This window comes from Cervus elaphus, chromosome 12 (genome assembly GCF_910594005.1).
Source record: "Cervus elaphus chromosome 12, mCerEla1.1, whole genome shotgun sequence".
NCBI classification, from domain to species: domain Eukaryota; kingdom Metazoa; phylum Chordata; class Mammalia; order Artiodactyla; family Cervidae; genus Cervus; species Cervus elaphus.
Window position 1 is genome coordinate 83,586,820 of NC_057826.1, and position 72,089 is coordinate 83,658,908.

Genomic DNA, 72,089 nt, shown 5'->3' on the forward strand with positions numbered 1-72,089 from the left:
TCCCTACTAGCTGAAGACTCCCAGCTCCCTCGGCTTGGTCCACTCCCAACACACAGGACAGGACGCAGCTTCCTGTCCAAGGTTTGCTGTGAAAATGGTCGTATTTTCTATGACTTTATCTATAGAAGCATTCTTGTAATAATTGAGACCCTGGTTCCTCTATTGAGAAGGGACAGGTACCCAGTGGGCTATAAGACACATCAGGGATCACAGAGGCCTCTTGATAAACCATCCAAAACCCCTGGACCCCGAGGAGGGTGGGGAACATGAAAAAAACAGCAGTGGCAGCATCTTCTGTGGTGAGAGCAAATTGTCTCCACATGTACTTCTGTAGCCACACGTGTAACTGTGTTTGTGAAAAATGCATTCTCATCTGCGCCTGCCCCTGTGTACATGTGTGCGATGCCTATGGGTAACACAATGCACTGTGTGTGATAACGGGATGGATAGGGGGCCACTGGACGTGACTGCACAGGCTGCGCCCTGCACAGGTGCGTCTGGCCCAGAAGACAGCAGGGGCCAAAATCCAGCCCATATTTTGGGGCCTTGCATCTTCTTAGAGGCACTTCATTCTAATTCTGCTCACCAAACCATGCACCCTGACACAGGGCCAATTCGACCCACAGCAAGTCCTTTTCTCTAATTTGTACAAAGGCTCCAAATAAGCATAAACAAGGTTCCCTGGTCATTACACTCTTGTCTCTCAGCTCCAAATCCAGCCATCTCTTCCTTACGTTAGGATGCAGCAGAAGGAACTCTGCAAACCACAGGTCACCTTTGCTCCTTGATGGGCTTCCTCTCATTGTTACTGGGAGGACAGTGGGAGGTAGGAGAAGGGAAGGGGGCTGGATCTCTCCTATTCCTAGTTGCCATTCATTTTAATCCAGCAGCCACCATTGATTTCTTCTCATCTGATTTTGTCTTTCTCAGAACCAGCCATAGCATGACCCCCTCAGAGACATTAGACCTGTCAACAAGCACCCCATCCTTTGCGACTGAGGTCCCAGCTCTGCAGGGCTTCTTCTCCAGGCTTCCAGGTGCTAACAACCCAATCTCTTTCTTTATTCCCCCCACACACCCAGGGGAAGTTGCATCTCTTTCACAGTTATCTGTGTACATTCCCAGTGACCACCTTCCACCTTTTGGGACCTCCAACTCTTTTCGATCAATTCCCTACATTAAAATCTCTCTGTCAGACTTTGAAAACAAACTTATGGTTACCAAAAGGGAAAGGTGGGGAGGGGGGACAAATAAATTAGGAGGTTATGCACAATACGAAGTACCTATAAAATAGATAATCAACAAGAACCTACTGTGTAACTCTGTAAATTGGTACAGCCACGATGGAAACAGTATGGAGGTTCCTTAAAAAACTAAAAATAGAACGACCATATGATGCTGCAATCCCACTCCTGGGTGTATATTTGGAAAAAACTATAATCCAAGAAGATACATGCACCCAAATTTTCATAGCAGCACTATTCATATGGAGATAACCTAAATGTCTATTGACAAATGAATAAAGAAGATGTGGTACATATACACAATGGAATATTACTTAGCTGTAAAAAGGAATGAAATAGTGCCATTTGTAGCAACATAGATGAACCTAGAGATTATCATTTTAAGAGAAGTAAATCAGAGAAAGACAAATAGCATGACACCACATATGTGGAATCTAAAAAATGATACAAATGAACTTATTTACAAAACAGAAACAGACTCATGAACTCAGAGAACAGATTTGTGGCTACCAAAGGGGAAAGATGGAAGAGGAGGAATAAATTAGGAGGTTGGGATTAACATATGCACACTACATACATAAAACAGATAATCAACAAGCACCTACTGTAGAACACTGGGAACTCTGCCCAATACACTGTAATAACATACATGGGGAGAGAATCTGGAAAAGAATAGATATATGTATAATGGAATAACTTTGTTGTACACCTGCAAGTAATACAAATCTGTAAATCAACTATACTCCAACATTAAAAGAAACAACTCTGTTAAAAATAACTGATGTGGGCTCTATTTTCTGCCTGATCGCTGTGCATGGGGTAGGTAAAAGTAAACGCCATCCCTTTTGAGATTCTCACAGTTAGAGCTCCCCTTTTGGTTTTAGGCATTCTCTTAATCATTCAAGAAAGATGTGTATAGACTATCTCTATGTAGTACACATAGGATGAAGGATTTTATTTTATATATTTATAGAAGCATACTGTTTATACCTTTGGGGATATGTATAGAACATGACTGGGAGAATACACAGAAAAAGTGGATGACTGCAATTCACCCTGGGAGTTGGGAAGTCGAGGTGTTAGATGGGAAAGTGTATCTGGCACATAGCCTGCTGCTGCTGCTGCTAAGTCGCTTCAGTCGTGTCCGACTCTGTGCGACCCCATAGGCAGCAGCCCACCAGGCTCCGCTGTCCCTGGGATTCTCCAGGCAAGAACACTGGAGTGAGTTGCCATTTCCTCCTCCGACGCATGAAAGTGAAAAGTGAAAGTGAAGTTGCTCAGTCATTTCCAACTCTTAGCGACTCCATGGACTGCAGCCTACCAGGCTCCTCCGTCCATGGGATTTTCCAGGCAACAGTACTGAAGTAGGTTGCCATTGCCTTCTGAGGTTTTTAAAAACAAGCCTCTTATTACTCTTATATTTTGAAAGATAACTGATTAACACACGTCTTCAGCGCTATCTGTGTGCCAGGCAGAGGGGATATCTTCAGATACACAGATGTTTTTGTCCTCAGCGATGCCCTCCCTGCTCAGGCCAGGCTGACACCATAAACCGACAGTCCCCATACCTAGATTTCCCTTCATCTTGTCTACAGATTCAGAGGGGCCTTCTCGTAAGATTAGAAGCTGATGGTAAAATCCTCAGTAGTGGTAGCAGCCCTCCGATTACCCTAAAAGAGCCATGCATGGGGTTGGTAAAAATGGGAGTTATCCTTTGCAATGCCGTGTGCATGGGTGGAAAACCTAGAAGCAAAGTGAGTTCAAGTAGGAAGGAACCTGGTGGAAGACACTGTAGCTGTGCCCCTGCATGCAAACGGGAAACCTCGTCATTTCTTCTCATGTTGGAGCCAAGCTGTGGAGCACATCTGACCTCAACCCCAGCTCTAGCAGGGGTCTGACTTCCAAACCGAGGTGATTCTAAGCCCCTTGCCATGAGGATTGGTTTGGGGAACTTAGACTTAAGCCAATCAACTGGAAATCCTAGACTTTTGGAAGTGGCACCCTCTTTCCAGATGTGATGGTCAACATTTTGGATAACTTCTCTAGGTAAGGCTCTGACCCACTGGAACCAATGTAGGCTCAATCCTAACAAACCTGGCTCTAAGCAATCAGTTCATTAGCCATGCTTAAAGTCTTCATTATCCCCACCTCTTTCTCCCTGGCTGTGAAGCATGTGGTTGCAGTTGCTGCTGGCAACCCTTTTGTGATCATGAGGCAAGACACCCTGAAGATTAGAAGAATACTCAGAGGAGGGCTGAATTAAGAGCACTTGGTCAGACCATGCCAAGATCTATATTCCTTTATTGTTTAATCCTATTTGTATGATGTTTTGATACCTTGTGATGGATGGCTTTTTGTTTGGTGGGTTGGTTGCTTGCTTGGTGGGTTTTTGCATCCTCTCTTCTGTCTCCTTACTTCACACATAGTTAAGTTGAGATCCAGAGCAGGGAAGGGCTTCCTCCAAACTCTTATAGCACCAGGACCTCAATCTTTGTTTGTCAGAACAGTGTGCTTCTAATAAGCCATAAAACCTCTTTGACCACACTGTCAGCAGCAACAGGGACTCAATAGATGTTTGTTGAATGAATTAATTACTGGCTGTGAATGGGATCAGAGGGAAGTGCTGGCAAGGGCTCAGGATAAAGCAAGGGTTTGGAGGGAGGGAGGGCTGACGTGGAGGGGGACAAGGCGGAGAAACCCCCAAGAGTTTATCCTATTTCAGTCACACGGACACATTTGCAGTACAGAGGGCTTTATTAAACTCCAGGCTTTCTGGATAAATCTCCACTTGCCACTCTGTCCAGAAACAATAAATATCCAAAGCACAGAAAGCTTTTTGAAGTTTATTATAACAATAACTGAGAGGGCTCGACAAAGATTTCAAGTGCCAAATCCAATAAAGGACCGGGCCGGTGCAGGGTTCAGAATCCCAGTAGTGCACCCTAATTCCCCTTAGAACAAGAGGATTCAAAAGGCTGTCCACACGGCAATTAGTAAACACAGTCATTCCAACCTCTGCATTCACGTGCATTTAAGAAGTTCAAGGCCTGTTCCTAGCGGTGGAATATGAAGGATGGGCTGTCAGAGAGCCCTGGGTTCAAGTCGGCCCATTCCTTAGTGGTTTTGTGGCATCGAGCAAGATAACTTAGTCTTCCCAGAACCTCAGTTTTCCTTACATGTAAAATGGGGGGAGAAAACAACAGGCTCACTATAGTTTATCTTAGGTCCAGATGTTTCAATATTCAAACATGTTTAGACTTTAGAAAAGTTACAGGGCCCATCACAGTATATGATATGATATCCAGTGCGTTCTGGGGAACATACTGTGATCAAACACTTTAATGTACCTGTAGGGAAACATATAAACATTTACTGTAGATGGGATGCGTCCTCAGTCGCCCAGTCATGTCTGACTCTTTGCAACCCCAGGGACTGTAGCCCACCAGGTTCCTCTGTCCATGGGATTCTCCAGGCAAGAATACTAGAGAAGGTTGCATGCCCTCCTCCAGGGTATCTTCCCAACCCAGAGATTCAACCCAGGTCTCCTGTGTCTCCTGCATTGGCAGGCAGATTCTTTACCACTGAGCCACCTGGAAAGTCCCGTAAATGGGATAATTAAGACCATAAATAACTTCACACCACCTTAGTCCAGGACTTGCCACCAAGTAAATTATAAAAATCTTTTGGTTCTAAGAGTGTTTGGATTTGGGGAATAGGGGATAAGGAAGGGGAACTGAAACACTGCAGGCTGTCAGATAACGGAGTGAGGTCAAGCCCCACGTAGCACCCAGGGGCTATGTTTCTATCAGTTAATAACAGCAGGCTGTTTCAGGCTGACTTCCTCCATCTCCACTCCAGATGTGTTTCCAGAGGTTCCCAGGGCTTCCTCGAAACCCGGTTTGAGATCCCTTCAGAGGATCAAGGAGAACAAAGTGCTCACTTGAATAGGTTCAAAGGCTGGTAGCCCCATCTCTGCCTCTCTGAAAGGCCAGTGTCGGCACCTGCTCCCTTGAGCTCCTCCAGGGAACCTCAGAGGCAGATGAGAGATGACTGTAAGAAGGACAGATGGGGAAGTCCCTGGCTCTGTGTCTGCTCCAACTAGGTCCATGGCCATCATGACCCAGAGAGGAGGGAACTCACTTTCTTTTTCCTCCTAACACACACTGGTGATGCTCCTGATGTTGCCCTCCTCGCTTTTCCAGGTATCAGTCTGTGCTGGGACTGATGGTGCTGGGAGGACAGAGAACTCTCACTCGAGTCCCAGTTAGTGAAATTATCCATCATTTTAGTTTCTGGCCATCTGATAGGTGGAAAAAGTACCTTCCTGCCCTGCTACCTGAATTTTCACTTTCCGGTTCTCTATGCCAGTTCAGCATCCTTTCCACGCGTGTCTGTTGATCAGCCATTTGCCAGTTGCTTTCCCAGGACCCAGCCTCTTGGTTTCCCTGTGGAAGTGGAGCCCCTCTGGGCATACCTATCCAGCTGGAGTAGAATAGAATTCTCCCTCCATCGTTTTGCATTCCATGTTCCTCTTCATCTCGCCTCATGATCAGATGACTTGGGTTCACCCAAGTCAGACCCATGGGCAGAGAGGACAAGGGAGAGGCAAGTGAGGCACACAGGATGCAAGATTTAAGGAGGCACTTGCCTTCCAGGGCCACCTTGCACTTGCATGGGGGACAGCGCCTCCTGAAATCCTGCCTTAGGCACCTTAATCTGCCTCATCTAGCCCCAGGCCAGCCTGGAAGACAGGGACAGGGTCAGGTCCCAAGCAGACCATCCTGTTGTCTAGGAGAATCTGGGTGAGGAAGAAGTGCTAACTGAGCCTGGAGCCCACTCTCCCTCCTTTGGGCTTTCTGTCCAGTGTACCAGTCCAGTCATTCTCAATAAGCCCTTTCACGTCTCTGTAAAGACCTGTGTCAGTCTGCAGGAAACAGAAACTGGTGTAGCTATTTTAAACAGAAAGGGATTGATACTGGAATTTTAAAAAAAAATTTAGAAAGGGCTAGAGGAGCAACAGGCTCTTGACTGAGTCCCCCAGGAATGCCATCCTGATACCACAATACTGACCCTCCAGGGAGCTGCTGCCTCTGACCCAGTCAGGAAGGTGGAGAGTCAGGGACTCCGTGTTCAGGAACACAGCCTTAATGCTGCAGCCCAAGGATCAGGAGCCAAAAGCCACAAAGCCATCACCACTGTTCTTCTCCACTCTGACAGGGCTGGAGCGTGAATGCTGAAACAGTGTGGCAAGTGAGCCAGTCCCAGACCTCCTGATCTTGTTTGCCCACAGAGATCAGCTAAAAGCAACAGGAAGGTGACTTTTGCCTCACTTCTGCTTCCAGATCTCAGCTTCCTGGCATCTAATTAGCAAAGCTAAAGTCACTAGCAGAAGTCTAGCTGCAAGAGAGTCTGAGAGATGTTGCTTTTATCTTTCTGCACTCTGGAGCACAGGAAGGCACCTTTGAAGGAGGTGAGAATGGGTGCTGAGGGCCAGTGAATGATGTCCCAGTATATTAATAAAAGGCCCTGCAGAGACAAGCCAAGAGAAGTGAGGGGCACAAGACCTAACTGTTAGAATGAAGGATCTGGGGTTCAGCCCGGGCTAACCTGGGCAGGGACCCACACCACAGAGCTCTGCCTTCACCAGGCTGCTCACAGTGCCAAGTGAGGCTGGGTGACACTTGTTGCCAATCCATTTAGCACCCTCAGAATTAGGCAGCCCAGGGGAGAGTGTGACTAAGTCTCACTTCCCTTGCCTGACCCCAGACTCTGAAATCTCAAGAGACTGAAACTGTAAATATATGATCCAGCTCAGGAATTTGCCTTCCTTGAATTTTTACTTTTATTGTTACAACTGTGTTTGGAATCTCCACTTGGTGAATTTGTGTCTGTCTCACATTCTTTGCTTCATTTTCTCTAAGTGCTTTTCTAATATCTCTGGCACCAAGATCAGGAAAGAAGTTGGCATCTGGTCTCATCATTTGTTAGAGCTGTCATGGTGTCCTGGCTGTCTCCTGGAGCTCCCTAGCCCCTTTAAAATCCTGATCAGTGTGGCTGCAACCATGAATCCTTGTCTTATGGATCTCCAAGGCCTCCAACCCTCCCTCCCCACTGTTCCCTTTGATCCACACAGCTATAGATGCCGCCATGAAGCCCAGCTTCCTCCCCAGCTGCACAAACCAGCTCACCAAAGCAGCAGACAGATGTCCTAATATCCCAGAGTCACAAACATCCCAGAGTCACACTGTTGTTCTTTTTTTTTTAACTTAGAAAAATGGTATAAAGTAGTATACAGCCCCACTTTGAGTCTTCAAAGACACTTCAACTTCATCCCCACTGTACACAGTCCTTGTGGGTTCTGCCACTGCACAAAGCACCATCTTAACATCAACTCTATCTTCCTCCCTTCTCACTAGTTTTGGTCTTTCACCAATTTTTTTTTTTTTTTTTGGTCTTCCTATTTTTTAACTTTTTTTCATACTCCCCCATCTCAGGAGCAAGAATTAAAAATTTTCCATTTTCTCCTGCAGGCTAGCTTATTATTTGGGAGTTCAGCTGAAACTTTGCCTTCAGAGCTTCTTTCTCTTTCTCTAGTCCAGTGGCTTATCAAGGACATTTCCCAGACAGTGCCCACTGAGTGTGATATTTTGGTGTCAGCATTAGGACAATAAATGTTTTGCCTCATTACGTGTGTGTATAAATTTATGTTGTTATTTAGCAGCTAACTCATGTCTGACTCTTTTGTGACCCCATGGACAGTAGCCTGTAAGGCCCCTCTGTCCGTGGGATTTCCCAGGCAAGAATACTGGAGTGGGTTGCCATTTCCTTCTCCAGGGGATCTTCCCAACCCAGGGGTCAAACCTGAGTCTCCTGCATTGGTAGGCGGATTCTTTAGCACTGAGCCACCAGGGAAGCCTGTATACAAATTTATACGTATATATAAATGTTTGACATACAGGTATAAAATCACATCTATCTTCAGGACTTCATACACAGACAAAACAGACTTCAGAGGTTCTTTCGGAGGCAGTGGTTTAAGTGATGTGCTAATGTCCTCATAAGACTGTAAAATGCCTTGCCTGTCCCTCTCCAGCTTCCCTTCTCCCTCACCCCATTTCTTTCCACAGTTGCAGCTCCCAGTCCAGGGGGTACCACACAACACTTTAGGTGTCAATCAACAATTGTCACTGTGTGAAGCTAGCGGGACAGCGGCGCCTGACTCTGCACATGTTCTCAGGACACACAGAGCCTGTGTCTCTTCTGGGCCGTGGGGGCCAGCCTCCCCCTGGCTATGACCTGTGGCTTCTTCTAGGAGTCAGTCAAGCAGTGGATGTGAAATGAATCAAGAAGATGTGTGTCAACACCACTCTAAAGAAAAGTGCCAGCATTCCATGTCCTTATACCCACCTCCCCAACACTCCTGACCTCGGGTGAACATCTATGCCAGGATCTCCCAACCTCAGCAACACCGACACTTAGGCCAGATAATTTGGGCTGTTCTCTCTATTATGGGATATTTAGAGGATTCCCTAACCTCTAAACACTTGACACCAACAGCACCTTCACCCCCAATTTGGGACAACCAGAAATGTCTCCAGACATTATCAAATGTCCTTTGGAAAGCAAAATTGGCCCAGGTTGAGAATCTGTGTCTACATAGACATATATTGTGTATACAGAAATGTATATACACATGCAAACAATTAAATATTTATATGTCCTTATTTTAAGTTGGCATCTGGTATAAACTTTTCAATCAGCATATGCACAAAACAGAAATGTGACATGTTTTCTTCCTTTTCTCTTAAAAATTAATGTCATCTGTGATAATAGTGACATTTGTAGTAATTAAATAAGTATAATCATCTGATATCTTTCTGTAAAGTTGTATTTACCTTAACCAGCAATGAGAAGGGAACTTTTGGATCCTTGATTTATTTCCCATGGTCCTTCCCACCTTGACTCCTGACTCCTTGAACTCGGAGAACCCGGATAGACAAATCCAGGGTTGAGTACCATCTACATGTGTCTCTCTCCAGCCATGACATCCCAGAGAGCCCTCTGAAAACTGTTTAAAGGGGAAACGAAGACACATTGAGGTCTCGTATATCCCCAATTATGCAAGAGTACTTTCTAAATTAGTCCAAATGCAGTCTGTTAGTCAGGAGCAAAGGCTATGGTGAGGGGCAAATATCATTTTATAAATGCGGAAAGTGAAACTCACAAAGATTGTGATTTCTCTAAACTGTGCAACAGTTTAGTGACCTAACTGGGACTGGAAGTTGGGTACCTTGACTCCAAAAGTAGTTCTTCCTGGTCTGCTGCAAGAACCTTAGCTCCAGAGAGCTCAAAATATCATTGATGTAACAGTAGGATGAGTGTGACTGCCACAGCCTGTGTGTGCATGTCTACAGGGATCAAACCAGCATCTTTTATGTCTTGTGCATTGGCAGGTGGGTTCTTTACCACTAGCATCACCTGGGAAGCCCCCACAACCTATGCGTACATGCCAAGTCATTTCAGTTGTCTGATTTTTTGTGACCCCGTGGACTATAGCCTACCAGGCTCCTCTGTCCATTGGATTCTCCAGGTAAGAATCCTGGAGTGGGTTACCCTGCCCTCCTCCAGAGAATCTTTCTCACCCAGGGATAGAACCCACATCTCTTATGTCTCCTGCATTGGTAGCCAATTTCTTTACCACTAGCACTACCTAGGAAGCCCCCCACAGCCTGTACATTTCATCAAAGGAAGCTTTGCTTCAAGAGAGATCAGGAATGCAAAATGCAAAGAGAAAAGATAGATTCAGAGTAGATTTTTAATGCTCAAAGCAGAAATAAGTTCTTGAAAATTAAAGCTTTTGATTTTCAGAACTGTTTTTTAAGTTCTAAATACCTAATTTTTAGCTTAGCAGCAAAGCTCTGAAGGAACTGAGCCATAGAGTGTAGATTGGGGAAAGGATAGGTGGAAGCTAAACTCCCAGCTGCCAGAGATTAACTATGAATCAGCAAAGTGGGTGGGGGTGGGTGGGAGGCAGTGATGAGAGCAGGAAAAATGAAAGTTTCTCAGTCGTGGACTCTTTGTGACCCCATGGACTATACAGTCCATGGAATTCTCCAGGGCAGAATACTGGAGTGTGTAGCCTTTCCCTTCTCCAGGGGATTTTCCCAACCCAGGGATCAAACCCAAAAGGACACTGCTAATTTTGTGATGGACAGGGAGGCCTGGCGTGCTGTGATTCATGGGGTCGCATAGAGTCAGACACGACTGAGCGACTGAACTGAACTGAACTGAATGTTCCAGGCTGGGAGAAGGAGCTGCATTCCTTAGTCTATTGAGCTTCAAATCTCAGTGGGAGAAGAAGTAACAAAATCAGTCTCTAAAATGTCTGAGCGATGAGAAGGGAAGGGCCTTGAGATGCAGCAAACCTTGGAGAAGGACACCTGTCCAGTGGAGGAGCACAAGCATATGGACCCAAGAGTCCCACTCTACCCATCCTGGTGCAGAAAATAGACAGGTGTTTCCATGGCAGCAAAGAGCAGATAGGCTACTGAGCAGCAAAATCCCCTCCTAGGGAACTCTCAACAACAGGAATGGATGCCCTGTGGCACCAGATGAGGATACAGTCATGTCCCCGCTCATGTGGGAGACAATTGTCCAAAGACCAGACTGGATGGCAAATCTCAGCAGACACCAGTGGAATGGAGGCTGACAAATGTGCCTCACTGGAGTAAGGACTGTTGGATGACAGTGGGGGGTGGAAAATAACATGTCCAGCAAATATCCAGAGACTCGTTCTGACTGGACCAGCCCATGTCACATGCCCAACTCCACTGAACCAATCACTGTGGTCAGAGGAGTTCTCATTCTGATTGGTTGGGGCTTGAGTTGTAGGATCCACTCCCAGAGCTGAGGCTGTCTCAACCAGGCTTTGTGAACCAAAGTGGGGAAAGATAGAACCCTACATAAAATTGGAGCTTTTGTTAGAAGAAGAAATAAATTCATAGGGAGATGGACAAATGTCCATGAAAGAGGTATTTGAAGAAGTCTCAGCAGGACTGCAAATATTATGTTTGCTTAGCAAGTCTGCATTCTCGTTTTCAGGCTCACATGATCCCTAACCAGAATGGGAGCAAGGGCTTCACTCCATTTCACACTTTAACTCTGAGAGATAAAATGGAGAATAGTATCCATCTGTCAGGTTTGCCCAGATGAGAATTTACCTTCCTTGTAAAGCTGTAGGACGGGGCACCTGGAGGATTCATCCTCTGTGGACATGGAATTTGATGCCAACCTACCTGGCCTTTAGGCTTCCCTGGCAGCTCAGCTGACAAAGAATCCACCTGCAATGCAGGAGACCCAAGACATCCTGGAGAAGGGATAGGCTACCCACTCCAATATTCTTGGGCTTCCCTGGTGGCTCAGACGGTGAAGAATCCACCTGCAATGCAGGAGACCTGGGTTCGATCTCTGGGTTGGAAGATCCTCTGGAGAAGGGAACCACTACCCACTCCAGTATTCTTGCCTGGAGAATTCCATGGACAGAAGAACCTGGCAGGCTCCAGTCCATGGGGTTGCAAAGAGTCAGACATGACTGAACAACTTTCACTTTCATCTGGCCTTCATGCTGGAAGGCTTTGGTTGGGAGTCCTATGCTTGAGGGCTGCTTTGATCAATGCTGATGGTGCCATGATCTGATCTTTGGGAAGCCAGCTCTGTGGCCCCCAGAGGCCACAGAGCAGAGCCCACATCCCTCTGTCGAGATGGTCTGGGTTCATGCCAGTGTCCTAATCACTGAGCCTTAAGTACGTAAGCAAAATTTGCCCAAGGACCAACCACTGGTACCAGAACCAGGATTTGTTCCCATACTTATGCAGTTCTCTTTCCATGGCTGCTATTGCTAGGAGTGTCGTCCAGACCCTGACTCTCAATCCCACTCAATTTTATGGAACATAGTAGAGTTGCCCCCTTACTACATAGCAGGCACATGCAGATGAGGAAAAGGAAGCTCTGCAGGCTGCCCATGTCACTCAGCTAAGGAGGGGAGCCGGGTGGTCCTAGGAGAACCAGAGCTTCCCCTGACTCTCAGTTCTGTGCTCCATGCTCTGCCTATGTTTGTCCAGCACTCCTGGCCTCGCATCCTGAGTGGGCCAACCAACTAGGGTCCTGGTTGGAAGCAGACTATTGGCACTCCAGTATCCAAGAAAGCGAGTTAGGGAAGTTATGGTCCTGTGATGTCATCAATAGTCGGAGAAAAAGGTTCACAAAGGCCTCTTGGCTGTTACAACTTTCATTCCTCCATCATCTCGGTGATGCCTGTTTGCCTGGCCCCTTAAATATTGTCTTTGTAAAGAAACCTATGCATGAAACCATCATGGTTGGAGCCCTGTTTCTCCAGGACCCAGCATCTCTGTTTCCGTGAAGCACCACCCTCCTGGACCAGAGGACACCAGCTTCCCCCTTTCACTATGGTTCTTCTCCTCCAGTACAATTTAATCATTTTTTAAAGAGTCCCCATTTTTCGATAAATGGTAAAATACTGGTTTCTCTTCTCTTCTAGCCTGAGTCTCTAACAGCTGGTATACATATTACAGAGAATAGCAGGAATCAGTCATACAAAATCTTGGTGAAAGAGCAGAAAGAAAATAGAAAAGCTTTCATCTTCTATTTAGCACAAAACTATAATGGGTGGAACACTTTCTAATTCCTCAGCAAGGGAGTATCCCATGCTCACCATGAGTCCTTGGGAAGGTGGACAAATGTATGTTGACATTACTTGGTAGGAAGGGGTGGTAGGCCCATTTGACCATATGTGCTATCACCAAAGAACTAAAATTTTAAAAAAGACAAAATATGGTGGCCACCTCATTGCCATTTCTGTATTATTCGTTGATGGTATTTAACATAAAATACTGCTGACCCAGCCGAAATCTTCAGAATTTGAAGTCTGCATCAAATCCTCATGCGCCATATTTTTGACTTGCAAATGCCTCCAAGAATAGCTGGAGTGTCCTTATTAAGCCCAGCTTGCGATGCATCCGTACTTCGCGCCGTCTGCTCTGGCACTGTATAATTCATGGACTTGCCTTATGAAGTTAGGGAGGGATTGAAACTGTGACCGGCCCATGAACCCAAGCTGACACTTCCATTATTTTAAAAGGAACACAGAGAAAGCTGAAACTTGACCCATCTCTCAGTTCCATCCAAACTGCAGGGTCACCAAGCCCACCTTGCTTCATCCAGGTCCCAGGTCCATCCATCTGCATGGAATCTGGGGTCATCAGACTAGGGGGACAGAAGATCTAGGCCCATCCTACGCTGGGCATGACTCACCATCTCTGGTGACTATGCAGCAGCTCAGAAAACAAGCCTGTAACCCATGGTATCTGGGGTTGAGTTTAAATAATTTAAACAAGGAAGGGGAAACCCAATCATGGTCATCAGCACCATAGTTACCATACGTGGGCTCTTCCAGCCTGTAAGACCCTGGACCTACCACCTCATCTGAGCCACACAGCAAAGTAGAAATTATCATCTCACTTTACAGAAGAAGAAATTGTGGCTGAGAGGCTGGTCTAATGCTATATAGATATTCACAAAAAAAACCTGGATTGAAACAGAGGTCTGTTGGGCTCCAAAGCCCATGTTTTAGTCAGTGGTCACCAAATGGGGTGTATAATCCCCAGGCTGGACATTGGCAAATAGGAAGAAATAATAGGATGGGAAGAAAAGAATAGGAATGTTATTTACATTTTAAAATTGCATTTCAAATCATCCATATCTGTACATGTTCATTGTATACATAATATATTATTACATTTGAATGTGCATAATGAATAAACAATACATATACATATATTGGTAGAGGTGGGATCTATTTTTTTCTTGAGAGTGAGGCAGAAGTTGACAAGTTTAGACACCACTGCTCTTGGCTCCTTTCTGTCCTGACCCCTCCCTGCCCAGGGGATCCAAAAAGGAGACACTCACCTGAAACCCCTTTACCTGCAAACATAACGCCTCCGCCCTGCCCTCCCAGCCTTGCAAGTGAAGAAACAGATGGAAATGAAATTGAAGACCACTTGTCATTTGCATTTTGCCCTCAGGCCACAGCACCTCACTGTGCTACAGCCCCTCTTCTTTGGGCATGAGGGGCTTTTTTGAGGGGTCTTGCACCCTCAGGAAGGGGTAGTCCTGAGTTGGAAGCCTGAGGTTCCATCCCCAGGTGGAAATGTGCCTCCTTGTGTGGGGTTTCCTAAAGCTGACCCAACTGCAGGACAGACAGACACGACTGCGCTGCTGTCCTATGTCATCTTGACTGCAATGCTTCCCTTCCCTAGAGCACCAGTACGTATGTGCTCTGAAGATTATAAAAGAGGGCCACCTGTCCCAGGACTCGGGGCCCACAAGAGCTGGGTGGTCTTGATAAGAAAGAGTCCCCTGTGTAAAGATCAGGTTCTGGGCATCTCCAGGGGAGAAGATAGGCTGTGCAGGCAGTGGTCGTGATCCCACTATTGGTTCTCCAGGGGACCTAATGACCTAGATGACATGAACACCCTAGGAAAGGCAGAAGAGCCTTCTGAATGAGCCTCCTAGTCCTCCTCACAGTCCTGTCATCCTTTACCCAGCATGGCAGGATGATGACGGCTCGCATTCATTTAGAAGGTATTTCCTCAGCACCTTCAGTACTGGGCACTGCAGTCACAGCACAGATCAAAAATCCACAGTCTCAGTGGGAGAGTTTCCACTGGCGTGGAGGAGACAGAAAAGCAGCAAGAAACAATCTGATAAAAATAACTCCCGGGAGTTTGGGATTAGCAGATGCAAACTACTATATATAGGATGGCTAACCAACAAGGTCCTACTGTATAGCACAGGGAACTATATTCAACATCCTGAGATAAGTCATAATGGAAAAGAATATGAAAAAGAATATATATATACATATGTATGTATAACTGAGTCACTCTGCCGTACAGCAGAAATTAACACAACATTGTAAATCAACTATTGTTGTTCAGTCGCTCAGTCGTGTCCGACTCTTTGCAACCCCATGGACTGCAGCACGCCAGGCTTCCCTGTCCTTCACCACCTCCCCGAATTTGCTCAAACTCACGTCAGTGATGCTATCCAACCATCTTGTCCTCTGTCGTCTCCTTCTCCTCCTGCCTTCAATCTTTCCCACCATCAGCGTGCTTTCCAATGAGTTGGCTCTTCACATCAGGTGGCCAAAGTATTAGAACTTCAGCCTCAGTCCTTCCAATGAATATTCAGGATTGATTTCCTTTAGGATTGACTGGTTTGATCTCCTTGCGGTCCGAGAGACTCTCCAACACCACAGTTCAAAAGCATCAATTCTTTGGCACTCAGCCTTCTTTATCAACTATACTTCATTAAAATTAAAAAAATAATAAAAAAACACATAACTCCTGCTGTACATGTGTGCTCTGAAGATTCACCACCTGTCCTAGTGCATGGGGTCCACAAGAGCTGGCTGGTCTTGATAAGAAAGAGTCCCCTGTGAAAAGAACAGGTTCTGAGCATCTCCAGGGGAGAAGACAGGCTTGGCTTATTCAATGGGACAGAAAAAAGGCTGGGGTAGCTGAAGCAGAGGGAAGAGATCAGCTGCTGGCAGGAGAGGCCAGGTAAATGGGTAGGAGCACATAGAGCCACAGATCTAGCAGTGCTGCTGCAGGGAGGAATCTCCGACCCACTCCTAACCTCCCCCAGGTGATAATGCAGTGCAAAGTGAATCCGGAGCTATGAGTACTCCAGCCTCCGACAGGCCCACACTCCCCTTTGAGAAGTCTGCTTGGTTCGAGAACCCAAGGAAGATGTTGCCACTGAAGACTGAGGATTGGGGAGCTAGCTAGAAGCTTAGATTGTGCAACAGGGGCCTCCCCACCCCACCTCCTGACGGTGACTTGAGCGGCTTCCTCCCCCATCAGGACCAGGGTCTTGCAGTAGACACTCGGTGACTGGGGCCTGGCTGGCAGGCAGTGTGCCTGCAGCAAGTGTCTGGCCGCCGGTACTCCGCTTCACCGCCCGTGCCCCCTCGGCCGTGAAGCCCAGAGCTCCCCTCGCAGTGCCCCTTGCTGCTCGGAACGGGCAGGCGGCGGGAGGCCAGTGCATTCTCTGAGCTCCCTGCCTCCCTCTGGGCCTCTGGAGGCGCTGAGGAGCCTGGCTCTGCACTCAGGATTAACAGCCTGGAGGCGGGGAGGGGGCACACTGGGAGTGGAGTTTTCACAGCTCCCACCCACGGCTAGCGACACAAAGGCAAACAGGCCCCCGTGTGCCATCCGCTAGAGCCAGGCCCCCGCACATATGGGACCCAGGGGAGGCAGGCGTCCTCCAGGAGGGGAGGGCCAGCTGGTAGCTGGGGATGGGGGCCACCCCAGAGACACCCCTGACAGGAGCGAGCTGATGAGAGCGGTCACCGCCTCATCGTGCACACCCACATGCCAGATCCCCTGCTGAGTGCCTGATGCTCAGAACTCAGCCCCTGCCCCACACTTCACTCAGGGAGTCTGAGGTTCGGAGTTATGACCACCCCCACTCTATGGATGTGGACGCCAAGGCCCAAAGAGGTGAATTAAGAGTCCAAGGTCTAGGAAGTGGCAGAAAGGGGATGTGAAATCCACTGGCCTGCTCCATGTCCCAGGCTGCCCCTGTCACATTGCTGCCTTCTCAAGGCCTTGAGCGTCTGCTGACCGTCCCTTGGGACCAAGCCCTGGGTCAACTGCAGGGCATAAACAAGGACAGGCTCTTCAGAGTCAGTGAACTTAGCGCTGAATCACAGAGACAAGACGACACCCAGGAAACATTCTAGAATGAAAGAATTTGCTGTTGTTGCTCACTCGCTCAGCCATGTCCAACTCTTTCTGACCCCATGGACTGCAGCAAGCCAGTCTTCCCTGTCCTTCACGATTTCTTGGAGTTTGCTAAAACTCATGTCCAAAGAGTCCATGGTGCCATCCAACTATCTCCTCCTCTGTCGCCCCCTTCTCCTCCTGTCCTCAATCTCTCCCAGCATCAGGGTCTTCATGGGGTTGAATAAGGGAGAACAGTGCACTGATCTTGGGAATCAGACAAACCTGGTTGGGACCTGAGCTCTCTGAATCTCAGTCTCCTTATCTGTAAAATGAGCCCTTCACAGAGTGGTCCATTAGGATCCTGAGAGCACTTGCACAGTATTTGGCAAGGACAGCTCAGTTGGTAAAGAATCCGCCTGTAATGCACGGGACCTGGGTTCGATCCGTGGGTTGGGAAGATCCCCTGGAGAAGGGAAAGGCTGGCTACCCTCTCCAGTATTCTGGCCTGGAGAATTCCATGGACTGTATAATCCATGAGGTTGCAAAGACTTGAATATAACTGAGCGACTTTCACTTCACTTCACTTCATGAAGGTTTCCTTGGTCATGAAGGTTTCCTTGCTTCCTCCTTATCCTTCTTTCCTTTCCCAGCCCTCAAAATAAGTGTATTAAGACCTTGGAGAAGGAAGCACTCCAGATAGGCTTCCTGGAGGGGCCGGGACCTGGGCCTCCACTGGACCTGTGGCATCTGATCTCAGCTGAGGTGAGGGTATAATTGCTCTGAGCTTCAGTTTCCTCATCTGTAAAATGGGAATAATCATAACTACTTTATAAGTAACCATGCACCTAAAGGTGACCAGCAGACTGTCATGGCAGACAATTGGGAGCTAAGAGCCCAGAGATCTGGGCTCCAGGCAGGGCTCTGCCATTGTGGTGTGACCCTGAGCAGGTCATGTTCCATCTGTAAAGTTTTGTTTCCTCGTCTGTGAAATGCGACTGGGTGAGTCACACAGCCTCTGTGGGATCCCTACTTCCTCCGGAGTTAAATGGCCTGGCTACAGCTCTCCAGAGTTTCCTCTTGAGTTTAAAGTCCCCTGATGCTTGGGTCCTAAGCTAGGGACCAGCCTGTCCCAGTGTTCCTCCCCGTAATATATGCCAGCCAAGACTCCGCACGCACAGGGAACTGTGTTCATGTCCAGGATTGGCAGTGAATGCTTTGGGCCACGTCCTCTTCCCAGACGGCCTTTGTGAGAAACAAGAGGGACAGAGAACAAAGAGGAATTTGCCTTGAAAAAAATCCTAAGACAGAAATCAAGGTCTGCCAGCTGGCTGATGGCAGGGCAGCCCTGTCCCCTACAGAGGCACCTCAGCGCACTTCCTGCCTGGGCTGGGGGCGGGCAGGCCAGGATGTTGGTGGAGACCAGGCCCCGTCCAGACAGGGTCCTCTGACCACACAGCTGGTCACACGTCAGAGTGGGCAGAGGTCGATTTCTGACCTGTGGTTAGAAGCAGGTGGTCTAAGGGCAAAAACCAGGTGGGGAGCCACGGATGGGCCCTGGGCATGGAAAGCCTCCTCACTCTTGTTTTCTTACTTTCTGGAGTGCATTACTCTCTACAACCCTCCCACACCCACACCCTCAGTCAGGGACCAGTTAAATCCGACCCTTCCTAGACAGCGGTCTATAGCTCACACACCTGCAGCGGGTGTGGTTAGCCAAGGTTCGGGGCTTGGGATACCCTCTGCTACCTGGAGGGCTCCTTGGAGGAGGAGGTCTGGAGAATCGAGGCAAAAATGTCCCTAGTCTCTAGAATGAAGCTCTGTTTTGCAGGGAGTTTCCTCCAGCACTCCTCCCCACCAGCCCTTCCAGGAGGACCTCCATCAGGAGGTGGGGCCATGGCCAGAGAAGGAAAGTGAGGGGTGGGGCTGGGCAGGAGACAACTGGGTCAGGAGGACATAGACCAGGAGCAGAGCCAGCTAATGGGGCTGCACATCCCAGCCTGACCCAACTGTCTCTCTCCCTCCTCTTCCTTCCTTCTTTCCTAGTCTCTCCCCACAGACATTAAAAGAGCACCTACTACATGTCAGCCTGTCTGAATCACTGTGTTGTTGTTGTTGTTTAGTCATTAAGTCATGTCCGACTCTTTTGCAGCCCCATGGACTGCATCCCGCCAGGCTCCACTGTCCATGGGATTTCCCAGGCAAGAAGACTGAAACGGTTGCCATTTCCTTTCCCACTGAGTCACTGCATACACGGCCGTAAGTGAAACAGGCATGGCTATCGCGTGCTCTAACTCCACGCTCCGCCTGCTCTCTCGCTGGCAGTAGAGGCGGTGGGATCTATGGAGGGCAAGGGCAGAAAGGGCTCCTCCACCTATGAGCCTGACCACCCCTGCCCCCATTTCCCAGATGTGATCACTTCCCACCCAGGAAGGAGCCTTGCTCGAGGGTGCCCTTCTTAGGACCATGCATCCAGCCTTGAAGGGCCAAGAGGGGCCTGGCGGGGCACATGGACTCCATCCAGTGGATGTCCCCAGGGTGCCTGCTGGGCATCCGGCACTGTGTCAGACTGCCGGGACATGTGGTGAGTCAGGCTCCATCTGGGGGTGGGGGGTGCAAACACACACACACAGCTGATTCACTCTGCCGGCGGGTGCAGAGAGCTGGGGAGGGCATGGAGACAGCCCAGACACCCTCATCCAAGGGGCTGGCCCAGCCAGACTTGAGGAATGCCCAGCCGTCTTTCACACTGCAGAGGGCACAAGCCACCTGAGGACTGGGGTACCATTTGCTCACTCCCCCCACCCCACCTGTGTGTTGATGTGGATCCCAGAGCTGATGATGTGGGGGCTGCCTCCACTTCTGCTCCGGAGTTGAGAGTGAAAAAGGAGGGGGCTGAGACTTGTCTAAGCTGCCAGCCTTTTGCTTGTCTACCCTCTGCCCCTGCCTGGCCCCCTCCCACCTCTAGCCTCCTCCCCAAACCTCCACACCCCCACACCTCCGCCATCCCAGGCTCCAGGTATTGAGGACAAAAGGAGTGGAATGGTACAATGGGAATTCCAGGGCAGCATGGCAGAAAGAAGTGTTCCGGATAGAGTGAGTCTGGCAGGGTCATCCCTCACACGGATGTCCAAGGGCGCTTACAGGACTACAGTGAGCATAGCGTGGTGAGGCCCAGAGAAGCACAGCACTTTGCCCAAAGTCACGCAGCAAGAAGCGGCAGCCCTTGGTTTGGAGCCCAGGCCTCTGCTCTCATCTCAGACTCCATCCACCCTTCCAAGTGGGTGCCCCTCTACAGATTCCACTCCCCACTGATGTCCAGGCCTGTTGCTACTGCGGCTTAGAGAGAGGGCTGGGAGACAGGGGGGAGTGTAGTGCAGAGGGGAGGAGGGAAAATGGAAAGTGCCAGCTGATTCAGATTTCTAAATGTCATGTTATTCCAGGCGCATTCTCGCTTTGCCACCACCTTCATCCACCCCCCGCTTGCCATCTTGAGGACCGGCTGCAGAGAGGCTGCTGGGGGGAGGGCTGTGAGACCATGGTTCGGGGCTGTGTTTCTGCCCTGCCCCTCGAATCACTGGTGGGGTGAGCACTGTCCTGGGAGCCAGGAGACATGGGTTCTAGCCCTGGCTCTGGACTGGTGGCTATGGGTCCTGAAGCTGACTGTACATCCTTCTTAAGATGGGGAGGGCCCGTAGTTCCCAAGCCTGGCTGCATCTCAGGATCACCTTAAAACAAAACAAACCAGATTCTTAGGTAACTCCCCTAGAGATTTTGATTCATAAAGACAGACATGAGTCTGGGAACCTGTATTTTTAAAGCATCTCCCCAGCAACCCCCTTAACATAGTCTACTGAAGGGTGCTCAGCTACATAGTTTTATTCATATTCTAATTCCTCTTCAGTACCTGCTCACCTCCTCCAGAAAGTCCTCCTGGATTTACCCACCCCACTTGTCATCTCCAGTCCTCATCACTACTGGCTCTGCTCTCTACTCATGCTCCCCAAAGGCATTTTGTCCTCCATGCATGTGTGTGCAGGTGTGTGCCTGTGTTTCCTATGTGAGTTTAGCAAAGTTAGCCTCCAGACAGCACAGAGGAAGGCACTCAGCCCTGGAGCCGGCTAGCCCCAAGTTCCCAGCTGTACTCCGCTACCGAAGGTTGGGAGACCCTGGAGAAAAGACTTAACCTCTCCAAGCCTCAAGGTCTACAGCTCTGAGATGGGCCTAAAGAGACATTACCTCACTGGGCGGCCCTGAGCTGCCCTGAGGGGAGATGTGCGGCATTCATCATGGGTCCTGGTGGGGAGGGGGCAGCTGGGTTAATGGAAGTATGCTCCCAGAGTGACCTGAGTCCCTAGGAAGCCAGCCACCCTTGTGTACCTGCAGGACTGTGCTAGCGTGCATGGGTCCTCAAAGAAGAACAGGGTCACTCAGAGTTCCCACAGAAAAAAGAATCCCTCAGATGGTTCAACTAAAGAGACACCAATGGAGGGACCATTGACAGGGGAGGGCAGAGTGAAGGGAATCTGAAAGCGTGGTGAGGCTCCTAGAGACCAGCGATGACAGATGGCTGTTAGCATCCCAAACCTAAAGAGCTAGGAGCCGGTGGCATCACCAGAGCCTGCCAGGAGCTGGAGCCGTGGAAGAGGGTCCACCCCTCGAGAGCAGCAGGCCAGCGGGAGGCAGCCATTCCCCAGACACAGCATCCTGGTAGGGAGAAGCAGAAAAGAAGTAGCCTCCCACCCTGCCTTCTCATTCTAGTACCTTCTATAGGCCAAGCCCAGGCAGCCACAGCAGCCCCTAGTAGTCCCTTCCTGGGACACAGAGCAGGGCAGAGAAGGCAGAGAGTCTTGCAGGCAAGGGGGAGAGCAGGGGGACAATCAGAGGACAACCAGCTCTCGGGCAGCCTGGCAGTCACCCACTTCCTCCACTCTACAGGTGAGGGGGCGGTGGGCAGAGGTGTGGGAGGGCGCCCAACACAGCCCCCTCTCTGCCACAAAGCCACAGGGTAACATCAGCAAGTCACCTTCCCTCTCCAGGCCTCGGTCTCCTCCTCCGTAAACCGTCGGGGCTAACCCAGCTGTCTTGGACTACCTCTCCCCATTCTGACCTGAGATTTTTCCTCTTTTGCCTTCTCTAGAAGGGAGAGGCCCGGTCGACAGGAAAATGGGCTGGGAGAAGAAGGGAGCTTAGCAAATGGAAAATTAATTCTGGGCGGTAAAGAGCAGAGGCTGTTGTTTGTGATGTATAACTTACTCTTTGTGTCAAACTGTGTACTGTGAATATCAGTGGGATGGCAAGAAAACCGAGATCTATTACTTAGAGTTTAATCTGTTCTCCGTGTCGGAGAAGGGAGAGGGAGGGGGGAAGAAGACTACAACTTTAATCACAGGCCCAACTCGAGATGTCAAGCTGCTCTGGGGTGCGCTAGTAAAATGATGTCGTATTACAGCCCTCCCAGACAGCGCCCCGCACCGCAGCTTCAGCTGCCAGCCGTAAATTAGCACACCTACTTCACGCTCTTCAGGTAAAACCGGTAATTTAGCTGAAAAATACACACACACGCACACAGAGCGTGGGAAGGGGGAGCTTAGGAGAGGGGGCTGCTCCCCTTGAGCAAGGAATAACTAAAAAAAAAAATTGTGCAAAGACAGAGGAAATGACACATGGGCTGCACCTCCCGTCATGGCGCGTGGGCTCCGGGTGCAGGCCTGACGGGGGCCCACCTTGCTTTCTACCTGCCTTGGTGCCTCCCCCCACCCCCTGCACCCCTTCTCGCCATGAAGCGTAAATTACATGCTGACACCTTTAATTTGTGCAAAGGATGCCTGGCTGCGCCTGGCACCAGCAGCCGGCTGCTATAATAAGGTCAATCTATATTCATTGTCGCAGCACTTGATGTGCCAGATAACACAGGGAGGCAGCCTGCGGTGGCTTCTCCGGGCCGGGCGTAGCGGGGGTGGGGGTGCCCGCTGCCTCTCAGCGCGGCCTGGCACCAGTTGGTTCATCACTTATGCATGTTATGATTTAGCTAATCACCATCAGTTATGCATCCTACTGCTGCCTGGAGACTCCAGCCAGAGAGGGGGCCCCCCACCACCAGCACCATGGAGAGACCACTGAGGTGGGGGGCGGGGGGCAGTGGAGGGAGGGCTGATTGTCCTTTCTGGGTCGTGGCCCCTGGCGGCTCAGAGCCCCGAGCCTGGAGGAGAAGCTGTTGGGCGCATCCCTTGGGCAGGGGCACTCATGTAATGTCCCTGCCTCCTTGAGCCCAGCCAGAGACGGGCATCTTAGTGACAGGTCACATAGCCTGAGGCCAGGCGCTGAAGTCACAGAGTTCTGGGTTCCAATCCCAGCTCTGCCTCTTGCAAGCTGTGAGAGCTTTGTTAAGTCACTTAACCTCTCTGTGCTGCAGATTCTTTACCTATAAAGTGGATAAACAAGGCAGGGAGAGTGTAAGGATGGGAACTAATATATGGATGCAATTCCACGTGCACCCACGCTGTAGGCACTCCGTCAAAGGCAGTCCTGTAATCAGGGCCCCAGTGGGTCTATCACATGTATTTTGGGTGAATGTCTGCTTTCAGTGGGGAATTCAGAACCATAAGGCTCCTAAGGGGCAGGAACCCATAGGTGGGCCCATTTTTTTTTAATAGAAAGTTTTTTTTTTTTTTTAATGTTTATTTGCTTTATTTTAGTTGTTGTTTTTTTTATTTTTTGTCTGAGTCAAGTCTTAGATGCAGCTCGTAGGATCTTCACTGTGGCGTGCGGGCTTCTCTCCAGCTGTGGCAGGAGGGCTCCAGACTGCATGGGCTCTGTAGTCGGCAGCTCATGGGCTCAGTTGCCCCAAGGCAAATGGGATCTTAGTTCCCCAATCAGGGACTGAACCCAAGCTCCCTGCAATGAAAGGTGGATTCTTAACCACTGGACCACAAGAGATGTCCCTGTGAGCCCATTTTAAGACAAACAGCACTCAGATGGGGCAGTGTTGAGACAGATCTCAGATTCTGAGATATTTAAGCTAACCCATGACTGGCGAGGATCAGGGAGGCAAGGATGAAGCAAGTTCTCAGCCTCAAGCAGGTGGGAGGCAACAGATGAAGCACAAGTAGCTCAATTGATGGCGGTGAGAGGATTCAGTTTGTTCAGCCAAACCCTTTCTGCTAGAGATGGGGAGAGGGAACCCCCAGTCCAAGATGGCCTACAATGAGAGGATGGAGTTGAGGTCTCCCAGGCTTCTGTCTTCACAGTTTCCCACAGGACAGCCTCAGGGAGAGACCAATCAATGCCCAGCAGTCTCTGGGGGGCTTTCCTTGGGATTACCCAGAGACTGGGTGAGAGGATTCGGAGTTTTTTCAGCCAAACCCTTTCTGCTAGAGATGGGGAGAGGGAACCCCCGGTCCAAGATGGCCTACAATGAGAGATGGAGTTGAGGTGTCTCCCCAGCTTCTGTCTACACAGTTCCCTCACAGTTCCCCACAGGACAGCCTCAGGGAGAGACCAATGCCCATCAGTCTCTGGGGGGCTTCCCTTGGGATTACCAGGCACCCTCTCCCCTCTTCCTGGCGCTTTGTCAAGGGTACACACCATGTGTTCCCAGTTTTGTAGTGGCCACGTGAGTGGTGGGAAGCATGAGGTTGCATCCTGAGGCCCTTGGCCTTCCTTTCTTCCCTTATTTGCACCACAGAGACAAAAACATCTGCCCTTCAGTGCCGAGGAGAAGATTAAGTGAACCCACATGTGTGTGAAGCTCAGGGTACCAGGGAAGAACAAATGGAGAGTCCTTTTCCCTCTGGTTAAGTTTAGAGTCTAAAGAGGGCTGGCTGGGAGGACACCAGCCTTGAGGCACCTCAGTCCAGCTATACACACAGAGCCAATTGAAATAATTAATTCTCTGACCAGGCAGCTCATCCTTCCACCACACCTTTGTGTCCCTGCTGTTCCCTCCCCCAGGAATGCCCTTCCCTTCTCACCTCTCCAGGTCCAGCCCCTCCTCCCAGGTCCGTGCCAGCTGCTGCCACTTCTAAAAAGCCCTTCTTCCTCGTCAGCATCTTCTCATCAGCCTTCCCCTGCCCGCAGTCCCACACTCTCCCTGACTGCAAGTGGGTTCCTTCTCTGTCCACTAATGATCTGGCCCCAGGTTAGAAGCACTGGGTAGAGAGGCCGCTGTTTAAGAGCTAAGCAGCCTTTGGCCTCTCCGGGTCTCTACCAGCTCATCAGTAAAATGGGCAGGCAGGGGAGGCATGCCATGCTCTTGGGGCCCTGGGCATCACATTCCTAGTCAAAGCTGTTAGGAAAATTTGGGGTCTAGAGGGACTAAAAGGGTTAGGCAGTGGGCATCTCCATGGAAACTAGTGCCACTAGGTTAAATTCCCCTCATTCTAGTAGGACAGAGACTTGGAGGCCACATTAATGTAAAGAAATGCAAAAGTTTTCACCTGCCTGGGCTTGTGCCCTGAGGTTTCATCCTGTTGCAAGGTGAAACCACCCACCCTGGTGGTCCCGTAGCCGCCGCTGCCCCAGGCCAGCCCACGGCTGCATCTCTGCACAACTCATGTATCACAATTACACAGACACCTGTGTCGCCAGCGCCTGCCAAGCCACAGCACATCCAGTGCTCAGTTGCCCTTGAAATGCATTTCAGCTCTTACCTGCAAAAACTCGGACAGCGTGGAGGGTGGGGCCTTCCACAGCAAGCAGGACCATCAACCTCCCACCACCAACTGGTGGGCTTGCTTGGCTGGACACCCCACACCCATCAGTCCCAAACAAGATCAGAGAGTTCCTGACTGGCCAGCGTGAAGCCAGGCCCAGACCCTTGTCTCATAGCATCCTTATCATTTCATCAGCAAGTGACCACAGCTAGTCACTACTACTGAGGGCCAGAAGCTGGAGGGCCATGGGGCTGGTGCCTTCTTCACAGAGCAGAAGCTAAGCCTCCCACAGACCCTGAGACATCCAACTCCTGGATGAGCACCACCCCTCAGCTCTGGAAACTCAGGGTCTATCATCCCAAACAGCCCATTTCCCCAATGTCTTTTCTGAACTTTGACACCTGGCTGTCCCCTGACACACCACTTCCTGCCGCCTCCCAAGGGGATGCTGTTCTCTCTTCCGTATCCCACACCACCTGGGGCCAGGAGGTGAGGTGGGTATCCTACCTCCCCACTGCCCTCCCAAGACATTGATCCTCCCTCCCAACTCAAAACTCCAGCCCCTCTGAATCCTGGACAAGAGACTTTACCTCTTACCACTGTCCCTGTTTCATCCCATTGACAGGTGAAACAACCCCCACCCCGCATTGCACCCCTCATTCATTAGACTTAAGCAACACCCTCACTGTCTTCTTCTCCACCCCCATAACGGCATCGTTTGGGATGACTCAACATCCACTTGGAGCATCCATCAACATCAGGGCCTCTGTTCTCCACTTGGAAGCCCCCATCCACCTACTCCCATGGGTGTCCCACCCTTGACCTTACCATCATGGAAATGGCACCGTTTAGACCATCTCCACCTCAAGCATCCTGCCAGATGATCACCCATCACCTGAGGTCCTTCCAGACTGCTCTCCCACAGTCTTGCTGAGCCCTCCAGACACGGAGCACCTCTGGCTCAGGATCACTGCCCTCTGCTGTCACTTTCTTTCCTCTCTCTCCCTTTATTCTTAGAAGCCACGCCCAAACGTGGTAAATCCACACACCCTCCTTGGTGCCTGCACCCACACAGCAAAACACTGCTGGAGAAAGAGAGAGCTGACTTTCCCCTAAATGCCTAACCTCAAATCTCAAAACAGCCCTGCCTGTCACCACTCGGCAGCGCCATGCTCACTGTCTAACTGTCCTTGTGCATGTTCTCTGTTCTCCCAAACAAGTGTCTCATCCTGTCTCCTCTCCTCACACCCCACACCATCCTCACCCACACTGGCCTCATGCTTTGTTCAGAACATGGTCCCCATCAGAAAGCACTCCCTCATCCTCCCATGAGGATGCTTGGCAAGCCTCCCATATCTGCACCCACTCTGCCTCCCTCCCGCTCAATGCACGGAGGAAGGTCACTGCTCTGCCCAGGGCTACCCACGCCCCCCACCCCACAAGCAGGGACTGGATCTCTCACCTGTTCAAGTATCCAGGGGTCCCCTCTTTCTGTATCACATCTTCCCCCTCCCCACCATGTCATCCATGGCAGAAGGCATACCTGCTCCAGGGTCTCCTGTAACAAACATCCAATTCCAACCATCTCCCTGCCTGTCCCCAGCTCCCAGCCCATTTTCCTGCTCCCCTTCACTGCAGAACATGTTGGAAGGATGGCCTGCAGTTCCTGTCTCCTCTTTCTCACTGGGTGTTCTGGCCCTGCAGCTGGAGCTGTGCATATGCAACCCCAGCTCGGAGCTGGTGGGCTCTGGAGCATGGCCAGTGCTCAAGAGGAAGAGGGGAGGGCAGCTCTGACGGAGAGGAGAAGACCCTAAGAGAGGAGGGCCTCAGAGGTCACAGAAAGAAGGGAGCTGTTTCCCGCAGCAGTCTTCAGATTTGTGTTGTAGAGAGGATACTCTGGTAGCACTGGGTGGGGTGGGCTGGAGGTCAAGAGAGGTGACAATTAGGAGGGGACATCAAAGTGATCCAGCTGAGAAATCCAGAAGGCCTGAATTAGGCAGCCAGTGGAGAGGGAGAAGGATGAATTCTGAAGACAGAGTGAGAATGTAGAATCATCAGCAGGACTAATGGGCCCGTCAACATTTCCAGCATCAGGAAAGATCAGGACTGACCTTCTCTGGCTAGAACAGAGGCAGAGTTGAGTTCCCCCGACGGCTCCTTTATCTCCAGGTACTTTCTCATCAGGAAACAGACCAGACTGAGTGACTCTCTGTTTGGTGACTATAGCTCTGTCAGTAAAGCATCTGCCTACAATGCAGGAGACCTGGGTTCAACTCCTTGGTCAGGAAGATCCCCTGGAGAAGGAAGTGGCAACCCACTCCAGTGTTCTTGCCTGGAGAATCCCATGGACAGAGGAGCCTGGCGAGCACAGTTCGTGGGATCACAGGAGTCAGACAGAACTTGGCACTCTTTCTTCCTTTCCTTTTTTCTCCTGCACCAGCTGTGATCACTGCGCGGCCAGGGGCTTCTCACCATTGCCCTTCAAGCTCCTGCACCCTGCCCTTCACTGCTAGCACATGCTGGGTGCTCAACACAGCCAGGGAAACGGGATGACACAGAAGGGAGAATGGGCTGGGGAGGAACAAAGGGCTGTGGGGGTGTCGATGCCTGCCTCGGAGCCTGAATGTCATCCTAAATAGGTACCAGGGAGACTCAGAGGGTTTTAAGTACAGAAGTGACAGGGCCAGCTCTGTGAGGGACATAAACCCATCTGACAGCTGTGGACAATGAATTCAAATTCATTGTCAAGACTAGAGGCTGAAGTCAGTGCTGAAATCCCAGGCAAGGGAGGATGAGGCCTGATCTTGGGAAAGGAGACAGAATAGAGAAGAAGGCCTGGCTTTAGAAATACCAAGGATGTCAGATTGGTAAGGCAGAGGGATAAACTTGGAATATGGTTCATTGGTTGGTAGCTTAAGCAGCTGGGTAGATGGTGTCAATTGCTAGGATGGGGCAATGGCAGGGGGTGCTGTAATGAACCTCACTTTGGACATGTTGAGTTGAAGGTTAACTGTGGCCCATTTGGGGAGAAACGCACTAGACTGGAGGGTGGAGACGTGAGTATGATACCCAGGGTGGGACCCAGGACTAAAGAGAGAGGTTTGGGAGCCACGAGCAGGGAAGGATGGCGACCACGATGACAGGATGACCAGGGAGTCATCTAGGTGAGTCATGACCAGTGGAAGGAGCAGCAGCTCCAGGACAGAGCCATGGGGAGTGCCCAGCTTTGAGGACTGGCAGGGGGAAAGGATCTGACAAAGAAACAGAGGAGAAAAGGAAACCAGGGAGGAAACGTAGCCCAGATGTGGTAGCCCAGGTACCAGGAATAGGGTTCAGGAAGGAACAGTGTGTGGTCAGTGGGGTCAACATCAATGGCAAGAACTTCCCTGGTGGCCCAGAAGTTAAGAAATCACCCACCAATCCCAGAGACACAGGTTCAATCCCTGGTCCGGAAAAACTCCACATACTGTGGAGCAACTAAGCCCATGCACCACAACTCTGAGTCCACGTGCTCTACAGGCCATGTTCTGCAACGAAGAAGCCACTGCAATGCGAAGTTGGCACTCTGCAATAAACAGTAGCTGCTGCTCATCTCAACTAGAGAACACCCATTAACAGCAACAAAGACTGTTAAAAAAAAATAAATGAATTTTTAAATATATCAATGGTAAATAAAGAAGAACCAGAACCTTCCACTGAATTTGGCAGTATGGTGGTTCCTGGTGACCTTTGCCAGAGCACTTTCCATCAAGTGATGATGTGGAAGGAGTCACACAGCTCTGGGCTGAGGTATGAGTCAGGAATAAGAACGTAGAAGCAGCTTGATTAGTCAGTCAATGGCTTGGCCTTCTTCCAAAAAGAAGCAACATCTCAGCTGTAAAATAGAGAAGACAATGGATCAGAAGATGAAACATAAAGAACTTAGAACTGTGCCAAGTGCGCTGTGCTGCTCAATACAGGTTCAGTGCAATTGTTTCTTCTCTCAGTAGGAGGAGAGTCAACACAGCTAGTGAAATAGAAAATGGAGAATCATGTGCAGCTGCAGACAAAAAAGAAATAAAAGCAGAAACTTGAACAGATGCTCGTATACTCAGGTCCGTAGTAGCATTACTCACAGTAGCCAAAAGACGGAAGTGTCCATCAGTGGATGGATGGATGGATAAAGGAAATGTGATATACCCACACAATGGCATATTATTCAGCGTTAATACAGAAGGAAATTCTGACTCTTGATTACATAGATACTACAGTTGTGACATTACTCTAAGTGAAACAAGTTGGCCCCAAAAGAGCAAATGTTGTATGATTCCATTGATACGAGGTACCTAGAGTAGTCAGATTCATAGACAGGAAAAAGAATGCTGGTGGCCAGGGTCAGGGGAGAATGGGGATTGAGGAGTTATTGTTTAATGATTATGGGTTTCAGTTTACGAACATGAAAAGAATTCAGGAGATGGATGGTGGTGATGGTTGTACCAAGTATAAATGTACTTAATGCCACTGAACTGTGTGCTTTAAAATGGTTTAAATGGTAAATTTTATGTTGTGTCTATTTTACCATATTTTTTTTAATGTACAGAAAGACAGAAAATAGATACTACAGTGTGGGCTAATAAAATTACTAGAACTGAATATTTCTTTAAGTTCTGAGCTTCCTAGTAACCAAGACTTAAAGGGAAACTTTTACATCTTGATGTTTAATGAATGAAAAAATATTACAGATTTTTTATTGAAAAATATTTCAGGAGATATCAAATCCGCCCACTCCCATCTCTGGCCAGGGCTGGTGATAACAGACATGTGCCTTGAAAATTCTTACCAGAGGCATTCACAGAATAAAGGACAATTTATTCTACAAAGGTAGAAGACTAACACTGTACACGGACATGTTCACTACATAACTACTTGCGGCGGTGATTCTTGAAGAAATGTAAGAGAAAAATCAATAAAACCTAACTCCGGAAAGCCTTTCTGGGGGGAGTGAAGTTAATAAGGTCTATAAGATCTCCAGTGTGGGATTTAGAATTCCCCAAAAAATGTGTTCACTCAGTGCCCCTAGAATTTCCAGAAGCAGGCATCCAGGAGGCAGCTGGCAATTTGCTCCCAAGCTCCGGGGAGAGGTCTGGTTACTGGTGGGAGTCTGCATGCCACCAACACAGAGATGGTGTTCAAAGTCATGGGCAAGACTGCAGTGGGCAGAATGGGGGTAGAGTCCCAGGAAACACTACCTCACAAATACCTCCATTTCCCCAGGGCCCAGCCAAGTGCTAGAGCAGAAGGCAGCAGTTTGGTGCAGAACAAGGGCAAGAGATCACGACCTCTGACTCTTGGTCATTGTACGCCATCATCCCAGGCCCCTCTCCTTTCAGAAGAAAGAACCTGGTGCTGGACACCAGAGGATAAGAAGCTCATGTTCTCACTTGCAGCCTTACAGCCTTGGACAACTTACCTGAGAAGACGGTATCGACACTCAAGCATGCCGTATCTGATGAGAGTGTGGATGCTTCGGATGGAGAGGCCCAGGGGTCAGCTGCACGTAGGGGTCCAAAACCCCTGATGGGTCTAGGGAAAAGAGAGAAATTTGGTCATCAAATTCAGCATATAGGTAGAAGAGGAAACAAACATGGGTCCCTTTCAAAGCGTTCAAGCATTAGTAACTTGAACAATGATGTGATGATTGGGCATTAGGAAGGAGCTGGGGAAGGTCTGAGAAGACTGGGGGTCTCTACACGTGTCAGAATTTGAGCACACCCAGCTCCTCAAGCCCACGTGAGTGGGACCCTCAGTGTGCATGGCTCAGGCCTCTTGACACAGGAGAGTCTGCAGAGAGGGGCCCCGCGATAGGTTGGATGGGCTTCCTTGCCGGACGTTTTCAGACACATCATCTCTTAAAGCCACAGCCCGGATGACTGTGCTCAGCAATCATGTGTTTAAAAAGCAATAAGACTAAACACTTTTCCGTTTCCCCTTTGAGAGACCATGTATGATAAATGATAGGCAATTTCATGGTTGGAGTTTCAATTTCCGAAAATATTAGTGCTATTCCCCAAGCTCCACTTCAGAGATAAATTCTTTTTGGCAGCCTCCTCTGTTGTCTCCTAATTCCCTGATTCTGAATATATTTGGAGGTCTGGTGTGAATTTCATCAGCTCATCCCCAGCGTCCCCCTGTCTGGGCTGCATTGGAAAGGGTATTACCCATCTGCCACTCTTCCAGGTTCTTTCAGCATTGGCTTCAAGTCAGAGGTGTTTATTAAGCACCTATGTCTTCCCAGCTAAGTCTGCTAAGTGTCATTATGGTGGGTGTAAGGGAGCTTTTGATATCAACATAATCAATCCTTTGATCCACAAACTTTGGTTACGTATCTAGTCCCTTCAAACTCCAAGCAATAGTAACTCTACAGTAACTGATACCTCATGTTTGTTTCACATGGTTTGTTTGTTCCCCACTGTTGGGGAAACTGAGGCTCAACGCTAACCTAGTAGAGTTGGGATGGACTGGTGGAAGAGAGCAAGCATTTACTGAACACCTATGATGGGTCAGGTGCAGGGCTGAATGCTTACCCATCCCTCTGCACAGGAGTATAGGCTATCCATCCTCATAAAACTCAAGGTGAGGGTGATTATCCCGATTTCACTGAAATGGGAACTGAGAATCAGAAAGGCTAATCAATTTACCCAAGAATTCTCATCCATAGGACCACACTGCCTCTCCTGGTGTCCGCGGGATAGATGGTGTCCCAATAATCATTGCCAAACTATGGGAGTTCTCTTGTTGGAAAACATCAAAGTACCAGATCACGTCATGGGAGGAGACTACCCCGCCTCTGGGTTAGCCCCTTTATCTCACATTACTCAGCACGCTCCGCCTGCCCCAAGCCTCGGGCCCCTCTTAAGTTTCCCAGGCTGGTGTCCTCAGCATATCACTGCCCCCCAGGACCATGCCCTCCTTTCTCTTGTGTCAGCATCCTCTGAACCTTCTCCATCACGGGTCAGCTTAGATCCCTATGGCCATCTCTCCCCTCTTTTCCATTCACTCACCCCTGAGAGGGACTAGTTCATGCCTGGGATGATATTTTCTTCTCTTATCATCTCATAGATCCCTATCAAAATATTGAGCACAGAGCAGGTATTCTAGAAATCTCGAGGGAGCACTGGGGTAAAATGAAATGGAATAGGTCAAAATGAGGTGGAAAGTCTCAGACTAGAGCAAAGGGAATGAATTGGAACAGAATGTAATGGAATAGAATGAAAAAGAATAGGATGGCACAGGTGAAAACAAGGAGAAAAAACAAAACTATGGACTAGAACAGTATGGAACAGAATGAAAGAAGGTTGGACTAGACTATGACAGGCTGGGACAGAAGAGGCCAGCGTGAAACAGAAGAGAAGCAGGTGAAACAGACCAGACCAGAAGAGAACAGGATAGAAGCAGATGGGACAGATTAGACCAGGTCAGAACAGAATGGAACAGAGAGGCCAGTCCAGGTTGCAACAGAGTAATATAGAAGAGGATTCAACAATAGTATGTAAGACACCAGAACAAGTCTGAACAGAAGAGAGTACCACAGAATAACCGGACTGGGGCTAACTAAATGTTATATAACTGGATAAAATAAAATTCACTCTATTCACTCGATAAATATTTATGGGGTGCTAATCCTCGCTAGGTGAGAAAAGAATAGACATAGTCCCATCCCTTGTAGATCATACTGTCTGATGAAAGAGACCCCAAAAAAGACATAAGTAAGCATTAACAAATACACGATTACAAAATATAAGTGTGTGTGAACTACCACGAAAGAATGGACAGGTGGCCATGATTAATGACAACAGGATAGGACTTCCCTGGTGGTCTGGTGGCTAAGAATCTGCCTGTCCATGCAGGGTCATGGGTTCAATCCCTGGTCTAGAATGATTCTACATGCCATGGGTCAACTAAGCTTGTGCACTGGATAGCCCGTGCTCTGCTACAAGAGAAGCCACCGCACTGAGAAGCCTGCACGCTACAGTGAAGACCGAGCACGGCCAAAAATAAAATTTTTTTAATAAAAAAAGAATAATAAGGTCGAAGAGAAAGAATAACAGGAGGGGTGTCATAATATTCGTAATAAGGAGGTCAGGAAAGCTAAGACCTAAAACTTGAGGAGGAGTCAGAAGACAACTGAAGGAGCAGGGAAGAGCATCCCAGGCAAAGGGAACAGCATGTACGGAAGCCCTGAGGTGAGAGAGTGTTTCGCCTGTTCCGAAAGCTTAAAGATTATCAGGGTGAACCAAGCTCATGGAGCAAGTCCTAGACTGACAGGGGAGGAACAAGAGAGGCAGGCAGGGGCCCGACACCAGAGGGCCTGGTGCGAGTTTGGAGTTCCATCTAAGCGTAATGAGAAGCAACTGAAGGGAGCACCAGTGACTACAGAGTGTTTCCTGCTTCCTCCTCGTCTGGGTAAGGGAGTGAATGAGGGCAGGGAGGCCATTTAGCCGTCTACTGCAGCCGACCAGGTAGTGATGTCAGTGGCTCCAGAAGGGAAGAGATGCAGGAAGTGATGCAGCCAACTGGGGAAATATTTGTAAACACAGCCAAGGAATTTGCCAATGTTTTGGATGATAAGCTGGCAGAAAGGACAATCTGAAGGTGCTTCAGCGTGAGGGGGGGGGGGGGTGTGGCGGTGGTTTATTACCTGAGATGATGCTAAGGAGAGGTGGTTTAAGGAGGAAAATCAAGTTCTCGTTCAAATCCTAAGGCTCAGATGCTTAGGTTGGGCCCAAATAGAGATGTTAAGCAGATTCGGAGATAGAAGCCTGGAGCTCTGAGCTGGAGGTCTAAATTGAGGAGTTGTCAGCATATAAATACTGTGCGTGCTTTGGGACTGGATGAATCATATATGCAGTCGTGCAATGCAGAACTTCATCAAAGCGTGTTCCATGGACTACTTGCATCGTAATCTCTTGGGGTACCAGTTGAACATGCATATTTCTAGGCCTCCAGGCCACTAAAATGGATCTCCAAGGATGGGGCTCAGGAGTCTGCATGGTTAGCGATCACCCTGGAGTGTTTGGATGGCGTCTAACACATGTGAAACACTGGTCTGGGAGAGGAGTGGAGGGCAGAGCCCCATTACTGAGACAGGAGTACATTTGCACATCAAGAAGGCGAAGCCAGCAAAGGAGACAGAGGATAGCCAGAGAAATAGGAGGAAAGGCAGGAGCGGGTGGTGTCTCAGAGGCCAAGAGAGGAGGGGGTGTCAGGACCTCGTGATCAACAGAGCCTGAGCAGGCTCTGCTGAGTAGGATGAGCCCAGGAGAGTGACCGTGGGATGTGGTAATGCACACATCTCTGGTGGTGGGAGGGGTACCGGGCCACACCAGAGTGGACTGGACACGAAGAAGACACTCCAACAACAAACTGGGAGCATGGAATGCATAACAAGCAAGATCTAGTATCCAAGTCAATGGAACATTTGAGGACAGACCCTAAAGTTCATTTCACACAGGTGATTTTGTCCTCTCTGGTCACAGCTTCTGGAGTCTTCTGGCTTAGGGGAGTAGACATGCTAACACATATCAGGAGGGCTTCTTTCCCACCTCTTTCCCACTGGGCTCAGCATCCTCAGGTGCCCCGCTCCTCCTAAGAGACCACACAGTGCAGAACTTCCTTTAGGTCCCATCTCTCTCCCTAAGCATGCTCCCTCAGGTGCCTCTCCCCTCCTCTTTAGAGCACTCTACAGGCTGCAGCCATCTGTATAGATGCTAAGGGCCCACTGTGATCTGTATTCTTGGGCCCCACCTCCCAGGAGTGAATGGCTAAGGCTGCACACAGCAGGTTGGCAAGGCAGCCACTGTTTGGCAAGAGAGCCTTCCTGGCATCGCACAGATCTCCTTGACCACCCCCTAAGCAGCTGCCCAATCCACCTAGAACCCTGATGCTCAATAAGTGATGAAACAGGCAAACTTTTAAAAGATACGTTCAACTGCATATTAGACTTTCATGTTCACAAAACAGAAACCAAAAACCCATTGCTTTCATAACACAAACCTCAAAAAGAAAAAAGAAAAAAAAGCAAGTCAAGAGCATTTTCTTGTTGATGAAACAAAGGAGATTTTCAATGAGGATCAATCCCTGGGGGATTCTTCAGATCCAAAGTTGGGAAGGGGGTGTTTATGTTTTTCAAAAGGTTAAATAATATTAGGAGGTAGTGGCAGGAGCAAAGCCCACCCTTGCTTCCCCTACGTGGGAGTTTCTTTCCCATGTTACAAGTATGCCTCCCCAGCTTACGCCCCCAAGGGGCCACACACACCTCAGAAGACCCAAAAAGCCCCTGCCATCCATCTGGAGGCAAATTCCTGGCAAGGAGCAGCATGGAGAGACTTCACAGCCCTCCCTGAACCTCTCCAGAAGAATCTGTGGCAGCAGAGGGATTTTCCCCAGGAGAGCGAATGACAACACAGCGCCTGTTTGTTTTTGATGCAGCAAGGAGCCAGGAACATCTGCTCCAAGAAGCCACTTGAAAGATAATCAGGCAGCGATGTTGGCAAAACAGCTGTGTGGCAGGCAGGGAAGGGGGTGGCGGGGAGCTGGGAGGGTGGGGGAATGGGAGGAGGGAAGTTAAGCTCTGAGTTAGGAGCAACCGCCTGGGAACTCAGTCTGGGAAGTCCCCCACCCCGGCCCACCCCCACGGAGCTTGGAGGGAGCTCCTGCTTAGCTGAGAGCAGCTCACGTGGGGAATCCACTTTGCTAAGATCCCTAATTGTCCTCATGGAGAAATGCTGGGTCTATTTTGCATTTCCTGCAGGGCTCAACTCAATTTTTAGGACAGGAGTGAAAATGTTGTACTTGTCCTAAACCCATGATCCAGGAAAACAGCAAGGTCAAAGAAATCCCCGCCCCCTCCACCTGCCCATCTCTTTGTGTTTTGGAAAAGATAGTTCATCACCATCCTTCCCCCTGTGACTCAGATAGGACTTATAATGTCCCCCTGTTTATTCATTACAGAGCAGACACAGACTCCAAATTCCAATCCCTTTCTTATAAAGATAGGTGAACTGTTTTGTCCCCACTAGTCAAATGGAACAAGATGCTTGTTAACCAAACGAGTTAAGCTTCTCTCCTTCATCCAGGCTCCTGTACTTGAAGCCACCTTCAGCCTGAGCCAGAGAACACCCCCTCTTTAACAGCGCCTCTAAAGAACAGGCTGGCCTCGGGGTAAAACATCCTCTGATCAATTGTCCCTTTGAAGAGGATGATGCAAGGGGGACAGGTCACTCTTGTCATTTCTGGGTCAGTCCATCACTCACACACACAGTACTGATTACATTAATCAAAAGCATGTGTGTGTCCTGTCTTAGTGTGACTCCTCCCAGAAGAAGACCCTGAGACAAGGATTTGAGGAAAAGTAGTTCATTTGAGGGGGCTTCTCTGGTGGCTCAGACAGTAAAGAATCTGTCTGCAAGGTGAGCAACTTGAGTTCAATCCCTGGTTCAGGAAGCTCCCCTGGAGAAGGGCATGGCAATCCACTCCAGTATTCTTGCCTGGAGAATTCCATGAACAGAGGAGCCTGGTGGGCTGCAGTCCAAGGGGTCACAAAGAGTCGGACATGACTGAGTGATGTAACCGCAGGAAGCACTGAGAAGGCAGTGTAGGAGGTGGGCAGGGAAGGGAAGGTGACCAGTGCAAGCTGTGTTAATGGGCAAGTGGCTGCTGTGAGTAGGCAGTGGCTCATTTGGGAGGTAGTCAGTCAACTCCTACTTGTCCAAAATCTGCCTATAACTCAAAGTCCTCAAGCTTTCCTTCCTGTGTGGAATTTCTCCCCACGGATGTCCCAGCATGTAGGAAAAGGAAGCGTCATTTAGGACTCTGGTTTTCCCCATGGACATCCTGGACTCTAGGAGATACTTCAATGGCTACTAAGGCCCAGGAACTAGTGGTCAGGCAGCAATCTCCACCCACACTTCAATTGAAACATCTCCATTGTTCTCCTTGAAGTATTAGGCTTCCACTTACAATATTTTTGGAAGGATTCAGCAGCTTAAAAGAAAAGTTCAAGTATACTTCTAGTTCCAGAAGATGAACCAGACGTGCTTTCCCCTATTCCTCGTGCTAAGTTGAGCTGCATCCCTGGACATTACATATGAAACCATCACAGGCAGACTCTGAGAGGTGGATAGACCAAAGCAGATCAACTAGGGATATCATGACCCCAGGAACTACACACGGATGATTTCTTTGCATTTTTGTTATGTTTCATACATCCCAGACTTGGAGCTGAAGAAACCAACAACCCAGAAACTCCAGTGACCAGAGATTAAAAGAAAGTCCCAACAAAATCTTGTTCTCTTGTGAAAGGACAAGTAAAAGGGCAGCCTGAAAGTGAAAGTGTTAGTCACTTAGTCGTGTCCGACTCTGAGACCCCATAGACTGCAGCCTGCCAGACTCCTCTGTCCATGGGATTTTCCAAGCAAGAATACTGGAGTGGGCTGTCATTCCCTTCTCCAGGGGATCTTTCTGACCCAGGGATCAAACCCAGGTCTCCTGCATTATAGGCGGATTCTTTATCTTCTGAGCCACCAGGGAAGCCCCAAAGGGGCAGCCTAGAAAGACAGAAAACAGTTAAACAATAGCTATTCTACTCTAGCCAAATACCACAGAATAAAAAAAAACCAAAACTGTGGCCCCCCTCCCTACCCATGCTAGCAAAGGTCAAGTGGGGAACTTAGACTTCCACCCTACTTGATAGTAACAAGGCATTCCCTCTTATCGCCCCACTGGAATGTGGTATTAAAGAAGGTCTAGTGGAAAGCCAGTCTGGATAACACGGCCACCTACAACTCAGTAGCAATGGAGACTGCCAGAAATCCTAACCCCACCCATGGATGATGGAGATCCCCCTCACATATCAACGGGAGCTGAGTGCAGAACCTGGACTTCTACCCCACTATTCAGGGCAGGTGTCTTCCCACCCTGCCCTGGCTGGAGTGGTGTACAAACATTCAGCCAAACCAGAGGGCTTCAAGTAGGATCCAGAGTCTCATAACATAATACAAAAATATCCAGATTTTAATAAAAACTTACTCATCATACCAAAAATGATCTCATGTTTAATGGAAAAAACAATCAATAGATGCCAACACCAAGATGACAAAGATGTGAGAATTATCTGTGACAAAGATTTGAAGGCAATTATGATAAAATGCTTCAATGAGAGATTATGAACATGCCTGAAACACATAAAAAAATATACTTAGGCTTCCCCTGTGGCTCAGTACTAAAGAATCAGCCTGCCAATGCAGGAAACACAGGTTCAATCCGTGATCTGGAAAGATCCCACATGCCGCAGAGCAACTAAGCCCACGTGCCATAACTACTGAATCCTATGCACCCTAGAGTCAGTACTCTGCAACAAGAGAAGCTTACAATGAGAGGTTTGGCAGCTAGAGAGTACTCCCTACTCACTGCAGCTACAAAAAAGCCTGTGCAGCAAGGAAGACCTAGCAGAGCCAAAAATAAATAAAATTATTATTTTTTAAATAGCCTCAGTAAAGAAATAGAGACATAAAGGAGAAATTAAATTTTAGAACTAAAAAATACAATAACCAAAGTTTAAAATTCAGTGAATGGGTTCTACAGCAGGGTGGAGGGAATGGAGAAAAGAATTGATGAACTGGAAGACAGAATAATACACACAACCTGAAAAGCAAAGAGAATATAGACTAAATGAATAAACACAGCCTTGGAGATCTGTGGGACTATAACAGAATATCTAATTTCATGGCCCTGGAGTTTCAGAAGGAAGAGATAGAGGGCAGGATTGAAAAAGCTTAGAAGAAATGATGCCTGAAAACTTCCCAAATCTTAGTGAGCCCTAAATGGGACAAAGTCAAAGAAGCCTATGCCAAGACTCTGGAAAGTAAAAACAAAATCTCAAAAGCAGTCAGAGAAAAATGACACTTCAGCTTCATAGGAAAAACTACTTAAACAACATATTTCTCATCAGAAACCACAGAAGGCAGAAAAAGTGGCACAACGTTCTTCAAGTGCTGAAGGAAAAAAAAAAAAAGACCAACGCAGAATCCTATATTCAGCAGAAATATCCTTAGAAAATGAAGATGTATAGTGATCAAGGAAAATAAAGGGAATTTGTTTGCAACACGCCTACTCAAAAGAAAGGAAAAGAAGGAAGGAAGAAAGAAAGAAATTTTTCTAAGTCCAAAGGAGACAATAAAAGAAGGAAACTTGGATCATTGGGAAGGAATAAAGAACACTGAACATAAGTGTGGGTAAAAAAACAAAAAAAATGGCTTTCCTTCTGTTACCAAATATTCTAAATTACATTTGTCAGAGAAACAATTATAACACTATTTGATGTGGTTTTAAATGATAGGAGAGGAAACAAAACAATGTAAAATAGGGGAGAGTAAAAAGACGTAAAAGGAGGTAAACTTTCCACTTCACTGGATGAGAAAAATGATGACACCAATAGATTATGATATGTTATGTATATAATGTAATACTGAAAGCAACCACTAAAATGCTAAACAAAGAGATCTGATCAAGATACTATAGATAAACCAAAACACAATTCTAAGAAATGTTCAAATAACTCATAGAAAGTCAGGGAAAAGAAAACTGACAGACAAGAAACAGAAACTATAAAACAAATTTAAACCTTGAAATATCAATAATTAAATATAAATGTTCTAAATATACCAATTAAAGGACAGAGATTGGCAGAGTGAATTAAACAGCATGACCCAACCAAATGCTACCAAAGCACACTCACTTCAAATAAAACATAGGCAGGATGAAACTAAAAGAAAGAAGAGAGACATCATGCAAACATTAATCAAAATATAGTAGGAGTGGCTATATTAATAATCAGATAAAGTAGACTTTGGGGTTACTTAGTGGCTCAGTGGTAAAGAATCCCCCTGCAATGCAGGAGATGCAAGTTCAATCCCTGGGTCAGAAAGATCCCCTGGAGAAGGAAATGGCAACCCACTCTGGTATCCTTGCCTGGGAAATCCCATGGACAGAGGAGTCTGGCAGGCTATAGTCCATGGGGTTGCAAGCGTCAGACATAACTTGGCGGCTAAACCACCACCACCACCAAAGTAGACTTCAGAGCAAAAATAAATTACCAGAGACAAGAGAAGAACATTATAAAACCAACAAGACATAGAAATCCTAAATGTGAATTCACCGAAAACCAGTGATGCAAACTATGTGAAGCAAAAGCTGATAGAACTAAAAGGTAAAAATAGTCAAATCCACAATTGTAATAAAAGACTTAAATACCTCCTCTCAATAATATATATTAATTATATACAGAAAACAAGCAAGAATATAGAATTCAACACTGTCAACCAACAGGTTCTCATCAACCTTTATAGAACACTCCACTCAACAGCAGACTATGTGTTATTTTCAAGTTGCCCACAGAACATATACCAAGATAGTCTATATCCTGGGCTAAAAAAATAAACCTCAAAAGTAAAACAACTGAGAGCATACACGGTGTGTTCTCCAATTATAATGAAACCAAACTAAACATCAGTAACAGAAAAATAACAAGAAAATCTCCAAACATCTAGAAACGAAGGAAGCCCCTTTTAAATAGCCCATAAGTCAAAGAGGAAGTCTCAAAGGAGATTTCAAGATACATGGGACTCAATGAAAATGAAAATATAACATATCAAAATTGGGGGGGGGGACAGCTAAAGCCATACCAAAAGGTCAATTTGTAGCACTAAGTGCTGTCATTCGAAATGAGGAAAAGTCTCAAATCAATAATCTAAGTTCCCACCTCAAGAACCTCAAAAAAGAAGAGTAAAGTAAACCCAAAGCAAGTAGAAGGAAGGAAAGCATAAATATGAGTAAATTTGATGAAACTGACAACAGAAAAAAATTGAGAAAATGAACAAAGAGCTGGTTCTTTGAAAAGATCAATAGAATTTACTATTTCTAGAAAAACTCACAAAGAAAAAGAGAAAACACCAATTACCAAAATCAGAAATGAAATGAAGAGATATTACTACAGACCTACAGACATGAAAAGCATAAAGAGAATACTACAATGAATCTATGTAAATAAATTTGCTAACTTAGATGAAATAGACCAACTCCTTAAAAAATACAAACTACCACAATCCACCTAATATTAAATAAATCATTTGAATAGTGAATCTAAAACTATTCAAGGAAAATGAATCTATAATTTATTTTTAATTCCCAAGAAAAAAAAATCTCCAGACTCAAATGGATTCACAAGAGAATTCTGCCAAATGGTTAAAGAAGAATTAACACCAATTCTACACAATCTCTTCCATAAAGAGGAAGATTCAACAAACTTTCAATTCTTCCAAACTGGTATATACGTTTAGTGTACTTCCTATCAAAATCTCTAGAGAAGGAAATGGCAACCTATTCCAGTATTCTTGCCTGGAGAATCCCATGGACAGAGGAGCTTGGCAGGCTACAGTCCATGGGGTTGCAAGAGTAGGACATGACTTAGTGAAAAAAAAATCTCAGAAAGATTTTTTTGTAGACAAGATTATTCTAAAATGTATATGAAAAGGCAAGGAACTAACATAGCTAAAACAGTTTTGAGAAAGAAGAATAAAGTGGGAGGAATCAATCTACCAGATTTCAGACTTCTATAGCCACTGTAATCAAGGCTATATAATAAGGGCAGAAGGATAGGAATATTGGATCAATAGAACAAAACAGAGAACTGAGAAATACATCTACACAAATATGCCAAAGTGATTTTGACAAAGATGAAAAAGCAATTTGAAGGAATAAAGACAGCCTTTTCAACAAATGGTGCGGGAGCAATTGGATATCCGGAGGCTTACTGGGTCAGCTTCCAGACTTGCCTGTGTTCTTAGAGAATCTAGATAATGGGTGAAATAAACGGAACATGATAAGAAGCCCAAGTGTATAAATTGCTCTATAGAATTAAAGGGATTGAGGGAAGGAGAGGAGGAAGAAGAGAAACAGAAAAGCTGGGCATTAAAAAGAGTGTTGGTGGGACATTGAGGAGCTGAGGATGTTACAGGGCTGAGAAGACTGGAAGAGTGGCAATGGGATTTTAAGATGGGTCATCATATAGATCTCCTTGAATGCCTTATGAGAAATCCAATCTCGATTGGAATTGCTTTTATTTTTGTTTTTCTGGACTATTTTCTTTGAATTAATATCATGCTGATCCTGGGCACTGTGGGACCCCACCTAAAAATAGCGCCACACATCCTGCCCACCTCCTCCTCCCTTCTGCTCTGTGCTACAGCTGAGTCAAGGAGCCATCCACAACATGGACAATACCGCTCCAGGCTTGACCTAGACCCTCAGAACCATCTACCTGCAAATCACGCTCCCATTCAGACCTTTACAGCCCACAAGGTGGCACAAATTTTAGGGGCTGAAAAGTAAGATGACAAGAGGGTATCTTAGGAAGGCCAGTTTTGGATAGTGATGTGATGACTAGAGAGAGCTACCACTGGGGACAAATTGTCATTTAGCACAGTGTCTGGGGCAGAGTGTAATCCAGTAAATATTTGACTGATGGCTTCCCTGGTGGCTCAGTTGGTAAAGAGTCTGCCTCCAATGTGGGAGACCCAGGTTTGATCCCTGGGTGGGGAAGATCCCCTGAAGAAGGAAATGACAATCCCCTCCAGTATTCTTGCCTGGAGAATTCCATGGACAGAGAAGCCTGGTGGGTTACAGTCCATGGGGTCACAAAGAATCAGACATGACTGCATGACTAACACTTTCCCTTTCTGACCCAATCAATCACATTACTGATGGGGGTTAGAATTAAAGCAACAAAAACAGAAGAATTGACAGAGCTTGGGACCCTTGAAAAGAGTGATGGGACAAGATGACCATGAGATCTGGGGCCCTGGAGACTGGTGAGGCCTTTCATTGTAATAAAGAAGCCAGGGGGAGACCAAAGTGGACAGGTGACCACAGTTTGGTGCCCTCTGAGCTGTGGTGCTGTTGGGTTGCCTGAGTAAAGCTGTCCAGTGGGCAGATGGACATGGGGTTCCGGGGTCCAAGAAGCAGTCTTAGAAATCTTTCCTATCAAGGTGACCTCTGGAGCAATCAAGGCAGATGGCCAAAACTCCCGGCAGACCACAGATTCCCCATTTGCTAGTCCTGGACCCATGTCCTTCCAGCAACCACACCTCCTTACCCAACCCCTTTACCCCCCACTCCCCAGGGAACAAGGCCCCCACTAAAGCCAGATAAAGAGGTTCCCCATGCTATCTGTGCTAACTCCAAAGCTGGCATGCCTAGGTTGCTTTCCAACTCTCTCCTGCTTCTTTTCCTTTGCATCTCTTTCTGCCTCTCTTTTCTCACCCTTTCTCCATCTCTCTGTCTCTGCCTTCCTCTCATATGCTCTCTCTCTCTATGCTCACTCGAACTCACAAGCCCGTATGAATTTTTAAGAGACCAAGATCTCAGGGACACTCATGGAAAGGGCTCCAGCCGACTGGCATCAGCGTTCCTCCTTAGCCACCTTCAGTGGGTGATATATTACAGAAATACATTAAGGAGCCGTCCCGCTGACAGCAAGCTAAGGTACTATGTCAAGGTACCAGCCCTGGGATGATGAACGCCCCCCATAGATCAGGACACCATCACTCTGATTACACTTCAGCACTGCGTGTCAGAGTGCTGCGGGGGCATGATAGACGGTGGGGATCCATCACCAGCTGATGGCCCATTCCCAACACAACACTCATATCCAGGAGATGATTTAAGAGCAGAGCTGGGACCCCTCCAAAGATGCACACACAGCAAAAGTAGACTTTTTCCTTTCTAGTAAAGGGAGAAGTTTGAGGAGAGAAACACTTTTAGAGTATGGCTTCAAGGTCAAGGTTTTGTAATTCAGACAATCCTGGGTTTAAATTCTGTGCACAGTCGCTCAGTCATATCTGACCCTCTGTGGCACCATGGACTGTAGCCTGCCAGTCTCCTCTGTCCATGAAATTTTCCAGGCATGAATACTGGAGTGGATTACCATTTCCTCCTCCAGTGTATCTTCCCGACCCAGAGATCAAAATTGTGTCTCTTGGATCTCATTTGCAGGTGGATTCTTTACCGCTAGCACCACCTGAGAAGCCCCGGGTTTAAATTCTAGTTCCTCTATTTAAAAGTTATGTGACATGTGGACAAAATTTCATCTGTCTGAAATCATTGCCTTGTATGAAAAATGGGGATAATCATACTAACCTTCCAGGATTAAAGTGAGGCTCAAATGAAACAACACAGGTTAAAACATACAGCACAGAGCCAGCCTCAGGGTCCTGGGACCACCACCACAACCTGGTCAGCGTGCACACGGTGGGAGCAGCAAGGCCCAGCGTGCAGCTGTTAGTGGAGACCCAGGGGGCTGCAGCCTCCTGTGCATTCTCTTCTCTTGCACGACCTTAACTTTTACCTTCTTCCCTCTTCCTTTTCTGATGGCTCCAAGGCCTGTGGGAGAGATCCTGAGGACACCCATCTTCTTTCAGGATTGCCCATCAGTTCACTTCCTCATCCATTCTTCATTCAGTTGATAGGTACTGAGTACCCACTAGGTACCAAACTCTGTTCTAGGCATGGAGGACACAGAAGCAAATGAAACAGAAGAAAACTCCTATCGTCATGTGCCAACATAATGATTGAATCCTTTGATCAGTCAATCCATCTGACTGTGGGCAGTAGCCCTGCCAGAGACCACTCCAGACCCAAATGAACTATGAGATGACTATGACTTTCAACTGTGAGGTTCAAAGAGAACTGTATCGTGGCACCTCTCCAAGGGACCATAGTCATGCCCTCATCGGGTCCCAAGGAGCTGAAGTCTAGAGGTGGATGGTGAGTTGTCTACGGTCATGCAAGGAGCATGAGGTTGAGTCAAGGCTAGAACAGAACACAATTCCAGAACTTAAAGTTGACCTGCAGATCTCAATGAACACCAACCAATTCAATTCCTCCTCTTACAGGGTAAAGGAGCCTGTTGGCTCTTGCCATTAGAGAAATCCAGCCTCCCTGGAGAGAGAGAATACAGGAGCATGAAAAATCAGAACTTATATCATGTTCTCATAGGCTATTTCATTTATCCTCACACAGCTCTCAGTCAAGCATCACGAGCCCATTTTACAGATAGGAAGGTTGAGGGCCAGAAGTTAAGTAGTAGGCCATGTTAATTCTGCCTTTCCTCCATACTACATGCAGAAGAGTAGAAAACTGAGATTCACTGTTCTTACACGTGCACATCCTTACACACACACTTTTGATTATTTTTTCATTTTTAACATTCCATTGTGAGCATATTCCCATGTTTTTAACAATTCCTTGATACATGCTTTTTAAAATGTATTCTACAACATAAATATACCCTATTTTATCAATCTCTTGTTGCCATATGCCTCAGTGACTTCCAATATTTAAGTTTGGTAAATACTGTTGTGATGGGGACTTCCCTGGTAGTCCAGTGGTTATCGCTCTGAGCTCCCAATGCAGAGGGCCCAGTTTCAATCCCTGGTCAGGGAACTAAATCCCACATGCTGCAACTAAGAGTTCACATGCTGCAAATAAGACCCCACACAGCCAAATAAATAAAATAATAACAACAATGTTGTGATGAAAGTTCTGACTCATCAGTGTTTTCTTATGATGAATTCCTAGAAATAGGACTGTTGAGTCAAAAAATAGTAAGACTGTTGAAATTCTTCCAGACTGTGACAATTTATGTTCCAGTTTCATCACATGGTCACTAATATTTATTTCATCATCATCATCATCAATCTCAACAATTGAACAGATGAAAATGGAATCTTGTTTTATTTTGCATTTTTTTGGCAAACAGTAAAATTAAGCATTTTTTTCATAATGTAAGTTATTTGTATGTATTATTCTGTGAATGTTTTTGCCAATTTTTCTACTGGGATTTTAGAGGGTTTTTTAAGACTTTGTAAGAGCTCTTTATATAAAAAGGTTGTTAACCTTTTGTCATTTTTTTCAATTTGTCACTTATGTTTTTATTTCTTAATGTCTTTTAAAATATATTTATGGGAGTTTTGTGTAGGTAATTTCCTTTGTGATTTCTTTCATTTCTTTTAAGTTTAGATAGGTGTTTCCCACTCTAAGATGATTTAAATATTCACTTCTGTTTACTTCTGTTGTGGTGGGATTCTTTGTGTTTAATGCCATAATTTATCTGAAATTTACTTGAGGAAAAGATCTAAAGTGATTGTCTCCCAAGTAGTAAATTTTCTCAACATAATTGTTCATCTAACCCTTCCCCATTGATTTGCAATGTTTCTTTTTATCTCATGTGACTTTTATACCCACAGAAAGGTTGTTTTTACAGCAACGGATTCTGTGCTGTTGATACTGGGCTCTGGAGCCAGGGCCTTGCTCTACAGTCTGCTGTACAGTGACTGCTGCAGCTTTGAAACACGTTTGAATATTGTTAAACAAACCATGTTTTCTTGCTCTTTCAAATATTTCTTAGCTATTTTTAGCTTGTTATTCTATCAGGTTCATTACCAAATTGCCAAAAGTTTCCATTGAGATTTTGATTGTAATTTTGCCTAGCTCTCATATTAGTTCAGGAAGAATGAATGTCTCCTCATTGTTCCCTTTTCTCAACCAAAAACATGTGACATTTCTCCATTTATTCAAATCTTCTCTTACACAAAACGAATCAAGTTTTGTGGCTTTCTGCATGAAAGTCCCACAGAATTCTGAGAACCATTCAAAGGCAGATGATGTTTTTGATTGCCTTTATCTTCAAACTGGTTATTGTGGGTATATAAGAAATTGATTTGTTTTTGTACATTTTAGCTTGCATATCAGGGGGGAGACTATATTCACTAGCAATGTCCTCAGTGATTATTCACAAGAAGACTAGTGACAGCAAAGAAGGGTTATGCTCCCAAGGGATTCAGTCCTCCCTTCTCTGGGGGTGTGGGGACAATCAGAAGGCACAAGAGGCCACTCCTCCAGCCATCATCAAGTCTCAGACACAGGGCAGTGGGGTCCACTGGTAGAGGAGAAAATGTAGGTGGGAGAAGAGACCACAATGATGAAAGCACCAGCTGAATGGAGAAGTGCCAGGGGATGAACTGCCACCATGAAGGTGTAGCTTCTGGAAGAGGGAAGATTGTCTAGAGAATTTCTGGAAAACATTCTGTTTATTTGGATGTGTAAGTCCTTTGGGCATAGCTAGCCCTCTTAAGAAATTCTGCAATAAAACTCTGCACGATTCTTTAAGGTTCCTACAGTCAAACTTAGGTTTCCTTCAACTATAACTGTGTTCTGAGACTGAGCCACACGGACCCTGAGTTTATTAATGTTACCATTCCTTTGGCCACTTTAGCAAACTCATAAATTTTAAAGGGATCTCTATTGATTCTCCATGTTTTCTAGATATATGATTATATACCCTAGAATCTATAATAATTTTCTCTTTTTCAATAGAGAAAAAGGTGCTTTCCACCACCAGCACCACCCCTCCCCCCCTTTATGAAATTTTGCCTTGGCTAAAAGTGCTAGGAAAATGTTTTAAACAATATTATTGATGGAGGATGTTTTTGTCTTATTCCTATCTTCAGATAGGTTTTCTTTATCATATTAGGGAGCTATCTTCTCTCCTGGCTCTTTTGAGTTGTGTACGTCTTGTGTTTTTCCCCACTGAGAAGGGATGTTTCCATGGTCATTTCAGTGGGAAGGGAAGGGAAGCAAGTCTCTGACAACTGCTGCCGCTTTGCCTCTGCGGATTACAGAGGAAGCACACGAGTGTTCTGATCCCCAGGGAGACCATGCTGGTGGACGGGAGGGAGAGGACCCCAGACAGCTGCTTCTTCGTCTCTCTGCGAAAGCACAGCCAGCCATCAGGAGGTCTTCCCTGGGGGTCCAGTGACTGGGACTCCGAGCTCCCAATTCAGGGTGCCCAGGTTCCATCCTTGATAACTGGATCCACATATTGCAAATAATCCCAACACTACCGAAAGATCCCACAGCCCTAACAAAAGACTCTGCATGCCACAGCTAAGACTCGGAACAGCCAAAATAAAAATAAATGTTAAAAAAGAAAGAAAGAGGCATTTGGAAAGGCAGTTGATTTTGTGATTAACCCTGGGAAGTTGGTGCTTCTGTGGCACTTTGATTCTGAGAGATCCAGATATGTATCCCAAGTGTTTGAGGTACATAGCCAAAGCTCTCAGGAGGATGAAGCAGATGCCAGCAGCTTTTCACCCTTCTTGATTCTCCATTTTCTCTCCTTTTCTTGTTTTCCTTTTCTCTCTTCTCTCTGTCTTCTCCATTTCCTTCCCCCATCTCCCGTCAGGCTTCCCAGGTGGCTCAGTAGTAAAGAATCCACCTGCCAATGCAGGAGACGCAGGTTCGATCCCTGGGTTGGGAAGATCTCCTGGAGGAGGAAATGGCAACCCACTCCAGTATTCCTGCCAGGGAAATCCTGTGGACAGCAGAGCCTGGAGGGTTACAGTCCATGGAGTGGCAAAGAGTTGGATACAACTGAGCATGCACGCACATACGTACCCATCTCCTCTTCCTCCTTTCCCCTCTCTTTTCCTTTTCCCTCCTCTCCCTCTTCCAGCCTCCCTTGTACCTGTATCACTTCTGCCCACTGCTTTGTCTTCCTTCTACTTCAACATCTTAACTTCTCCCTACATCACCTGTTCGTTTTCCTCCCTTCTCCCCTCTCTCTTTTTCTCTCTGCCTCTTCACAGTTCATTTTTTACTTTCTCTCTTTCCTACAGAAAAAAGAAAATTAAGATGGAGAAAGAAAATAATTTGATAATGTTTGGATTGCCAAAGACTGACAGAGGCCAGGGCCATTGTGTTACCCAAACAGCAGTGCCCACATTTCTTATCAAAGCTGGACGGAAAATTTACCAAGCTCTTACCTACTCACATTTCAGGTTCAAGACCAAACAGTCAAGTGCAGAAGGGCCAGAGGCAGGTTCCAACACAGTCTCGTCTCCTGACCACTAACCTCCCCCTCCCCACCCTCTACCCATGCCTGCCCACTTGCTCACATCTTCCCCTCCCCGCACATACCTGGCCCAGCCACCTCTCCAGAGCCCCACAAACATGTGCAAACCCTCACTCCTACCATCCCTGGCCTATGCTCCCCTCGTCTTCACCTTCACAAATCCTCCCCAATCTCCCAAGCTGAGTTCAAATCCCACCTCTTCCAAGAAGCCATCCCTGACCACCCCAGCTATCAGAAACTTCCTTTCTCTAAACTCCTGCGGAACCACAGGATCCCAGCACTGCAGAAACGTAAAACTCAGCATCTCCCCAAGCAAAACACATCTGCGACTTCAGGAAGCTAATGACTTACAGAAGCCAATAGTATCGATCAGCCCTTAGTGGTAAGTAACAAATGAAAATATATCCTCTGTGACTGGGAAATCGTGTATTATACTCTTTCCCATGGTTGCTCAGAGTTTATGCTTCTCAAAGTCAAGAATCACAGCTTAGCATTTTTCTTATTTCCTGAAGTAGCCAAATAGTAAATATTCAAGGACATGAATGAATGAATGAATTGCTAAATGATGGAATGAGCAGCTGAATAAATGGAGTGAGTATTTAAACAAAGGAGTGATTCAGAGAATAAATGAATGTCTATAGGAACAAATCATTAAACTGCTGTATTAATAACTCAGGCAGGATAAGAAATGCCAAGGAAACAACGTCAGTAACGGTCCCCTTTTCAGCAAGGGAGAAGTATGACATGAGGAGCAGACTGAGGTTGGGAGGTCTCGGAGTGGAGAGTGAAGAGTACTGGATTTAGACTCCAAAGACCTGGAGTGGTCCCTGCCTGCCTTCCTCCTAGTGTGGCGTGTGCTCATGGATAGGAAAGCATTGGGTGAACGCAGAAGTGTTGTACATAGACTTTATTGTGTCTTTTGATTGTGAAATGAGGCCAGAGGGAGCCAACGATGGGCCAGGCCATGTCTGCATGTGAGCAGGAACCAGACGCACATCGCTGACCAGGAGTGGCCTTATCCACACAGGTGCTGCCTGGGTCCTGCCTTGGCTGCTGTCCAAACCTCAGACACTTGGGACAAGAAGAGACATGCAAGGGCCACAGAACACATGGACGGGCCAGAGACACGTTCCTAGGAAGGGTTGCAGGCAGGAAGGCTCTTCACCCACAGCATACCACCCACGGTGGAAATGCTGGTGCCCACCCAGCCCTCCACTCTCGCCCACATCCCCTTTGGACTGTGGAACTTTTAGCATCTGCGTTTTGCTGAAGCACACACTTATAACTTATGAAAGAGCGTATTGGGCAGAGGAAATGGAAATCCTGGGGCCTGATTCACACTTGCCAATACTCAGAAAGTCCCCAAAACAGCCTGGGACCCACTCACTCACCCAGCTGCCCCAGCTGCCTCGTGATGGAGGTCCCAATTTGCTAATGATGGCCCCATGGAAGGCACAGCCATGAGGAGCCCTGCACGATGGCTCTTTTCACTGTATCCAGGAAGGATGTATTTCTCCAGATCCCTGGACCCCAGACATCAGCTACACCAGAAGCTGTCAAGTACTTTTTAAGTAATGGAAATCATCTTTGATTAGAAGCCTGTATGAAATCTCAGTCGTTAGAATGAATAGATAAAAGTGAAGCTGCTGCCACCTGGATTGGAGGTGAAAAGCCCTGAATCCTCCCCTCCCCACCCCTAACGCCACACACATACTTGGAGTCAAGTATGCCATCCCTTGAAGGTACCTGAGACATTTCTCCAAATTTCTAGGACAGTGCCAAACACAGACCTGTTTTTAAGGGAGGGTCAACAGAGACCTGAAGAGAAGACGATTCTGGGTCAAGATCAAGCAGCATATTCATGAATGGGAATCCTGGCATCTGTCAGCCCAAGAGTGATGTGGAGGTGGGAGGGCTATGCCCGTGAGAATGACCTGAGTCAGGGTGAGATGATGATGAAGCACCCATAGGGGTCGCATCAGGCAGTTCTGCTTGGACCACGTGATCCGACCTCACAGCCTGCTCCTAATTGCAATGCTTGTGAGTGCACTGGAATCCTGAATTACTCAAGGGATCATTAATCAACGGGCGTATGAGAGCCAGAGGCCTACGTTCTAGCTTCTACTCTGCCTCTCACCTGCCAGAGACCTTGGGCCACTGCCTGCCTGACTTGAGTTTGACTCATCATCTTCAGGATCCCTTCCAGCATCTGTGCTCCACACACAGGCAATGAGGTGAAGATTTATCATCTACTGCGGGTACTAGAATTCCTCTAAGGCGTAGAAGGTCTCTATCTGGGGAGACACCTTAAAGAGCAGATGGTGAGGTCTGAAAGGCATGGGTATGTGCCAGATCCAAGGCCATGGGGGCACAGGTAAGCCTGTTCTGCAGGAAATGAGGTAAGGATTGAGGATTGCTTAAAATAAGGAAAGGGAGAGAGAGAATCAGAGATGGGAGGAATTGGGGAGCAGAAGGTCCTGCAAAAGCTGTGGCTGCCTGGAGTAAAAGGCAAGGGAGAAACATCAGTGGTGGGATGGCCAGAGGGCATTTTAAAATCAGAAACACCTAGTGTTCAACTTAAAGTTTTTGCCTTGCCTGACCCACAGCTGCTTTGTGCCAGAGTTGTCCTATGAACATGAGACGAGGCTGAACTTCCCTTCTGGGCCCATGAGCCATGGGGTAAAGAGAGTAGGTGTGAAAGCAGGAGCCTTGGGGAAGCAAGAGCCAATCATATGATCTACCAGAGAATCTCAGGAATTTGGGGGTCACTGTATCTCCACAGGGAGGGCTTTGGAGGTCTGAGTCAATCTTAGCTGGATCTCAAGAGGCAGAGAAGAACACACATAACATATAACCTGATTTCAATCATAAGAAATATTTATGTTGTAGCTTCTAATTGTCCAACTCAGAAGGGGAAGGCAGTGGCTGTGACATTTCAGCAATTAATCGGGACCTTGGGGACTTGTTAAAGATGAAGCTTCCTAGGCTCCTCATTGTAGATCTCAATTCGATGGAACTTAGACAAACACTGGGATGAGATGGTGATATGATCCCAACCCTCAGGAGCTTGCAATGCCCTTGGCCATTTTAGAGGCAGGACTCATCTGAAGGCCTCTGTCCATCCTCTGGCCACTGCCAGTTTCTGTTGGTCAAGAGCCCCCAGGCCTAGCACAGAACAACCAGCCTCTGCTGAGAGATACCAGTCTTTGCTTTGGGATCTGAGCTCCAGATGCCAGGGCTACTGTCATTGGCATGTGGTTCTTCGTCAATGCTAGCCCTTGGGAATGCTGTACCATCTAAATGGAAAAACCGATTGACTCCAGTTCTAAAATCCTGATCTTTCACACCTGATCTCACATCTCCAGCGTTCTTGCCTATTTCCAGCACCTGATTCCTTTCCTACCTGGACCAGTGATGCCATCTGTCCTTCTTGGCCTCAGCTGGCCCCTCTGGAATATGCTTGGCCAGCTTTCCTTATGGCCCTTCTTCTAGGGCCAACTTAATTGGGGGAAATAAGACAAACAGAGTTAAAAGAGAGGATTTCGCCAACATATCTAAGCACAGCCTGGGAGGCTGAAGCCAGGTAGAGATCAGAGCATCCAGAGGCACAACCAGGAGATCAGCCTAATGGGAGAGAGCCCAGTGGGCTGGAGGGGTTTCTAGAAGGAAGTTAAAAAGGAATTGAAATGCGGAAACATAAAGTTTTATTCATTCATTCATTCATGCAACAACACGTGCTAACACAGAGGCACATTCCTCTGCCTTAGAGTAACAAACATAAACTAGTTCAACCTTTGTCTTGAGGAGTGTGCCATCTACTAGTGGATGGAATTGGTCCTTGAAAGTCAACAAGATTCTGGATAGTCAAAAGCTGGCCAAAGTGCATTCCAAGCAGGAGGAACAGCTTGCATAAAAGTGTGGAAGCAAAATGGCAGAGCTGAGAACCAGTGGGTTGACCACCCTAAGTGGAAGAGAAGTGCAGGGAATTACATTCTAACTCAACAGATCTTTTCTGTGGGGCTGGGCCCAAGCTAGGTGCTAGGGATATTAAGGTGAATAACACAATCTCTGCCCTGAATTGCTAGAACCTGTGTTAGCATTCCAGAAAGTACCAGGGAGCCACAAGGCGTGTGCCTACGCTCACAAAGCATTGCAAGCTACCAGTGTGGGTGACACCACAAACCCAGCTAGCCTCATCTCCCGGCAAAAGGACAGATTGGCCAATGGTCTAAAGAGAGCCGGTAGAGAGAGCTCGAGTGGCCTAAAGAGAGATGAAATTTAGTTTGGGGAGATAGATGTCCCTGAACTACAATCAAGTCCCTGATTCTGCCTGGGGGAGGCAGAGCCTTAACGAAAACCACCCAAGAAAAACAAGGAGGAGGGCTGGTACCCTTGAAGACAGTCTAACCTAAATAGACAAACATAAAGCTCCTATGAAGGCAGGGTGGGGTGATTTCCCCAGATGTGTGCTTGAAGACAGTCTAACCTACATAGACGAGCGTAAAACACCTATGAAGGCAGGATGGGGCGACATCCCCAGATGTGATGCTTTATCCTGCAGAATGATCCCGGGCAGAGCAGCCCGTGGCGAAACGCCTCTCTCCGATTTGTGCGGTAAAGGCGGCTCAGGTCAGGGCTGGGAATAACAGAGATTTTATTACTTTCTGGGTTTGTTGCTTTGTTTGCGTTGCTTTTCTGCTTCTTTTGCTCTCCGTGAGGTCTGAAAAGTCAAGGTGGTTCTAGATGGTTTGGAGGAAAACATACTGTCCTGAGAATCAGAGAAAGTCTGGCCCTAATAAGCTGTATGACCTTGGGCAAGTCCCTTCCCCTCTCTGGGCCCACTCTTCAGTTACCTGTCTGCCTCATCATATTGAGTGAGAGTCCATAACTATAAGAATAAGACATTATTCCATTCAAAGAAGTAGAGAGAGAGGAAGAGGGGTAGGAACAAAGCTCTAGGCAAAGTAGAAGCTTCTGGAAGCAGATCCTAATGCTTTGCCAACATAAGTGGAGGTTGTTAGAAAATGGGACTATGGCAGGAGGAAGTTTGAAGGGCGGTTCCCCTAGAAACCAATGGTGTGGGGTTAGGTGTGCATTTCATCCAGTTTGGGAGTAGAGCTTGATTTGTAGCTCCTTCCCACCAACCCAGCGTGAAGGTGAAATAGCACCCTCTGTGAGTGCTGACCAATAAGCTGAGAACCTCCAAGTGCCTCCTGGCGCTAAAGTGCTACAGAAGTGAAGATCAGAAGGACCATTACACCCAGCTTTTCCTCAATGCGGAGAGAGAGGAGATCCTAGAACTTTCTCTTTACTCTTTTGCCAGTAGATGTTTAAAACGCACGCACACACACACATCTCACCAACAGATGAATGGATAAATAAGATGTGCTACATATATACAATGAAATATTACTCTGCCAAAAAAAAAAAAGAATGACATAATGCCATTTGCAGCAACCTGGATGGACCTAGAGGTTATCATACGAAGTGAAGTGAGTCAGAAAGAGAACAAGCATTACATGGTATCACTTAAATGTGGAATCTAAAATATGATACAAATGAACTTCTTCACGAGATGGAAACAGACTCACAGACATAGAGAACAAACTTTTGGTTCCTAAAGGGGATGGCAAAAGGGATAGGTTAGGAGTTTGAGATTAAAAGATAAAATACGTACACAACAAGAATTTCCAGGAGATCAAACCTGCCAATCCTAAAGGAAATCAACCCTGAATATATATTGGAAGGACCAATGCTGACGCTGAAGCTCCAATACTTTGGCCACCTGCTGTGAAGAGCTGACTCAATGGAACAGACCTTCATGCTAAGAAAGATTGAAGGCAAAAGGAGAAGGGGGTGGCAGATGATGACATGGTTAGATAGCATCACCAACTCAATGAACATGAATTTGAGCAAACTGTAGGAGATAGTGGAGGACAGACGAGCCTGGAGTGCGTCAGTCCATGAAGTCATAAACAGTCAGACATGACTTAATGACTCAACAGCAACAACAAAGAACTGTATTCAATATCCTGTAATCACCTATAATGGAAAAGGATCTGAAGAAATATACGTACAACTGAATCATTTTGCTATATACTTGAAACTAACACAATATTAAAACTCAACTCTACTTCAATTTAAAAAGATAAAAAACCCATCACACCTTACTCTAGGGTTTCTGCAGTCACTCAAGGAGCTAATGGAATGAAGCCTTCCTCATAGGCTCGCCTGCCCCTGCCCAGCAGTCAACACTCACTGACATTCCCTGAGCCCCTCAGCCTCAGCCTCAACCCCAAATCCACTTCGGGAATTAGATTCCCCTCAAAACAGAACATTCTCAAAGACTAGACAAAGGTCAAGAACGCCGGCTTTGGAAAGTCTCCCTGCCGTCTCTCTCCATTGCCTTGGTTTGGGTCCTTGCCTGAGTCCAAATGAAGCCTTCATCTCCTGCTCCAAGGGGGTCTGGGTGATGGTCAAGCCTGGTGAAAAACAACAGTCACACCAGGGGCCATAGCTCCATGAGGGACTTACCACAGAGCCTCTCCCCCATGGGGGATGTAGAACTTTGGACAGGGGTCCAGAGTCAGGTGGGAAGGAACGCAGTTGGCTGTGAGCACCCATGCCTGATTCTGCAGAGGGGAGAGGACTGCCTTCCTATGAGGGCCATCCCGCTCCCTGAGGAGAACAAAGCTGACCTACAGCCTAAGGGAGCGTGTCTCAGGGGCAGACCATTAAGTAGCCCAAGTAGGGGTCTTTGAACTCAAAAGTATATTTAAAGGTAATGATGTAGGTGGAACTAGCAGGCACTCAAAATGTATCCGGAAGAGTGATAGAGTGATCAAGAAGAGGAGGGATATAATAAGATATACATAACTAATGAGAACCTACTGCATAGCACAGGGAACTCTACTCAATGTTCTGTGGTGACCTAAAGAGAAGGAAATTCAAAACAGAGGTGATACATGTAGACTACAGCTGACTCACTTTGCTGTACAGTAGAGAAGGACACAATATTGTATAGCAGCTATACTCCAGTAAAAATTAAAATTAAAAGAGAGAAGGAGGAAGGGAGGGGAGGGAAGGAGGGAAAGGGGAGGGAAGGAGAGGAGGGAGAGAGGGGAAGGGAAAAGATGGAGGGTGGGAGGAAAGGAAGGAAGGAGAAAGTCACTTCGCTTCCAAAAGACTCAATTTCACCATCTGTAAAATGGAAATACAATCACCCACATCAGGCTTGTTGTGAAGATAGAAGGTATAGCTTCTGTGAAATGGCAATACAGAGCTGGTGCTCCAAAATATCAAAGAGCTGAAGGACCTGTCCAGCTGACACCCAGCTCCTACTAGAGCCAAGACTGGAGCCCAGGGAAATCTGAATCTAAAATCAGAACTTTCCACACCAAACTGCCACACCCAACCTGCTTGGAGATAATGTCACTGAATCTAACACTTAGTCAACATGGTCTTTTCAAACAATGTGGCGACTCCCACCCAGGGTAGTTAAAATTCCCCCACAGACCCCAAATAATAACCCAGGGAAAAACAGCTCATGATGGGATTCACCAGAGGAAATAACCTGTTGAGAGACTGGAGGAGGAGGTGGGGAGAGACCAGTGAGCTCAGGTCTCTCTTCAGGCTGATGTCACTAACTTCAGGCTGCAGAGAAACTTGGATCCACTGCCTCAGGAGCCTCCCAGTCTTCACCCCAGTCCTCCCCCCACCCCAGTCCTACATGGGTTCTCACATGCTGTTCTCTATCCTTTAAACCATCGCAGTGCCTCCCTCCCCAGTGCCATCACCCAGGTGCTGGCAAGCAGACCGTGGTCATAGGGAGGTAGGGAGCCAGGATCCAACTCTGGGGGAGGCTGGGAGGTGTGATGAGGTTTGGGGGTCTGTCCCTCTGCAGTTCTAGTTTATCTTAGTAAATTAAGGAAGAAATAAGACACTTTCCAATCAAGGTAGAAATTAACATCAGTTGTATAACTCCCAGGACACAACTTCAGTTTCCTTGAACATGTGTGGTACAGACAATTGAGTTCCTTCCCTGTCACCAACAGAAAGATCAGGGTGAGCAGGAAGCTATCTGGAGTGGGAATAAAGCATGTTTACTGCGGGCATCCCTGGGTTATGGGTCCTAAATTCCCATTCAATCCTCAAGACTACCCACAGGGCAGGGAGGGCTTAGTCTCTTTCAGTTAAGGAACCGGAAATTCCAAAAGAACGAATAATTTCCCCAGGACATAGATTCTACTTTCCAGCTGCTTATATTCAAAAGCCAGGCTTGGTCTTACTACTTCCTTTCTGGGTTTTTCAAGTCTCCTCAAGTAAGAACTAATCTCTTCCCTCTGCATCCAAGGTCATGGTGATCCTAAAATCCGGATTTTAGTCCTCTACCAGCTCTGCCCTTAATTAAAGACAACGATTGAGCGTTCCTGGATTTGTTTTCAAGACCCCCGTGGTGGTGAGAATGTTAAAGTCAATAATCAGGGCTGAAGAAATTATAAATGCTTTCATTACAGTTTATCAAAATTGATGTGTCAGTTAACAACCAAGCATCCGTCTGGCCTCATGCTAGATTGAAGCAGGATTCAAATGAAGCCCAAGATGATGTTCTTAGCAGCCTGGTTGGTTAGATAAGACATAGGAAACGGCAAAGAACAATGTGTGACCATTTTAACCAAGAACACAGAAACTCAGCTTCACCACTGCGTGACATCAGGCAAATGCTTTCATCTCTCTGAGGCTCCATTTCCTTATCTGCAAAATGGGAACAATGATGCTATCTGCCTACAGAGTTATTGTGAGGATTAAGTGAGACAATCATAATAAACTGTTTAGCACAGTGCCAGCAGAAACAGATCTTAATAAACAAAGCTCTTAACGATTTTAGCAGCATTGTTGTCACAAGGGAGGTTGGGAACTGAAATTTATTAAACAGCTCATGTAGCACATCTGACCATTTAAGACAACTTTCAATCCTCAATCAAGCTAGTCCTCTATTATTATCTTCATTTTCTAGATGAAAAAACTCGAGACTCATCACGTGCTGACTCACTAGCAAAGTGAAGATTTGAAAACAGGTCTGTGTGATAGTAAGACAGATGTGAACAGATCAAAGCAAACAAACAGGTTTATGAGGAGCTGGCATTGTTGGGACTCTAAAATTTCCAGGACCTTCTGGAGCAGGCGGTACGATAGAAAATTCTATGATGGTGAAAATGTTCTAACTTGCACTGAACAACACAGGAGAGCACTTGAAATGTGTCTAATGAGACCAAGGAACTGAATTTTTAATTTTAGTAAAGTTTAGTTAATTTAAATGGACATAGCCACACGTGGCCAGTGGCTGCCATATTGGATATCAAGGTCTAGACTGCAGCTCTGGCACCCTCTCTAACCTTGCATCCAAACCTCCTCCCCACCCCTCCAGATGTCGCCCTGATGGGACTTGCTTGCTCAGGTCCCCCCGGCCCTGCGTTCCCAACTCACATCCCATTTCAACTCCTCTCTCTGATCCCTGGCTTTTGGTGACACTCCTTGCCCCCCCTCACACCAACTGCTTCTCCTGAGTTGAACTTTAGCTTCCGTTGTGCTCTGGTTTCCTGCTGCGTCTGGTGAAATCTCCCCAGACCAGGCCCAGGACCCTCAGAATTTCAGCCTTACCTGAATATCCACCAACATCCCAGGCCCAGGTGCAGATGCCCTGGGGAGGCAACAAAGGAACAGAACACTCAAAACTGATGTGACCAAGAAATCCCAGAATGTTTGGTTGCTTCCATATGAGAAAAGCACAAAGGATAAGTGAAGAGGCCCATGTCAGGGAGTAAGTGGGGAGACAGGATACACTGGAAATACCAAAAGGTGCTCCAGTTCCTCCAGGGGCAAACGTGCTCCCGGGCAGGCGGGGACAAGAGAGCCACCTCCTGGCTTGGATTCCCCTGGGAGAGGGCGAGGGCACTCCCTTTCCAGGCTCCAGCCTCCTCCGCCCTGCTCTGACCTCTGAAGGTGGCTCGGAGGACGTGGTTTCCTCCACCACCAAGCCGCACCACAGCGGAGCAGAAGAACGGAGCAGGTCTCCACGCTCCTCTGGCTTCCTCTCTGCTGGGTGGAGTGTCGGCAGTGACCAGCTTCCTCTAGTGAAGGTGGGAGTCGTACTTGCAACGGTGTTTCTCTCGGACTTCCAGTAAACACTCCCTCCTCTCGCCCCTTCCAGCCACGGAGGGTAGCAGCTCCCTGCTGCCAGCACACCCCGAGGGCTGCCGCGGCTCCTGTTCCTCCCCTGAGCCCGAGCCTCCCCCTTAAGTGGTCCCTTCTTTAGCGCTCTTCAGGTGTACTGTCTGGCGCCTCATCTGTCAGTTACTTGCCAGGACCCTGACGGATACAGGGTCTATGCTGTGTCTCAAAGGATAAGTAGGATGGATGCAGCAGAGAAGAGAAACTCAGAAAACAGAAGACCAGACAGAGGAATAGAGGCAGGACGGTCAAAATCCTGCTCAGGATGGCGAGGCCCTGGAGAGGGGCTCTGGGTCGGAGCTGGAGCTGGAGCTGGAGCTGCTCCGCCGGGCAGGGGAGGCTTTCATCCTAGGAGTCAGAACTGTGAGAGCAGGAAGCCAAGGGACCCATGTCAAACTAGGATAAGGCCCTACTTCAGGGTCCCTTGTGCTTTGAAAGTTTCCATGGAACCAGCCCTTTACGAGTCTCATGATGTAGCTGGATGACCACACACCTGGCTTTTATATACACATGACACCACTGGTGAATAAACAAAGCTCTAGTTGAGTAGATTTTCTCTCTGACTTCGGTGACAATCAAATGAGAAAAATTCCATTAATATTCAAGCTTATCTATCCTGTAGCCAATTACCTATGGAGTCATAAATATATACTTCAGTCTGTTAGACAGGAACATTCAAATTCCTGCCTCTTTGTATCTTGTTGGCTAAGCAAATGCAAGAACACATTACATAGTACCTAAGTGTAGATAGATCACTGTGATCACTGTACTTGTCAATTCTCCCCTGCATAATTCAGATCTACTTCAGTTTGGAAAAAAATGTTTCTAATACACATTTTATGCCAGATGCCACTGGAACAGAGTAGGGCATGCCTGAAACGCTCCACGTGATGAGACTAGGGCTATTCTTCTCCGTACTCAGCACCTCCTGGGCCTCCCTGTCGGCTCAGATGGTAAAGAATCTGCCTGTAATGCAGCAGACCCGGGTTCAGTCCCTGGGTTGGGAAGTTCCCCTGGAGAAGGAAATGGTAACCCTCTCCAGTATTCTTGCCAGGAGAATTCTGTGGACAGAGGAGCCTGGCGAGCTACAGTCCATGGGGTTGCAAAGAGTCAGACACGAGTGAGCAACAAATACATTCACTTTCACAGCAGTTCCTAGGAAAGCATGGTGACCTCTGCTGCCTTCATAGCTAAGAGAATGTGGGCACCTGAGTTGGCATTTGCAGAGACATGGCTAGCAGATCTAATATTGCTCCCTTAGCTGAAAGGACACAGAATTCTTTAATGGAATCATGTATTCATACATATAGAACTATGATAATATCTTAAAAGACAGGTGAAAAAAATTCTGACTATTTCTCAAATTTAAAAAAGAAAGACTGCTTTGGCTGATATTGTGCCAAAATACCATGATAACAAGATTTTTGCATCATTTGCTTACACCTGTTTATTTGCTGAGTGTTGTATGAGGGTACTTTGATTGTCAGCAATGTTTCTTAAAGATTTTATAAGGCTTGGGCTTCCCATGTAGCTCAGGTGGTAAAGAATCCGCCTGCAATGCATGGGGCCTGGGTTCAATCCCTGAGCTGGGAAGATCCCCTGGAGAAGGGAAAAGCTACCCACTCCAGTATTCTGGCCTGGAGAATTCCATGGGCTGTATAATCCATGGGGTCACAAAGAGTCGGACACAACTGAGCGTGACTTTCACTCACTTATAAGGCTTATCCTTTTCCCACAAGTTAATTGATAACCTTAATTACCTAAATAGACCTAAAATTTCAGGGCTAAATGCAATGGCTAACTTGTTTGCATTTTTTTCTGCCATGCTAATTAATTCACGTGGGTGAAAAGTCCACGGTGAAGAACACACAGAAGGTGAAAAATAAATGTCCCAGTGACCCATTAGAAGCATTACCAATTAAACCACTGCTTTGTAAAAATCATTAACCAGTGAAATCGACAAAACTGAAAATATCCACATATTTGCCAAGGGAGTATAAAGAATGGTACAACACGTCTACATGTTTTTCCATAGAATATTATCTGTTCCTTTTATTTTTGACAATCCCTGCCCCTGTATCTTAAGCAGAATATTCTTTCTCCAAATTAAAACCAATTAAAAACTATTTAAGGAACACTGAGACAACAACGTTTAACAGAAATAACAGCACTCGCTGCAGACACAAGGCAGCAGAAGTTGCGAAAATCGATGGTTTTGCTAATGTCGCAACAGAGACATTCGAAGTTCGCTTCTCATTTTCAAATTTGTCTGTGTTGACTGAATATCTTGCGGTGCTGACATGTTTTACTTTAGAGTATAAATTTGACGTTTGTTTAAATAGTTTTTTTGTTGTTGTTGTTCTACAGGAAAGAATGGTATTTAGTGCTTAATACAGTTTCCTGTTTTATTGTATGTGGGTGAGGTGCCACATTAAACTTCTACTTTGAACCCAGTTTTACAGATAATGCCATGGCATTGAAAGAGAATCTAAAATGGTTATATTTGTGCAGTGAATAGCAAAAACTAAACCATTACAGTTTTCAGAAGGGCAAAAGGGGGAAATTGAGTATTCCATCTGCACTATGCTCCATATCATCCATTTTACTGCATTATTAATTTCCATCTTCCCAACGACTTTGAAAGGCAAGAATGTTTACCATCCTCTTTTAGCAAGTGAGAGGCCCTTCACTCAGGGAGGTTTAGCAACCTGCTCAAGGTCAAATAATATGACTAGATTCCGACCTGGGTCTGTCTGGCTCCAAAACCCTCATAAGGTCAAAGAGAGCTCTTTCCCAGGAACCCAGAATCACGGGATGTTCCCTGCCAGCCTTAATGACCATCTGAAATGGTGGAGCCAGCGGTCACCGAAGCAGAACTTGGCTTTCTGATGTGATCTGAGGGCACATTTGGCATCAGGCCAATACCCTAGCACAGCTCCAAGAGCTGTGCCATTTGAGCTGAGGGCACTCGCACCATTAGCCCTACGATTACATTTCTGTGTTAGGTGCTCAAAGGGCCAGGCTGGTGCAGGGGTGAGTCCCAGCTCTGCCATATATAGACCCTGGGCTAAGCAGTAAAACCCACTGCACCTGCAAAATAACTTAAAACTCAGGAAAAAAAAAAAAGTGGGTAGTGGGTGGGAAATAATCTATCCAACATCAAAAGGCTGTCTGAAGGAATAAATTAAATGATCTGTGAAAAATCCTTGGAAAGGAGCATATACACAGAAGGTGCTTAATGAACGTCGGCTGCACGCGGAAGCCATTAAGGCTGCAGTGAAGGGGCACGGCCCCAGGTCCAGAGCGCTGCCTTGGATCCACCACTGTTCAGAGTGCAGCCCCCAGACCAACAGCATCGCCATCACCCGGGAGATGGTTAGAAATGCAGGCCCTACCCTAGACCTACGGATTCCTTTCTAACAAGATTCAAGTGTGCACATTCAAGTTTGAGAAGCCCTGTTTTAGGCCTCATAGTCTGGCTCTCTAGATCTCAACCTCCAGAGAGAGAGATTAGCAATTATTCGTTATCACAAAAAAATAGAATCAAAGGTCCTCTGAAGCTCATCCAATCCAGGAAAGGTGAATACCTGGCATGGGTGCTGCCATTCCATTCCCAGCAACCAGGGCAGACACTGCTAATCAGTCAGGGAGTTCTTTGTCACTGAGTTCAGAAGGAGCTACTTCATCTTTCAAGATGTACTCCAGGAACTTACTCTTTCTCTTGGAGTTAATATGAACATGAAACCTACTTCCTACCCACTCCCACCATGCTTTATTCATAGGTGGGCCTTATCTCCCTTTTAAGGCTATTTTTCCCAACTTTCCAACCAATTTAACATTTATACCCTACAAAAATACACAATTATCTAGTTACACTGATCCAAGAGAAACTGAGGTTAAATGACATCCCCCAGGTGGAGAATCCTATTCCTCTGGCTCAACTCCTCTTTTTGTCCAGGTCCATCTCTGTGCCAGCATTCACATCAATGCTTCAGACCAAGGGAAGGAAAACTTGAAACCTCACGAAGAACCTAGGACATCATACCGAGGCACTCAAAAACCAAGATAGAAAGACAACAGGAAGTTTCTTTAAATGCTTTGAGACCTTGAACCTCTCCTGCATGCCCTGGCCACCCCACCCTGTCTCCTGCGGAGAGCTGGAGCCAGCATCTTTTCTACCAGGAAAGGATGGTGTGCCAAGTCAGGCTCACTCTCAAGGCCTTCACCCAGGTTCCCCAGTCGCCTGCCTCAAATCAATGTGCAAGAAGCTCTGAAATAGGAGCAATTTGCTGAACTTCATTTTTGTTCACATGTAATAGGAGATGGATGCCCCCACTGAACTGTGGTGCCAATCAGCCAGTGGGAAGCAGCCCATGTTTTAGGAAGGCAAATCATTAAGAACTGGAATAAAGGGAAGGCATACATACCAGCTGGATCCAATTTTAAGTGAAAATTAATGGCAAATTCTTGTAAACCACATTAAGGGCCATTGTTGTTCATTTGAAATCAGTTAAACATGGAAACAATATGAAAACCATCTTGAGTTCATGGAATATAAATATTTGCCTATGTTTTTTTACCAGTGCCCCAGAGAGACTAGGAGAGGTTGGCAGATCGGTGTTCTGTAAACACATTTACAAAGACAAAAAAAAAAGGAACCTGACTCTTGTTGGGTTGAACTATTTGTCAACTTTTCCATTTCCTCAGTCAGAAGATAATTAAACAGTAAGCAGATGTCAGAATCTAATTGTTTCAAGGAAAGATTGCTTAACGACTTATGTTGCCTGTAATTTCTATGTATTGTCTGCAAACAACACTTTGGCGGGTACAAGAAGCAGAAAGACACCCAGTTCGTTGCTCTCTCCATGGAAGCAGAGGGTCTGCCAACAAATAGATCCATGTAGTCACCCTTAATATTAAGAAACAAGCAAGAAAGTCCCTGAAACAAGGCTTTGGGTGTATTGGACTGGAGAGAAGTTTGACTTTTCAGAAAAAGGAGAGAGGGGGAGATGGGGAAGAGAGGATGGAGATAAGGAGAAGGAAGATCTGGAGAAGGAGGGAGAGGAAAAATAGGAGAAGATATGGGGGAAAAAAGCAGTGTTTGTGGAGGGAGGGGACCAGATGTGGTCCCATCCAAAGGGCCTGGCCTTCAGAGTCAGGCCCACTGTTTGGTTCTATCACTTTCCACATTTGGGAGCTTGGACCATTTATTTGACCTCCCTGAATTCATTTCCTCATCAGACAATTGGATGCAATGATCCCTGCCCTGGTTCTATCACAAGTATGTTGTGTAAAAGAGTAATATATATGAATGTCTCAAAATTGTGAAACACTACAATTACTTTAATTTTTCATTAAAAAGTAGATGGAAATTGGGTGGAGAGTTAAAACAAAGTGAGGTATGTTGGGGTAAAAGAGGGTCTTCTCTCTGTTTTGTGGGGTGCACTCTTGTAGGGGTCCCACTGCAGCACTGCTTGGGATCCAAGGTGTCTCAGAATTTAATGGAACAGCTCCATCACATTCTACTGCAGAGCCTCCCCTTAAAATACACACACACACCCACACACACACACACACAAGCCTACTATCCTCCATGGGTCTCAAGTATGCGTCCGGGGAGCAAGGTATGGAACAGGCTTGAGAAACCAGAACCTCTGATCACTTACAGCTGGGTCAAAGGCGTTGTTAATGACCTCTCCCTTCATGATGAATCTCTTCCCTGGGAGCTGTCAACCAGCCCTTAAAAATAGACTCCCCCTCAACTAGGGCATGTCACTGGTTACCAAGCATGGCCATTGTAGCCAGTAAGACTTCAACTCAGAATCCTATAATGTAATTTATTATGTGATTAATAATATGTGATTATTAATAATATGTGGTTATTATTATGTTATAATATTAATATATTATTAATAATACATGATTCCAAGGAACCAATTTATTAATGAACTATGAGGCTCACGTTCACTCTGAGCTCATCCCTGACACTCCCTTACTGTGTGGTCCCAGAACAGCACCAATCCTCTCTGGGCTTCCAGGTTCCCCTCTGTAAAATGAAGCTGAATCACTTGATCTGAAGAAACTTTCTCTTTGTAACTTTCAACATTGTCACCACTTGCCCATTGGAAGTCTAAGGTATAAAGCATAGTCCAGGCTCCTCTCTGCTGTCCCACACTCAGTGGCCTGTCCTGGAGGGGCTGGTTTATGGGGACTACAGAATGGGTGCCCTTGCCCTCTGGATTCTTCATGGCCTCAGCCAACAGCACGCCCCAGCAGGAGGCCAGAAAATGGAGGCTGAGGTCTAAGTGTTCAATCTCCTCCTCACTCCCCAGGAGCTCTCCCCCAGCAGACTGCCTCTCTTCTGGAAACTTGCAACCCCTTTTTCTCCATGGGACTCTCCCCTTGCAAGTGTCATGAGCAGCTTCCTCCCCTCATTTCTGCAGGCCTAGGAATGGCCATAGCCCTACTGTGACTAGCCCTAGGGAACTGCATAACCCACTATGGTTCTCCCACCCCTGACAGCACCTCAGTAAATGACCCCTTTTGTAAATAACCCTCCTCAGTGGGGGAAGTCACGGATGGTCAGACTGACCCATGGAAGGCATGTGTGGTCCAGTGGGGCCAGGAGTGAATGAGTCAGAGGACCAGGAAGGAGAAGGCAGGACCAAAGTTTGGGGTCTGGGAAAACAAGAAGTTTAGACAGATAAGAAGGGGATGGGAGAGGGCATTTGAACCACAACTGGGTGTGGGGAGAGCTGTGATGCCGGGGGCTCTCTGTGGAAGGAGGCAGAGCTGTCTGCCTGGAGGGAAGACCTTGGTGGAAAAGGAATGAGGGGATGTGGTTGGAAAAGCTGATGAAGGCCATATTGTAGGGAGCTTGAAGGCGAAACTGAAGCCAAAGACGTTATTCCAGGGGTGACAAGAGATTTGGGGTTGTTTTAGAACCAGGGAATGGCCCAACAGCACCGAGCCATTTTAGGAATAATAATCTGGCTGAGGGGAGCAGACCATAGTGTTTCCAGTGGGGCAGCCCTAAGCAAAGGGCACAAAGGATGATGCCAAAAGTGACTCAGCCACCACCCCATCTCCAGTGAACAGTGAGGGCGGAGGCAGCCCAGGTGTTACCCCTGCTCCCCCAAGCAATCTCACACTCACGTCAGCCTCAAAAGAGCAGAGTGAAGTGCATCGCGTCCTAAAGATGAAACGGAAAACACATTCTTGGAAGAGAGCTCCTCTCAAAGCCGTCCACCCACAGCCCCCAAAATAAGGGGTAGGCAATCTGCTTCTCCTGGCATCGGATTCATCATGCTCCTGAGGCCAAGAGGCCCTAAAAGCATACCTCTGCTCGTTTGCATGAGAACAGCCCAATGGGGACCATCTGTCTCAGGATAGGGCCAATGTGTGGGTGGAAATGGTAGCCCCCCAAGGGGTGCTATTTCAGAGTTTCCAGGAAAGAGTCCTGGTGAATATCCCCAGCCACTAATTGGGGGTCTCTCTTTAGCTCTCTGCTGAGTTCTCTGCTAAATGGGAAGCCCTGCCCCCTGGATGGTGGGGGCCACTTTCTAAGAGGTTCTGTCCCTGGCATCTCAGGATGGACATGTCTGGGGGAGGAAGGAGCCCAAGGGCTCTGATCTCCTGAGACAGTGCAGACAAAATGAGCAAGAAAAGTCAAAAGCATGCAGATTTGAGAGGTGGAGGCCCCTCAAACTACCTACAAACACTTCTGCTCAGGATTAGCCCTACATCTCCTCCTTGAGAAGGTTGCTTTTTGTCCCGATGGACCTGGAAAGGGGCCTGCCTTCCTCAGAGGGACTCCACAGCCTACCCTAGGGTCCACTTCCTTGGCCGTCCCCTGATCATGTGAGGGTCGTCGTAGTGTTCCCCAGGGGGTCACGATGGTCACATGGACCAGGGAGGAAGCAGTTGAAGAATTTGGATGAAGACAGTAGGGGTCTTAGATCTAAGCTTTGGAACATTCAAGCATTTAGAGGTCCAGCAGAAGAGATGGAGCCAGCAAAAGAGGAGGAATCGGTGAGTTAGGAGGAAAACCAAGGAGTGAGTGTCATAAAAGCTAGGAGAAGCAAAAGAGGAGGAAGTGGTCAGTTGCCTTCAAGTCCCCAGGGGGGGGCGCGTATTGTGACGACAGTTGCGGAGGTCATTGATGATCTCGACAAGAACAGTTTCAGTCGGATGCAGGAAACAGAAGACTGAAGTTAGCATCTCTCCTACCTTCCGAGGGAAATACGATTATCCCATTTCATAGATAAGGAAGCTGAAGCTGAGAGAGATGATCTGATTTCCCCAAAGCCTAGTTACCTATCAGGCTGCTCCCCAGCTGCCAGTGATCATGGGGCCATTGACGGGATGTCACAGATGAGGTAGATGGAGACTTTGGTGGTGTTGACAGTGATAACGATGCTCACGTTCTTGGTAATGTTGATGATGATGGTGATGATGACAGTGATGCTGGTGGTTGTTCAGATGGGGAAGTTGATAGTGACAGTGATGTGAAGAGCGACTGGTCTGAGGAATCAGACAAGTCCAGATCTATGTCCCAGACAGTCAGAAGCACATAAGCTTTTCAACTTCAGAGCTTTAGTATCCCTAGCTGTGAAATGGAGATAATATTCCCTGCCTCAGAGAACTGTTGTGAGAATGACATATATGGGAAGCCACCCTGAAGCACTGGTCCCCTAGCAGGCTTTCAATAAATGCGTGTTTGTTTCATTTGTCTCCAGGACAAATTTACAGAGAGCAGTGAACATCCTTGTCTGAACCTTACCTTTCCAGTTGGACCCGTCCCTCTCAGGGTTAATTCCTCTCCCCAGTCAGAGTTAACTCTACCCTCAAGGTGAACCATCTCGGGGGCTGCCTACTCCCCCTCCCCACCACTTTTTGCCCACACCTTTCTCTAAGGATGAGCCCTGCACTCATGTCTGCCACCACCCCACCCCCTCCAGTGGATGAGTGCCCAGAAGACCCTACAAGGAAGAAGGATGGGAGTGAAACACACAAACACCAAGCACTATTATGCGTCCAACACCCTGGTCTCATTCATCTGGGAAAGAGGGAATGTAGGCTTGTGAGTTCGGGCTTTGGAATCAGACATGCCTAGAATTAAGCACCTCTCCTACTTCAAGTCCTTATTCAAATTTCAGTTTCTCCAGGAGGCCCACCCTGACCACCCTGTTTATACTGAAATTCCCCTCTATGAGACCTTCCTCTCACCCTTATCCTGCTTGACTTTTCAGCCCTCTTTTCACTTGCTACTTATTTTTCTTATGTTTTATGTTTGCCTGACTTCTTCCACTGGAATGTTGTTGCAAAGGTAGAGACCATCACCTGTTTGGTTCACTGATACGTCCTCATACCCGGCACAGAGGAAGTGCTCACCAAACACGTGTAGAATAAATGAAGTATCAACTCAGTCCTTAGCAACACACGCATAACAAGGAGCTTACCCATAACTCAAGTTCACCAGATCTTTCTGGCTCCAGACCCAGTGCCCTTGCACATCCACAAATTCCATTTTCTTCTTGGTCACAGCCCATCCACCCAACCCCACCCCTCATCTCTAGAACCTTTTCATTTTGAAGTCTCACTCTTACCTCAGTCCACTGAGGTATTACAGGGTCAGGCTGCTATTTGTAGAAGATGGAATGCTTCCTAACCTCAAGAGGTCCTCAAGCCCAACTCAGGCACCTCATACAGAGATAGGAACATGTGCTTTGAGGTGAACCAGCAAGAATGGCCTGACCCACCCTGGCCTGGCTTGAGGGAAGCCCTTTCTTTCCCTTTAAATGATTTAAACGCTCCAAGGTCAACTCAGGTCCAAGGGGCAGGAGGCAAGGCTACTCCGTGTTTGCTCCAAGGGGTCCACCTACTGGGAAAATGCAGGTAAGTCAAACAAGCCTGTTTGTTCTCCCAGGACAGCAAACAAAAAACAGGACTAATTCTCCTCCAAGGCCTCCCTGCTGGACCCGGGAGGCGTGATTAAAGTAAGGGGAAGATAAATATTTTCCTGGAGAAAATGATAGAAGTGAAGGCAGGAAAACCAAACAGCATCTTCAAAAGGGCAGCTGTGGAGGTGGTGCCCCAGGAGCAGTTAGAGAAAGTTCTAGAAGTGGGGGTAGTGTGTGACCTGTGGGCTCCTGGCTCGGAGGAATGGGCTGAGGAAAGAGATGGCTTTTCTGAAAGCAACTGACATATCCAGCACAGGGGAAAGCAGTAGAATTCATTCTTCCATTCGTTAGGATTGTATTATTCTTATGGAGGTGGAGAGAATTCAGATGCCCTGGTTCAGGACCAACCAGAGCTTGAGCTGAGAGCCAGACCTGTTGGGCTTAAGTCCTATCATTCATTGATTCACTCACTCACTCACTTATTCACTCCTGTGGTCACGCATCAGCCCTTTCTTACCTCTATACAGAGTAACTACTATACCCCAGACTCTGGCCGGTGCTGTGTGGCCTTCGGTGAGCCCTCCACCCCCTTAGAGCTCCCTGTTCTCATCTGTAAAACAAGCTGGTGCAGGATTGTTGGGAACCTTCCTGCAGGTCCAAGTTTGCTTTGCTTCCTCAGGACTGTAGCTGGGAAAACATCTTCCTCCTTCCCTCTCTGACCTCATGTTTCCTGCGTCTGCATGTGTGCTCAGTCGTGTCCAACTCTTTGCAAACCCATGGACTGTAGCCTGCCAGGCTTCTCTGTCCATGGACTTCTCCAGGCAAGAATGATCATTCAATAATCATATATCCTACCAAGATCTTAAAACTCCACTTCAACACGTCTTCCTCCAGGAAGCCCTCCTTGACTACCTGTCTTCCCTGGGCTACTTCCCAGGGCATCCGGGCTTAACTTGGCCAGCACATCATCCATCTGGCCTGATCCTGCCTCTCAATCTCATGGTAAACTCCTCCAAACCCAGGAACATGGTGCATTGATCTCTGTGTCCTCAAGGTCAAGATTAGGGCTTGGAGGACTCAAGAAAGACCTGTGACTCACGACTCAGGGCTAGGCCCTAGAGCTGAGACAAGAGGTGGGGCTCTGACAACATGGGACAAGGAACTCACTCCCATCAACTGGGGTGAGAGTGGGGAGAGAGATATCAAGGACAACTGCTGAGAGGAGGAAATGCTCTCAGAGTGGAAGGAAGAGAAAGAATTAGCCAGAAACAGGGAGTGGGGAGGGGGCCCCAGGCAGAGGGAAAAGCACGTCCAAATGCCCAGAGGAGGCTCTGACAGCCCCTCAAACATTGTGGGTGACTGTGGCCAACAGACCTCTGAAGGTCTCTCTGGACCTTATCCTCCAGGAATGGAAAGACCCTGGGGATCCTGAGCTAGGGTGGGGCCTGACCACACTGAGTTTTAGCAAAACCCTGTAGAGGGCTCTGTGGATGGAAGTGGGGGTCAGGAGCTGTCACACTCTTACCTTGTTGTAATATTATACCCAACCATGAAAACCACAGTCCTAACAAATGTCAATGCCCACATTTGGCTTCAAAGTGATGAACAACCCCAGGAGCATCATGACTTGGCCACAGTCCCTGTGAAAAAGACCCAAGGGTTGTAGGCGGCCTCAAAGTATCACGTGAGCCCACTCAGGGATGCTTCAGAAGTGAATGTCATCCAGCAGTGGAAGTTAGAGGTATAGAGTTCAGGCCAACAGAGCTGGTAAGTCTGGGCTATGGACTTCCTTTGGGAAATTACCATTTCACTAGGAACACAGGCTGAGAGTGTCACCCAAGAGGTGAGAGGTCAGAGTGTTACTGACCAGGGTTCTGGCCTTCCCCAGTGAATAGAAATTGACTAGAGGCCAGACAAGAAATGCAGGCAAGACTTTACTGTGCCTCCTGCTACAGCAGGGCAGAGTAAGAATAAACAACAGATTTCCTCGCTGGTTTGCTCCCCGAGTAGGGGGTGAGCTGGTTCCTTACATGGGGTGAGGGTAAGGGTGTGTCCAAGGGTCAGGCCAGAGGGGTGACTTAAGTGTTTTGCCCATCCCTTAGAAAGGGTTGTGAGCAGAAGACATGCTCAGTACCCAGCTTTTGCTCCAGGCTCTTCAAAAGTGGCAGTTGGTTTTTTGGTCTCTTTGTATCTTTTGCCCAGAAATTGCCCTAATTGCGCATGCCTGTGTGCTAAGCAGCTTCAGTCGGGGC

The 72,089-nt window shown here is 47.3% G+C and overlaps 1 long non-coding RNA gene across 1 annotated transcript; it reads right to left on the minus strand.

The window, feature by feature from the left end:
• Positions 1–23,726: 23,726 nt before the first annotated feature.
• On the minus strand, positions 23,727–59,444 carry LOC122705569. Its single transcript, XR_006344138.1, has 5 exons — positions 59,366–59,444; positions 31,151–31,263; positions 29,391–29,575; positions 26,530–27,259; positions 23,727–23,944 (listed from the first exon to the last, which is right to left on the minus strand). It is a non-coding gene; the product is annotated as an uncharacterized LOC122705569 (long non-coding RNA).
• Between the last annotated feature and the right edge of the window lie 12,645 nt (positions 59,445–72,089).